The sequence below is a fragment of the Peromyscus maniculatus genome, chromosome 10 (assembly GCF_049852395.1).
Source record: "Peromyscus maniculatus bairdii isolate BWxNUB_F1_BW_parent chromosome 10, HU_Pman_BW_mat_3.1, whole genome shotgun sequence".
Classification (NCBI taxonomy): domain Eukaryota; kingdom Metazoa; phylum Chordata; class Mammalia; order Rodentia; family Cricetidae; genus Peromyscus; species Peromyscus maniculatus.
In genome coordinates, this window is record NC_134861.1 from 7,247,843 (window position 1) to 7,304,514 (window position 56,672).

Consider the following 56,672-nt stretch of genomic DNA (forward strand, 5'->3'; position numbering starts at 1 on the left):
TGGATGCCAAAAGAGGGTACCAGATCCCCCTGAGCTGGAGTTGTAAATTCCTGTTGTAAGCGGCCCAATATGGGTGCTGGGAACTGAACTCTGGTCCACTGAAAGTGCCAAAAGTTCTCATAACTGCTGAGCCATGTCTCCAGTCCCTGTTTTTGTTTTTGTTTTTTGAGTCAGGTTCTGTGTAGCTCAGGCTCACCTCTGAACTTGCTATGTAGCTTAGGATGACTTTGAACTCCTGGGCCTCCTGCCTTTATATTTCACATGCTGGGATCACAGGTGTGTACCACCTTGTCCCAAAGCGTTAATAAATCTGATATTGATGGGTATATACATTAGAATAAAGCAATTAAGTAAAAGATGGCAAAGGAGGGTATCCTGGTTTCTACCTGTTAGATTTTATAAATAAGCAAAGGAGGAAAGTAGAATAATTTGCCTGAGTAACAGGTTATAGTTAGAGGTGTCACTGGGAACTCATGTGAAGCTGTGATAGTTATACATATTACTTTTTAATACTTCGATGGTTCATTTTAATTGTCAATTTGATATCATCTAGAATCACCTGGGAAGAGCATCTTAATGAAAGGTTGTCTGGATTAGGTTGGCACATCTATCAGGGCTTACCTTATTATAATGAGTTGAAAGAGCTGACAGAAAAGAAATTAAGACCCATGTATATACAACAGAAGAGAAGATACACATGTTTCCTCATTTTGTCAGCTGAGAGGGTCCAAAGGGAAGGACTTGTCTGTAGTGATGGGAACACCTGATACTCAGGTCGTGGTTTATAACTCTATCCTCCAATAAGAGAAACCACGAGGGCCTGGAGAGATGGCCCAGTGGTTAAGAGCACTGGGAGAACTTCCAGAGGACCTGAGTTCAATTCCCATCTCCCACAGGACAGCTTACAACTGTCTATAACTCCAGTTCCAGGGAATGCTATGCCCTCTTCTGGCCTCTGAGGGCACCAGGCAAGTGGTGCACATACATACATGCAGGAAAAACACCCATACACTTAAAATGAAATTTAAATTTAAAAAAGAGAGAGAGAGAAACAAGGAGTTAGGTGTGGTTGCTCATGCCTGTAGTCTCAACACTTGGGAGGCTGAGGCAGGAGAATCTCCAATTCTAGGCCAGCCTGAGCTACCTAACAAAAACCCTGTGGATGGTAGGGGGTTGGACCATTGCTTCTTAGTGAAATGGCTGATGCTAGGAAGACAGTGGTAAGAAATAGAAAAGAAAGGACAGGGGAAAGTGTTCAGAGTTCTTCAGCATGGGAGAGCTGTGCTCTCCATTTCAACCATTTCTCCTCACATTTGATTATTCATTTACATCAGTATGAACTCATGGTTTTTTTTCCCCCCCGTTAGGTTTTATTTTAATACCACTGTTTCAATTTGTTGGTCTAGTTGTCCTACTTGTGGCTATTGAGTTTGTTTCTGTTTTTTGTTTTTGAAAGTCTTTTTTTTAAGATTTATTATTTTATTTATTATGTATACAGTGTTCTGCCTACATGCATGCCGGCACTCAAGAAGAGGGCACCAGATCTCATTACAGATGGTTGTGAGCCACTATGGAGTTGTTGGGAATTGAACTCAGGACTTCTGGAAGAGCAGTCAGTGCTCCTAACCTCTGAGCCAGTTCTCCAGCCCTATTGAGAGATTCTTCCTGTTACTCTTGTAACCTTTGACGTACTCCGATTGTGGGCATATGTATGTAGTAGTCACACACGACTCCCCCTCACTCCATACTGGGTGTCGAACCCAAGGCCTTAGGCAGGCTAGACCAGTGTTCTCCACTGCCTCCTGCAAGGTCTCATTCTGTAGTCCAGACTGGATTTGAATTCCCAATCCTCCTGCCTCCACTTCCCAGGTACTGAGTGAGGTTACAGGCACATGACCACACGCCCAGCTTCTTAGCCCATTTTTGTATAGTATAAGAGAATACTTGGGACTGGGTGAGTTGTAAAGAAAAGAGGTATAAGTAGCTCTCAGTTGTGGAGGTTCAAGAACATGGTGCTGGCCTCTTCTCAGCCTCACGATGAAAAGGCAAACAGGCCCATGGCAGAGGGCAGAGGGCAGAGGACAGAGGGCAGAGGGCAGAGGGCAGAGGACAGAGGACAGAGGGCAGGGCTGCTCTATAACAACCAACTCTCCAAGGAACCAAGCCATTCCTGTGAGAACTTCTGTGGAAGAGGATTTCATCTCTCTAAAGGTCCCACTTCCCAACTGGCAACTATAGAGTAACTATCTCCTCCCAGTCACACAAAGTCATCATCATCTTGAAGCAAGTGTGTGATAACTCTCATGAGATTAGGCCTATTGACAGCCTCCTGGAGGGGAAGGAGAGAGTCATGAGACCCATAGGCCAGGCTTTCCGAGCTTCTCTAGAATCCTTTCCACAAGCTCACACAAGAGGGAAACGATTAAGGTGGGCTTCTTTTTTTTAATTTTTGAGACAGGGTCTCACTGCATAATTGTGGCTGTCCTTGAACTTGCTATGTAGACCAGGCTGACTTTGAATTTACAGGGATCCACCTGTCTCTGCCTCCAGAGTGATGGGATTAAAGGCATGCACCACCATGCCCAGCTAAGGTGGGTTTCTTGACAGTGTAGCTGACTATAAGGGTTCCCAGGAGGAAAAGTCAGTGGCTTCTCTGCCTCTGAGTGGCCTAATGCTTCTGTAGGAGACCCTAATAAATTCACCAGCCAAGATAGACTCTGGTAGAATTGTTTCTTTGGTTTGTGGGTGCCTTTCTATCTGGTGTGAATGGACATTTCTCTCTGTCTTCGCATCAATCTAACCTCAACAGTTGGGGCAGGGACAGACTAAGCCATGGAGCTCACGCCTGTCAAAGATATGAATAGCATTGGTGTGATGTGGTGTGAACCTAGCATTCCAGAAGGCTGAGGAGGAGGATCAGCAGTCCAGGCCATTCCTGGGCTGCTTGAGACTTTGTCTCAAAACACACACACACACACACACACACACACACACACACACACACACACACACAATCTCAATGCCAAAATGATCACTGAGAGTGGGACCACTGTGAGCTAGACTTGAGGCTGGACTTTTTCTATTACATGGGCCCTATTCTAACAAGAACACCATAATAATGATTACTCATGCTGGAGAGATAGCTCAGAGGTTAAGAGCACTGGCAACTCTTCCAAAGATCCTGAGTTCAATTCTCAGCAACCACAGGGTGGCTCACAACCATCTATAATGAGGTCTGGTGCCCTCTTCTGGTGTGTAAGCATACATGCAGGCACAATACTGCATAATAAACAAACAAACAAACAAATAAATCTTTAAAAAATGATTACTCAATCATTATTAAGTCTTTCCCTGATTTAAGTGGCCACAGGTTCCATTTCAAGGACAATCATTGCAATCTATATACAGCATAATGTTAGAAAATCTTTTTTCCTAGGGATGGGCTGACTCTAAGCAATAAGTTCTACAACTGAAAAGTGAAAATACAGGATTGTGACTTTGTTTATAGAGACAGCCGAGCTCAGCTTCTACTGTAAAATTGCTACCTTTGTCTTCATTGTGACAGGTGCTGAACATTGCCCTGACCTAGTCCTCTGAGGATGGAGGAGAGAGCATTGTCTCCATTGATATGAACGACCCCAGCCACGCAGGCATCTGTCTTAATGTCAGGCACTTTTGCACACCGAGCCATCTCACTGGACTCCCACCACAGCACTCTCCAAATCTTTAGCAGCTGAGTCACCACCTAGTGGAAAGATCGGTGCTCTACCTCCCAACCAGTCCCACATCAGCTAAGAAAAAAGGTTCAAATAAAAAAAAAAAGAATAACAATGGGGACTTCTGGCCAATACTGCAGCAGAAGACCTTCAAATGCTTTCCTGTGAATTCTCATTCTGTCCTTGAAATGTGGTTATTGTGACTAAGGAAATCCATTTTTATTTACTTTTAACCATGTCAGACATGCTGGCACATGCCTGTGATGCCAGCACCCAAGAGAATAGGACAGGAGGATTGCCCAAGTATAAGGCCTGGCCGGGTCACGTAGTGAGTCCCAAGCCAGCTAAGGCTACATAGCAAGACCAAAAGGCCTGGCATTGGCTCAGCAGCTCTTTCAACAGTGCTGCAGTTCAAAAGGCCATAAATAAATAGATAAATAATAAAGTGTTTTGCATTTCAACAGCCGTAAGTGGGTGATGGTGAACTTCCCGGAAAATGCAAACCTTAGAGGCTGAATTCTTCACAAGTCAAATCCAACATTAGGGGCAGCAAGATGAGTCAGTGAGTAAGGTGCTCAATCACCAGAACCCACAAAAATAGAACCAACTCCCAGAAGTTATCCTCTGGCTTCCACATCCCTGCCACGACAACCTCCCTCCACAAACACACATCACACACACAACCATTACTTAATTAGGACGTAGTGGTGCATACCTATAATCTCAGTTCTTCAGAATTGAAGGAGAATCAGAGTTCAGGGCCATCCTCGGCTACCTAGTGAGTATGAGACCAGCCTGTGTTGCATGAGCCAAAAAATCCAATTATGACATGGATGCTTTGACTTTTATAGCACTTTCTGTTTCCAGTGCATTGTACTTCATATCTACCCTGTGGTCCTCTGAACAACTCCACAAGGAAAGGGAGGCTCAGAGAGAGAAAAGTATCTTCAGACTCCACAGGTGTGAGTGTTCCCCTGCCTACCTGCCTGGCTGCTGGCCTCTCACCACATTGCAAAGTCATGGTAAATCATGTTTCAATTCTTTAAACACACTCAAGTAAATGTCGACACATTCATGCTGGTATGGCCTGCTTTCCTACTGGAAAGCCTTACTCAGGCTTCTGGGAGTACCAAGAGGAATGACCAATGTCCACATACCACTTGTCATCCCATTAACTGTCTTGATTCCACAGTGGAACTTGATCATACAGCAAAAGCAGAGACAACTGGTCCTACTGTACTTTCCTGTTGCTGTGATAAAACATTCTAACTTAAAGCAATCTTGGGGGGAAAGAGGTTATCTCACACTTCTAGGTCTCACTTCATCAGTGAAAGAAGCCAGGATGGGAACTCAAGGTAGGAACTGAAGTAGAGACAACAGGGGAATGCTACTTACTGGTTTATCTCTAGCTCAAGCTCAGCCAGCTTCCCTTTACAGTTCAGGCTCATCTGCCTAGGGATGATGCCACCCACAGTAGACAGGACCTCCCACATCAACCATCAACCAAGACAATTTCTCACAGACATGGCCACAGGCAAATCTGATGAAGGCAATTCTTCAGTTGAGATTCTCTCTTCCCAGATGACTCTTAGTTGTGAGAAATTGATAATAAAACCTATCCATGACAAAATCTTTCTAGACAGTCTATCTTTTCTGTTTTAAGTTAGCATCCAGAGAATGAGTTTTATCATGGGATGTTCATACAGAAATTTATGGCATTTTTCTTAAATGTGGTAAATTGGAAATAAATTATAACTAGTAGTATTTGGCTGGGTGTGGTGTAATCTCAGTACCTGGCAAGCTAAGGCAGGAGGATCAAGAATAGTATGGACTATGTAAAAAGGTCCTGTAGCTGGTCTTTCTTTGGACAACCAGCTCCTGAATAATGACATGGAGATTTATAATTAATTATGAAAGTTTGGCCTTAGCTTAGGCTTGTTTCTAACTAGCTCTTATAACTTAAATTAATCCATTTATATTAATCTACATTCTTCCACGTGGCTCATTACCTCCCCTCCATAATGTATGTCCAACTTCCTCTGTGTCTCACTGGTGAAAACCCCCACCTCAGATTCTTCCCAGAGTTCCTATCCCTGCCCAGAAGTCCTGCCTATCATCTCCTGCCTAGCTATTGGCCATTCAACTTCTTATTAAACCAATCAGAAGGTAACTTGGACAGGCAAGGAAGGACAGAAACACATCTTGACACAGTGTGATCAAATATCACACAACATTTCCTCCTTTTTTGTCTAAATAAAAAGGAAAGGTTTTAACTTTAACATAGTAAAACTATATATAATAAGAACAATTATCAAGTAAAATTACATTCACAATGTCCAGTCCATTTTTATTTGGCAACTTTGGAGAAAGTACTCTATTATCCTATTTTTATGAGTCCAAAGTTTTGTACCTAAATCTATCATAACTTATATTACCAACTTATATTTCTATCATAACTTATATTACAACCTAAAATATCTTTTTATAGCTTAAGACATTTTCTCAGATAACAACTTAAGCTTTTATGTCTCTCAACCTTTATAAATTTTAAATCTCTTTTGTGAGTTTCTTTTTTGAATACAGTAACAAGGTAAACTGTAAAATTATGACTATTTAGTCTTCAGCTCCATCAGAGATCAGAGAAGGATAAAGTATTACCTGAATAAACAGAAAGTGCAGAGCAAGCAACTTCCAAAACTGTGGAAATGACAGAGACAGCTGGCTGCCTGGACAGTCACTCAAGGTTCCCCTGTTGGAGCACCCATCTTCAGCCTACAGGCCTAGAATATCTGACAGACTTTTCTGGGGAATTTTGAAGGACTGGCCTACCTTCTCTTGGCAAAGTTCAACAGTCAACTTCCTTTGTGTCCTGCTTGTCCAATTTGGACAGCATATTGTCAGCAGTCGAGGCAAGAGCAGTTTCTTGCCCAGTGGCTCCTTTGCTACATTTAAAGCAAACCCCATATGGAGATTCTGAAATGTTCATCATCTCTGAAGTAGATTGGTGCTGCCAAGAACAGACATATCACACTGTCATGAAAAGCCATGTTATTAAAACATCTTAAATGTCATAGTCTGTAGATCTCTGAAATGTTTGAAGACCACTTATCTATCTAAAATATATATCTCTGTTTAAAACATACTTAACATGACTACAAGTTTCATTGTTATAGATGACTAACAGCTAACCTGTATTTCTAAATTATCCTAAACTGTTAGTAATAATAGCTTTTAAGAACTAGAACTTAACATTACATTTAAAAATGAGCTACATAGGTATAATACCTTAAATAAGAATAGAAACATATATACAGTATGTTGTAATAAAAATAACCTTAAATTTGTATCAATATACATAAATTCATACCAATGTAAAATATTTGAGACTAGTAATTGCTTTTTAGTTTAAAAGTAGATTCAATAATCTACCCTTTTATCCTATCATTACTATATCCCCTGACCCTTTTTTCACTAGATAGGAAAGAAAGAAGGATAGAAGAAAGGGAAAGAAAGAAACAGAGACAAAGAGAGAGAGAGAGAGAGAGAGAGAGAGAGAGAGAGAGGAAGAGAGAGAAAGAAAGAAAAGAAAGAAGAAATTTGTATAGTTTCCTCCCTGACCTTGACCAATAACAACTTGCAACTAAGCCCCCTAAATGATGATAAAATATACATAACCCACTGAATGACCAAAAACCACCCACCCCACCTCTTGGGAATGTGGGTGTCATGTTCTTAAAATTGCTTCCTGCTATCTGGGTGTTGTGGACTATTACTTTAACTATATAAAGAGGTGTTGCATTTGTTTATCTTGCAAAAAATTACTTTAACTACATAAAGGTATGTTGTATTTGTTTATGCTGCATTTGTTTAACTCTGTAAAGATGTGTCACTGTTTTACCTTGCCTGCTTAAGGCACCTGATTAGTCTAATAAAAAGATAAACAGCCTGCTACATCTGGGGGGACAATGGCATCTTTAGAGAACTCGGAGAAAATTAGGATAACAGAGAACTAGCTATATCATTTGTTGTCCAGTCTCTGTGTGATGGAAAAGTGCAGGTCTTATCTGAAGTCCTGGATGACTCCGTAGTCTGTGAGGCTGGATCATCTCAGCTAATCACTTTGAAGTTGTTCTAGATGCAGAGTTTTGAGGAAACTGTAACAGTGGCATTCTGAGAGGCTGGATCACTTGGGCTACTTGTCTTCATTGGTGTCTGGTCCTTTTGTTTTGAAAACACACAAACTTTTAAAGGTAGTGTACATTTATGCATTAACACAAGCATGGAATGTGTAATGTGCACAAGTCAGTTAAAGATGATTTTCTCCTCTGTGTTTGAGGTAAAAGGCATCTGTCAACTTTATAAGTCTGTTTGGGCTGCATTACCAAACTGTCACGAGGACTCTGTAGCCAACAAGATTATCGTGTCTCACCCAGTCTCAGAGCTGTTCCCATGCAGAGGGAACAGCATATACATCGTCTGTCTTGTAGTTTTTCTTGGTGATTGCCAGTGGCCAGCTAGCAAACAAAATTGGAATCAGTTTGATAAATTTTAGCCAAAGAAGCTGAAATACTTGTGAGTTTATTGGTTATTAAATACATTTTTTTTCCACTGTGAAAAGACACGTCTATATTTCTGCCATTGCACACACATAACCACCTAAAGCAGGTGTGAACATATGAATCTTGTGATTGCTCCTTAAGGAAAACAACATGGAAATTGTCTTTTTTATATGTCTGTGTGTACTGTGTCTGTGCAGTGTGTGCATGTGTGTGCATACTCCTGTGAGTGCATGTGGGGCGTTTACCCACCACCCGAGGCTATCCTTTATTGCAGAGAATATCGCGGAGATAAACAGATAGAAAATAAAGGATAGCCTCAAGAGGGCCTGGAACCTATTCCAATGGGCCCAGACTGTCTCTGGTCCAGGGTTTTTATAGAGACGCCAAGGGGTGGAGCAAAAGACCTCCTCCCCCAGCACAGCCAAGTGCAGAGCATCTCAGACACCTGCACTCAGGCCCGTGGTCCTGATCATCCTCTATTCGGACCTGCTGGGTAAAGCCACGAGGAACCCGAGAATGGGCTCCCACAAGTGCAGGCATTCATGTGCCATGGGATGAGTGTGGAGGCCAGATGACAACTTAGGTATTTATTCTCACTTTCCACTGCTTGAAGCAGTTTCTTGTTCACTGACATAGTCCAGCGTCTGACTCCCATCTATCATAGGAGTTCTAGAATTATAGATTCAGCTTTACATGGGCTCTGATGATCCAAATGAGTCTTCATGATTGCCTGCAAATGATTTGTCTTACGGAGCCATGTCCTTAATCCCAACATGGAACTTCTTTGTTTAGCTTTTATTTAAGCTCAGATGTGTTAAATATACATTTAAAAATATTCATTGGGCCAGGCAGTGGTTGCACACACCTTTAATCCCAGCCCTTGGGAGGCAGAGGCAGGCGGATCTCTGTGAGTCCGAGGCCAGACTGGTCTACAAAGTGAGTTCCAGGATAGGCTCCAAAACTACAAAGAGAAACCCTGTCTCAAAAAACAAAAATAAATAAAAATTTTTTAAATATTTCATGAATTATCTAACTCTGCTTAACTTTAGGTGTGTGTGTGATAAACCTGTGTAGTGTTTGTAAGCCCCTTGAGGTGTGAGCAGCCAGGCACTGGCCCCTAGCTTATTCTAACAGCCCTTAAGGAGGCAAGTGGCCAAGCTCCACCTACAGAGAAAAAAAAAAAACAAGATCAGGCTACAGAATCCCACCAATTCCAGGCCACCCTAGAAAGTTCTGCCTCCCCTCCAAGAAACCCTAGATAACCTGCCTCCTGCTCAGTGCTTTGCTGCTTCTCTCCCAAGCAGAGGTGTCCACCCTCTTGTGTCTTTCCCAATACATCTGTTCTGTGAGGTTGGTTGTGTGGTGTGACTTGGTGGTATTCCTTGGCTCCTGACTGCTAGGATACCCTTCCCCTCAGAGCTTTAACACTTAACAATGTTCATCTGGGGGTGTGTACCTTAAGTTCAAGTGTGTCTTATTGTTGAATTTTTGTTTTTGTTTTTTTTGTTTTTTCCCAGACAGGGTTTCTTGGTGTAGTTCTGCCTGTCCTGGAACTCATTCTGTCAACCAGGCTGGCCTCGAACTCACAGAGCTCCACCTGGCTCTGCCTAACAAGTGCTGAGATTAAAGGCCTGGTGCCATCACTGCCTGACTGATGTTTTTTCTTTTTTGAAAACAGACTTCCTCGCTAAACTTAGAGCTACTAGATTTTGTTATGCTAGGCTGACTGGCCTGTAAGTTTAAGAGATCCGATGTCCAGTTATCGCATGTCCAGTTAGTGATTCCCCACTCCTTCCCGCCACTGCCTCCCTCCAGGCCCCCACTGTCACTGCAACATTTTGTTGCTGTTTTGTCTTTTGTTGTTTTCCGAGACAGAGTTTTCGTAGCTCTGCCTGTCCTGGAACTCGCTCAGAAGACCAGGCTGCCCTCGAACTGAAGAGATTCACCGGCCTCTGCCTCCTGAGTGCTGGGATTCAAGGTGTGTGTCACCACTGCTGGGCTGTCACTACAATTTTGTGTGTGTGTGTGTTGCGAATCTGAACGCGGGTCCTTATGCTTGCATGTCGGGAATTCTGTCCACTGGTCATCTCTCTAGCCGGTCTGTTTTCTTTATTTGGTTTTGTTGTTTTGAGACAGTATCTCTAGCCCAGGCTGGCCTGGAACTTGTGATTTCCCAGCCTCAGACTCCCGGGTGCTAGGAGTACAGGCTTCCACCGTCATGTTCTGCCTTCCATTATTTTTCTTTCTTTTTTGTTTGTTTTTGTTTTTAGATAAAGTCACATTGTGTAGCCCTTGCTGTCCTGGAACTCACAACGTAGATCCGGCTGGTCTCGAACTCATAGAGATCCGCCTGCTTCTGCTTTAACACATTCCTCCAAATTTAAGTGGCTCCTCAGATCTCTCCGCCCTGTGAGGTGAAAGGCAGGCCTTTGCGCTATTTTATCCTGACATGAGCAAACGAACTAGGAGCGGCTGAACCTACGACCAACAAGGCAAAGCCTGGCCAGCCCGGTTTTACCACGCCTAGCAACCGTTGCCACGACAATTCAACCCTGCTTTCGCCAGAAGAACGCGGTTCCTTCTGCAACCCCGAAAGCGCCGGGCGGTCCTCCAGCTTTCTGTCGTGCTCTATCCCGAAATGCAATGGGGCTTGCGTTGTCAAGCAACCGTCTTTAGGGTGGTTATAAGACTGCCTAAGTTTTCACGCTGGTTTAAAGCTCGTCTATATAGGGTTGGCAAATAAGAAAAGTATAGAAAGGACGACCCCAATGATTGAGTTTTATAAAGTTTGGTCGTAAATAAAGAAGTCAACTGCCCAACTTTCTCTGCAGCCGCACAGGCATATTTTTGGGCAACCCTGAGCTGGCGGCGTGGGGTCCTTCGGGGTCCCAGGCAGGGCACGTGCGGGAGGAAGTGGTTCTGCCTGTCCGCGCGGCCTTCGGAGGTTTCTCAACGTGGAGCTATGGGAGGACTGGAGAAGAAGAAGGTGAGTGGGTTCCTGGGATGGTAGGACCTCGGACTTGTCGCTTTCCCTGGCCGCCGGAGCAGAACTGCGCGCAGGCCCCGGAAGCCGCGGGGAGCTGTGATGTGCTTTCTGTGCAAGGAATTGTGAAGGCGGGCAGAGCGGCCAGACGGCAGTTCGAGTGATCCACAGGACGTAGAGCTCATCGTTAAGACTTAGGACTTTCTCAGCTGAGCCGAGCCTGGTCCTAGGTACTGGGGATTGAGAACTAAGCAATCACATGTGGCCCCGCTTTCCCGGAGTCACTTTTCCCGTTGGACAAAAATAACCAGATAAAGTGTCCAAGGATTGCTAAGCGCGCTCTAAGGGAAACTAACGAGGAGCAATAAAGTGCAGAGTAACAGAAGACACTTAATCCGATTAGTGTTGTCTTGGAGGCTCTCTTCTGACATAGCATTTCAGTGGAAGTCTGGACTGTCAGAACACTTTAGATGGGTGTCGGGCACGGAAGTGCGCGGGAAGGGGGGCGGTCCTCAACATTCCCCGACAAGAAATTCTCAGTGCAGCTGTAATCTCCAGCCGTAGCTTAAAGAGGCCCAGGCTCCTGCAGAAGTTTTTCATATATAGGGTTAGGCATTTTCACAGTCTTATGACTATCTTACGGTGATCTTTTTCTTCTTATACCAAAGGAGGCTTTTCTTAGAGGAAAGCAAGTTTACAGAAACTGAAAATTGCAGGTTTCTGGCAAAGACAGTTATCTTTAGCAAACAGAACTTGCTGTCTGAGTGGGTATTGGTGGAAAGCAGATGTATACCTTTTTCAGAAACACGGGGAAAGGTTTACCAAAGCAGAAGTCAGTAGTTCAGTTTCAGCTCTGTTGACTCAGAAAAGAGACAGTTTTTGTTTTGTTTTATTTTGAGTTTTTGTTTTGTTTGTTTGGTTTGTTGGTGTTTTTATTCATTTACTTATTTTTTGGTTTTTCAAGCAGGGTTTCTCTATGTAGCCCTGGCTGTCCTGGAACTCGCTCTATAGACCAGACTGGATCTCACAGAGATCCGCCTGTCTCTGCTTCCCAAACGCTGGGATTAAAGGCGTGCACCACCACCACCTGGCAAGACAGAGTTTATTTCTATGTGACCTATGTTTCCTAAGTAAGCGTGTTAATCATAATGTGAAAGCTTGCTATTTTCCTTTTCTCCTTCAGATGTACTTAGCAAAGGAAACTGCAGTGGACACTAAATGCCAAGGACAGTAGGTAGGAAAGGCTGGCAGTGTGCAGGTCGAGGACAGTAGGTAGGAAAGGCTGGCAGTGGGCAGGTCGAGGACAGTGGGTAGGAAAGGCTGGCGTGGGCAGGTCGAGGACAGTAGGTAGGAAAGGCTGGCAGTGGGCAGGGTCGAGGACAGGAGGTAGGAAAGGCTGGCAGTGGGCAGGGTCGAGGACAGTAGGTAGGAAAGGCTGGCAGTGGGCAGGTCGAGGACAGTAGGTAGGAAAGGCTGGCAGTGGGCAGGGTCGAGGACAGGAGGTAGGAAAGGCTGGCAGTGGGCAGGGTCGAGGACAGTAGGTAGGAAAGGCTGGCAGTGGGCAGGGTCGAGGACAGGAGGTAGGAAAGGCTGGCAGTGGGCAGGTCGAGGACAGTAGGTAGGAAAGGCTGGCAGTGGGCAGGGTTGTGGACAGTAGGTAGGAAAGGCTGGCAGTGGGCAGGTCGAGGACAGTGGGTAGGAAAGGCTGGCGTGGGCAGGTCGAGGACAGTAGGTAGGAAAGGCTGGCAGTGGGCAGGTCGAGGACAGTGGGTAGGAAAGGCTGGCAGTGTGCAGGTCGAGGACAGTAGGTAGGAAAGGCTGGCAGTGGGCAGGGTTAGGACAGGAGGTAGGAAAGGCTGGCAGTGGGCAGGGTTAGGACAGTAGGTAGGAAAGGCTGGCAGTGGGCAGGGTTGTGGACAGTAGGTAGGAAAGGCTGGCAGTGGGCAGGGTTGTGGAAAGACATCAATGTGGCTATGATACAGTGAATATATGCTCTGCCATCTAGGTGATGTTGAGGGCCTGTGAAGTGTAAGGCTTAGGATGCTTCTGAGTGGAGAAGACAACTAAAGAAGATGATTTGACCTGAGCTATTCTTGCTTTTGATGGAGAATGCCTGGGTCTGACTTCAGGATGGGGATAAGAAAGATGAGATGGGCTCAAGTCTTTCCTTTGGCTTGCAAGTTTCTGATACCAGTCTGTTTCATTGTTGTTTTTAATTATTTTTTGAGGCTATAATATAATTGCATTATTTCCCCCTTCCCTTTCTTTCCCTTCAAACTTCCCACATACTCCCACTGGCTCTCTTTCAAATTTATGGCCCCCCTTTTTAAAAATGAATTTGTTTCCTAAATTAATTGTTGGTGCATACATATATGTATGTATATGCATGTTTTCGAGGCTGACCACTTGGTATTGGGTAGCTGACTGGTGGCTCTTCCCTGGGGAAGACTATTTCTCCCACTCACAGCATTCCTTCGTTGTGTGTTGTGTAGGGTTGAGGTCTCTTGAGCTTTCTTTTATCCACATTAGCAAGTGTGTTGTCCTTGATCAGCTCATATTTGGGCATGTTGGTGAGACTTATGAGTATAGCTTCTGACATTCCTAGGAGACACAATCTCAACAAACGCCCTGATCCTCTGGCTCTCACAATTTTTCCATACCCTCTTCCACAGTGATCCCTGAGACTTGCTTTGTAGATGTATCCATTGGGATTGAGCTCCACAACTGCATTTTGATTGGTTGTGGATTTCTGTAATGGTCTCTGTTGGGAAGAAGTTTCTTTGATAAGAGGTGAGGCTTACGCTTACCTGTGGGTGTAAGGACAAATGTTTAGAGTGTGGTTAGGGATTATGCCGGTTTAGGAAAGTTGCAGTTGTAGGTTCTCTGTCAGGATCGGTGACTTTACCAGCCCTGGGTAGTTGGCATGATTTCCCTAGGTTGGAGGGTCTTAGGTCCAGTTGTAAAACTGTCGGTTCCTGCCATGGTATTCATGCCCACTACTGTACCCTTGAGGTTATCATGCCGTGGTGATTGTTATGGTTCATAGATAGCATAGCTGGCTGGGATTGTTGGTTGCTTCCCTTCTTTGGAAGCTGGCATGGCTCCTTCTGGTACCATGAAAGCTAGTCCTCAGGGAGGGGCTTTTGGGTCAGTTTCAGCTTAGTGGTCTCGGATCCCTGCATCTGAAGTGGGTGGTGTTTTCAGCAATGAGGACTTCCATCTCACGTGAGTAACCAAGGGCAACAGCAATAGCCTGTAATGTTTTGGAAGTCTCTTGAACAACACTGACCAACAACTCCAAAGGAGGCTTCCCATGCTTGGGGTTGGGGTTTTTGTTAGGTGGTCTTTGACTCTTGGAGGGAGCATTGTCAGGCCACATGAGAGAATTTCATTTAAGTGATATATGTATATTTATAGGCAGGCTTAATTTGTACCATCGGTTTGTTTGTAAACAGATAATTAATAGTATGATCCCTTAGGACTTTTTCAGACCTCCTTACTGTTATTTTACCCTCCTCACTCGTGTATCTATCTCCTGCCCCCTAATCAGAACCCCCTCCCTGTTGGTCCAGTTTACCTGTATCTGAGCACTTGTTCCCTGACATCCCTGTCTGCTGTGCACCGCCAGCACCACCCCATGGTCCTGACATCCCTGTCTGCTCTGCACCGCCAGCACCACCCCGATGGCCCCTTTTTACTTTCCCGGTTTCTGCAGTTACTCAAGGATATGTCCTCACATCTGAAGGTGTGGGGCCAGGAACCTCCAATGAGAGAGGACATGGGATGTTTACCTTTCTGGGTCTGGTTTACCTCACTCTGTGTGTTTTACTTATTTGTTTGTTTATTTAAGTTCCATCCATTTCTCAGGCTAGACCCTGAAGAAGGATCCCAATTTGTTTTTAACACACTCTTTTTTTTTGGGAGGGGGGTGTTGTTTTTGGTTTTTCGAGACAGGGTTTCTCTATGTAGCTTTGCACCTTTCCTAGAATTCACTTTGTAGCCCAGGCTGGACTCGAACTCACAGAGATCTACCTGTCTCTGCCTCCTGAGTGTTGGGATTAAAGGTGTGTGCCACCACTGCCCTTAACACACTCTTAATCATCCAGTAAGTGCTAGCCATTTGGAGCTATAATTATAAGAAGGAAAACCTGACTCTGGAGGTAGAGGCAGGCAGATCTCCATGAGTTTGAGGCTAACCTGGTCTACATTGTAAATTCTAGGCCAGCCAACATAGTGAGACCTTGTCTCAAAATAAAAAAGGGAAACCTCTCTTGGGTTGCAGGTGGAGATGTCTCAGCAAGCTGTTACACTCTTTACATGGGGTTCCAGAACCATTTTGACATTTGAGGCCAAATTATTTCTTGTCTTATGCATTGTAAGGTGTTTAGCAAAGTGTATTGTCTAACACACACCCTAATCCAAAAAGTTAAATCACCATGTGAACTAGGTTTCATGTTTAAAATGGCAGTACACAGTAACAAGAGATACACGTAAAACAAAACAAAACAAAAAACAAGAGATACACGTGCCACAGGAAAATGGGAAACATTTTGCTTTTCAGCATTGGAGTTAGTGGTGAGACAGGGTCTCCCTGTCTACCACAGGCTGGCCCGAAACTCATGTTCCTCCTGGTTCTACTTTCTGAGTACTGGGATTATAGGTGTTTACCATCATGGCTGGCTCAGTGGGAAACACTTTCCTTTTTTTACACTTACTTAACTTTGTGTGTGTGTATGTGTGTGTCCCCAAGAAGCACAGGCACATAAGGAAGTCAGAGGACAACTTGCAGGAGTCAGTTCTCTCCTTCCACTGTATGTGGCCACCAGGATTGGTGGCAAGTGCCACCTGCCGAGCCATGTCACTGGCCTTAGTGGAGAACACTTGTAATGAAAACTGTAAAGCTCTTCTTTGGCTCCCCCAAGACTCAGCATAGGCCTATTCCCAGTAGTCAGTGGGTGTCTACAGGAAAGGGTGAGTAGCGTGTTTTGTGCTGTGGGTTGTTTATAACATAGGTAGTCGAGGGGGCTCTGACTCTTTAGAGCTGGACCTGGGTTCAGAAGATCCTGCTGTCTCACTACAGAGGAAGATCTTATTTAGAGTGGACACAGGTGCTTAGTGTTTCAGGCTGTTTGGCAGAGGATGCCGCTTCTCTCTAGCAATGATGTGAATGAGAGGCAGCGTCTTGTCCTTCTCATCCTCATAGCATCTAGTTTAATGCTTTGAACATAGTTGCTGTCTGGTGAATGAAAGGGGTTGGCGGGGGTGGGGGTGTGGGGGGGGATGGTTGTGGTTCAGGACAAGCATTTTCAGTTAGAGTAATATCACCCCTGATTGAAGAAGAAAAATGGCTAGGGGATACCTCAGCTGTTACAGTAGACTTCGTCTAGCTCCCAAGGAACATCCTCTCTGAGTCTGTAGTATTAACATTTTGTTCGGCTGTGGGAGGAAAGTATGAACAGCTGCTTGTGGGTCCATGTGAAAAGGCTAATGGTGGTGAGGGGATTAAAAAGGGACAAATAAGATTATGAACACAGAATTAGTTAGGCATCCAGGTTCTGGACTCAGGCCTGGCTTTGGAGACCCAACCCCAGCTTTTAAGGTGTGTAGCTTGACCGGGCTGTTGCACTGAGCTTGTTTCTTGACTGAAAAATGGGCATTCTAGTGGCACTTATCCCACGAGCTTAAATTGCAGGTTCACTAACTATGTTAGACAGGATGTCGAGCTGGTGCTCAGTACTTCCAGCATCATGTGGATGCATGTATGCAGGGGCAGCACGGAGCTCCTTTGGGCAGACCCGACTGCACTCACCCCTACAGCAGTCCCCATCCGGAGATACGCCACCTGCCCAGCTAGCTCTTTCTAGAACTCACTTTCCCAGTTGGATGTCACTCACTGCACTATCACTAACAGAATTCTTTGTTTTCCTCCCTAAGTATGAACGAGGCTCTGCCACCAATTATATCACCCGGAACAAAGCCCGGAAGAAGCTGCAGCTGAGCCTGCCTGATTTCAGGTGAGGTTGGAGAGGAGCAGACTGGGGTCGTCTGGGAGCCTGGGAAATGAAATAAGGGCACAGTGAAAACTTACTTGAGCCATCCTAGCCTTCCTGTACTATCCTCCTCTTCCTCATCTCCTCTGCTGGTGAGCTGTGCTTTGCCAGGTGTGGCCTGAGAACTGGCTCTCCAGGTTGCACTGCTGGATGTCTGCACTTTACCTTCTCCCTTCTGACAGAGTCCTACCGAGTCCTTCCGGAGGCCTTCAGCTGGGGACTCCTTGTTGAGTCAAGTCCAGATGTCTCTGCAGTCTGTGGGTCCTTCCGTCAGGCTAATCCTGACCTCTGCAACCTCCCCCCTCTGTGTGTGTTATGTTGGGGGGTGGGGTGGGGTGGTTACAGGCTTTTGTTTTCGACAGAATTTTTTGGTTGTTTGCTTGGGTTTTTGTTTGTTTTCTGTAGAACTGGGCCTTGAACCAAGGGCCTCACACATGCTACTCAAGCACTCTGCCACTGAGCTGTATCTCCAAGCCTGTTTTTTCTACTTGTTTGAGACAAACTCACTCCCATAGTCCCGACTAGCCTCAAACTTCTGCTCCTCCTGCCTCAGCCTGCTGGGTGCTAGAACAAGTGAGCTGAATCACCGTGCTTGGCCGACCCTCTTCTTAGAATGGTCAACCCCTCTGCCTTCTATATGTTTGAAATGTTGACTTCTCGGTGTGGCGTTTCCTGGTTTAGGTGCCTGCCAACCTTTGTCAGGGTCCTGTCTGCTTCCACTGAAGTGCCTGGGACAGTCTGCTTGCACTGTGTTGAGGAACTTGTGACCGTCAGACTCACTCACTTGAGAGGTCCCTCAGCACAGACTCCCATGCTTCCTGGTCACTCTTGCTTTCTAGGTGCAGCTGTGGCTGGTGTTTTCCCCTTTGCTAGTTTAATAGGTGGCTTATCTTCCAGGCGGCTGTGCATCCTGAAAGGCATTTATCCCCATGAGCCCAAGCATAAGAAGAAAGTGAACAAGGGTTCCACAGCAGCCCGAACATTTTACCTTATCAAAGATATTAAATTCCTCCTCCATGAGCCCATCGTCAACAAGTTCCGAGAGTACAAGGTGAGGCCTGGGGTCTTGTGCTCGCAGCTTTGTAACTTACTGACCCTAGACAAGTTGCTGATCCACTTGGAGGGCCAGTCCTGGGGGAAGAGGGGAGGTCATCCTACCCCAAAAGGATGTCTCCAGGGCTCAGTGAGATCGCCTACCTACAAATCATTTGCACAGGACCTGCATATAATTGTTAGCCAATCCTGTACCCCTCCCCCACATTATTATTTTTTGCCCCCAAAGCAAAAATGGTACCATTTCAGGGCTTTTTGGTGCCTTTTGTGCTACCAAGCCCTCCTAGTCTAGTTCTTTGTGGGATTGCTCCCAGGGCTCCTGGGCTTCAGTTCCATACATAGAGAAACATTAATGCTTGAGTGCCACAGGGACAGCAGAAACCGATTTCCATTGGAAAGTAGACTAATTGCAATTAAACTGCTGTCTCTTGGCCCCTCTAGCTGGAAACAGGGTTCTCCGAGGAGTGGGCGCCACCTGGTGGCCAGCAGAAGACTGGGCAGCAACTGACTGGGTTTTGCAGCTACATCAAACAGTGCTCCAAGTGGGCAAGCCGTGGGAAATGTGTCCAAGACCTGCTGTTTTTAATTCCACATACTTTTTAGGCTTCTTAGGAGTCCTGGGCTGGGTTTGAATAACTCTTGGGAGGAAAAACATCTGTCAGTTTGGAAGATGTGACTTTATAGTTTATCTCAGTGGTTGTTTTTTTTTTTTTTTTTTTTTTTTCTGTGTAGCCTGTTTTCCATAGACGTGAACAAGTGGTTTTGGGTGCTGCTGAAAGCCCTTCCAGCCATGGTCTGCCTCAGTGCAGAGCAGCTATGCCTTCTCTTCCTAGGTAGAATGTGGTGTCAGCACATCCATGCATCATCAGAGGGGCCCTGGGCCTCCTCTGGTCATTGTCATGGGTCTGAGGCTCCATGGAATTGTCTGTTTGGCAAATCTTGGGCTGAGGGGCCTGATGGCCCAGACAAATAGCTGTTAGCAGTTTCAGAAGACCTTGAGAGACCCTGTCCTGTGTATCCCCTCTCCATGGAGGAGATGCTCGTAAGCCCTTGCCAGAGCATCATCGCTCCCTCCTTGCAGGTGTTTGTTCGGAAGCTCCGCAAAGCCTATGGGAAGAGTGAGTGGAACGCTGTGGAGCGCCTGAAGGACAACAAACCCAGCTACAAGCTTGACCACATTGTCAAGGAGCGGTGAGTCACGTCCCTCAGTGATGCAGTTGCTGCTGAGTGTTGTCCTAGTGTTGGAGATACAGTGGGGACAAGACCAAGACTTGACTGACAGAGTGCATGTCCTTTGAGAGGAGGTAGACCAGAAACCAAGCTGGCAGATCAGTGTCGTGACTCTAAGGTGCACTGGGTACAGGAAAGGTTGTAAGGCAGTGTGTAGAGAACTGGGGTGTGTGCTAGAGTTACATTGATTACATTGACTACATTTCCAGAGACCCCTCTGGAAAATGACCTGTTTCGGCCAGCCAGGAATGCACATTATGAGCAGAGACAGCAGCAAGTTCAAAGGCCCCATGGTAGAAGAGCCTGAGCCACGAGTTCCCACACTGCAGACATACTTCTGGTCCTGACTGTTCCTCATTCAACCTTCTCAGAAAGTTCCTCCCCTTCACTGGCTATTCAGTGATTCTTGCCTCTTCAGGAGAATTTGGCAAATGCCTGAAGACCCTTGTAGTTTCCAGTTTGGATGGAATGTGTTTGTTATCTGCTGGATAGAAGCCAGCATTGCTACTAAATCTTCTTCAGTGTTCATAATAGTTCCCACAATGCAGAACACTTGGGCCTGGAACTGATCCAGTGTAGAACCCTAGGCTAGTGTCTCCATTCTGTGGACTGATGGCCTAGGCACGCTCGGTTGGTTCCAGAGTGATGGGGCATGGCTTCTTTCCTGGGATATGGATGCCTTGGCCTGGGAGATAACAGTTGGTATCATGAGCTGGGTGGCCAGAGGACAGGGACAACTCTGATCAGGTACACATGACTACCATACATTTTAGTAGCAACTGTCCCATCTGTGACACAGCTGGTTATATAGACAAGGTGGGAAAAAAGAAAAAGAAAACCAAGCACCTGGGTTCATGGACAAAGCAAATAGCATCTGGTCTCCTCAACCAGAGCCAAAGCTTAGGGAAAGCCAAGAAGTCCAAAAGAGACATATACTTGTCCTACAAAGGAGAAAGTTAGGAAACTGAGGCACCAAGCAGGCTGAGGGAGGTTCTTGCCTCTGCCTCAGGAACTTAGACGGCTGTCCCTTCACCTGCTAGTTCCCTGCTAGGCCTTCCCTTCTTAGCCTGGTTTTGAAGACCTGGCAGATCTCTCAACTCAGTTGCAGTAAAACAGTGCTATTTGGGGCCTGGGACCTTGACCATTTGTAGTCCTGTGCCCTCCAGAGCCCTTTATGACATGGGAGATCATCATCATCCTTTTTGTTTTTCAAGACAGGGTTTCTCTGGCTGTCCTAGAACTCTCCCTGTAGACCAGGCTGGCCTAGAAATCCACCTGCCTCTCCTCCTGAGTGCTGGGGTTAAAGGCGTGCGCCACCAATGCTCTACCCTCTCCTTTTTTTGTTTTTGTTTTTTGTTTCATTTTGTTTTTTTCGAGACAGGGTTTCTCTGTGTATCCCTGGCTGTCCCAGAACTTGCTCTGTAGACAAGGCTGGCCACAGAGACTAGAAACTCACAGAGATCCACCTCCCTCTGCCTCCTGGGCGCTAGGATTAAAGGCATGTGCCACCACCGCCCAGATTTTTTATGGTTTTTTGACACCTATAGCTCTGAATGTCCTAGAATTCACTATGTAGACCAGGCTAGCCTCAGACTCCCGGAGATCATCCTCCTCCTGCCTCCCAGATGCTGGGATTAAAGGTGTGTACCACCCCTCCTAGCAGACCCTTTTCCTCAAATGAAGCTTCCTAGAATGTGGTTCAGATGCTACAACTCTAGGGCAGCCTGGCTTGAGGAGGGGACTAGAAGCCCTGTAGATATCTATACTCAGGGTGTGTTTAGAGCCACAAGAGGTAGATGGATGGGTGGCTTGGTTTGGTTGATTCTAGTTTGATTGTGAGATAAGGTAGATCTGTAGATGACCTGTAACTCATGATCCTCTTGCCTCCACCTCCCAAGTGCTAGGATTACAGGTATGTACCACTATATCTGATTAAAGACACCCTACTTTAAGTCAGCAAATTTTGTTCAGCAGTGTCATTTTCTAGATGAAGCTGGAGCTGGAGAAGGCTGAGTGAGCCAGTTGGCGTCACAGCTCAGAATGGGCTAGAGTCCAGGTGTCTCTGTGTGTAAACTATCAAAGCAGTGGCGGCTCTTGTCCAAGTGACTCTTTGTCTGCTTCCTCCTTTACCGTGGGGTTCCTGGAAATACGTTCTCACTCGAACTGGACAGAGTCCTAGTGCCAACATTTTACAGTGGTTCTGTCAGTTACATGGATCTGGATGGTAAGAAATGGGAAGACAAGACCCACTCAGGTGACCTATAGGCAAGCCCAGCAGGCCAGCTTCCTATTTTTCCCTTTTTCATTGTGGGCCTTTGAGGATTCCGCTTTCAAAGAGAGTCAGGGAGCCACCAGGTTGGTGTCCCCTCATTCACAACAAGGTAACAAGTAGTTGAGGCTTCTGTGCGGTGTCTTGAGGTCATCAGAGTTCACTGGGAACACCCTGGTTCTTCAGTGGCTATCGGACTGTTTCCAGATGTGTGTGCCAACTGTGGGGAAGTTGTTGCTGCCACCAGGTCAGGAAGTAGCTGTGGCAGTGCTTGGCTTGGGTGTCAGGGCCTCTGGGGCAGCTACTGGGAAGAGGCAAAGTGGTTAGAGACAGAATGGGCACACAAGCGCTGCCCTCACCACCTTACAGGTACCCCACATTTATCGATGCTCTGAGGGATCTTGACGATGCCCTGTCAATGTGCTTCCTCTTCTCCACCTTCCCACGGACCGGCAAGTGCCATGTGCAGACCATCCAGCTGTGTCGCCGGCTTACTGTGGAGTTCCTGCACTACGTCATTGCTGCCCGAGCCCTGCGCAAGGTGACCTAAGGCTCTCCTGGGGATCCCTGGTCCTCTCCTGTCACCATTGGTCTTCATACTGTCGTCCCTACCCTCCCTCCAGGTCTTCCTGTCCATCAAAGGCATTTACTATCAGGCTGAGGTGCTGGGGCAGCCCATCGTATGGATTGCACCCTATGCTTTCTCCCATGATGTAAGTGTGCCTTTTGGGGGTGTCTTGTGCTGGTTGGGTGTGGGTCAGGTGCTGTCTTTGGAGTCAGCCCTTGCTGGGTTCCTGATTCTTGGCCGCTGTGCAGAGGTGGGGTGAAGGGAAGGGTAGGGCATGTGCTTTACATCCCAGTCGGTCAATAGTGCTGGATCAGTCACAGAATTCTCAGTGTCGTGTGTACACTCAGACCCATAGGCTAATCCTTACTAAGCTTGCCTGCCTCCAGCACTTCTGCTAGAGTGCTGGTTCTCAATCTTCCAATGCTGCAACCCCTTAATACAGTTCCTTGTGTTGTGGGGACCCCCAACCATAGAATTATTTGTCGCTACTTCATAACTGTAGTTTTGCTACTGTTATGAATCACAGTGTAAGTATCTGATGTGCAGATAGTCTTAGGTGACTCACAGGTTAAGAACCACTGTGCTAGGTGATCTTGAACATGTTCCCTCACCTTTCTGCATCAGTAAATAACGGTTTCCATCTTCTCAGCCTTGCCATGAGGACTTGAGGGAAAAGAAGTCTTTTAATGGGCAGTGCGGACAGCTCTGGGGGCTGTGTGTGCCCAGTGTTTTGCACAGTTACCACCTGGATCGAGAGCCCAGCCCCCCCTCAGACCCACTGGGGTCCCTGTTCCCACTCTGCCGTTGGCATACCACAACAAAACTGCTCCATTCCCGTCTCCTCTCTGCTCCATCGTCCCCATAGCCTGGAACAGAGGGTGATCCAGGGGAGGGAGCACGAGAGAGGCACTTAGCACGTGGCACTGACTTACTGGCTTCCTTGGAAGAGCTTGGGATTGTTCCAGGGCCCTGCTAAGAGGAGTTTGGTTTTGCTCTCCGTGGAAGCCTTGTTATCTCCCAGTCCCCCAGAAGGTCACCCCTAGCCGGGCTTGCCCCCGAATTGTCTGTCTGTGGGCTGTACTTGACCTCCCTCCCTGCTTGTTCATTAAGCAGGAATTGGTACCTTGCATAGAGAACAGCTGTCACAGAGTGAGCTGAGGTCACAGAGTGAGCTGAGGTTCTGTGCTCCTGGGCTGCAGGGGGTGCCCGAGGCTAGAACCTGCCATGTCTGTGGTGTACCGGTAAGGGGCTTCTGTCTGTGGACACGAGGTGGCCTTGGAGCTCAGCAGTCCCTTGTCCAGTTCCTTGAAGCACGCTTGGGGAGCCATGGTGCATGGCCCTTCCTCCCTGCTCCTCCTCCTCCTCCTCCTCCTCCTCCTCCTCCTCCTCCTTCCTGCCTAACTTCTTTGGCTCTCTCTGTCTTTCCTTCCCTCTGGTGTCGAACCCCCGTGCTTCTCAGACTGCTCTTTGTGTGCCCTTGGGGTGCTGAATAGGGCCCTGTGAGGGCCAGCCTCCACACAGCTGGCCCTGGGGGAAGGGCAGAGCTGCCCATGCCTCCTTCCTCCCAGCTTGCTGCCAACTGCTTCCTCTCAGCAAAGGGTAGTTGTAACAAGGACCCTCGTGTGCCCCTGCCCTGGGCAGCCAGTGCTGAGCATACAGCCGTGGGACTTGGGGTAATAACAGTGGTGAGGGCCGAGTGTACCTGCCCTGCTCAGTACTGTGGGAAATGAAGTCTGTGCTCAAGTGCCTACCAGAAAAAAGCCTGTCTGGTAGCAAGATGGAGAGCTAGTTCAGAGTTATGGTGTCCCAAGCTGAGGGGATGTCGTGATCATTATCAACTTCGACATTTCTTAGAAATGTTTCCCAGTGGTTAGCAGGACTTGGTGGGGCCCTTGGGTGGGCCTCTGACTTTAGAGGGTGCAACCATTCCAGAGTTAGACACTTTGGTCCAGTTTGTAGGTCAGCTCCTTATGGTAATGGCAGAGGTAAGCCATGCACTTCCGTTGGCTGGATGGCAGCTTGGAAAGGTGGTCTGCCTCTGCTTCAGCCTACTCCTAGGCCCTAGGCTGGGTCTGAGATGGAAATGCTAAACTCTGAGCCTCATCACACTTCTCCAGGGTGTGGCTAGACTGAGTCCTGTTCACCTGCTACATCTGGCCACACCTGGCTTCCCAAGGCACCTTGGTCGGTAGATGTCGTCACCTCTTCTGGGCTATGGACCATGAGCTACACACAGGCCTTGCTGGGCTCCGGAGGGCTGCCTCTGCTCACAGTGGCCCTGAAGCCGTCTTAGGCACATACTGGGTTGGGTGGTAGGCAAGGTGTGTGCTCTGTCTAGGTCCCACTGATAACTGAGGAGGGGTGGGAGAGCCAGGTCCAGGAAGAGGTCGAGTTGGCCGCCATGGAGCACCTTAGACCGGTTCCCCTTGTCTTTATCCTGGCTCCCCTTTACCACATGGGAACCTGACACTGGTCTCCATGTACCCGTAGCCTTTGGGGCCTCTGTTCAGAGCCCCCCTTGTGCTTAAGATGCCTGTGGGTTTGTGGTCATAACACCTACTTCCACCCCTGTGCTAACAGTGCTGATGTCTCCTTATGCCCCCAGCATCCAACAGATGTGGACTACAGGGTCATGGCCACCTTCACCGAGTTCTATACCACTCTCCTGGGCTTTGTCAACTTCCGCCTCTACCAGTCTCTCAACCTCCACTACCCACCCAAGGTAGAGCCCTGGCACCTCCTCTCCTAGTTTGGATCTAGCCTTTCTGTCCTTACTCGGAGGCACGGGGCTGTAGGTGTCCTCTTCCTTCTTCCCAGCTCGAAGGTCAAGCCCAGGCAGAAACAAAGATCAGTGAGGACACATATGCCCTGGACTCTGAGAGCTCTATGGAGGTAAGAGGGGCTTGGGGGGCACTGGCCCTACATCGATCTGTCCCGTGAATAGTTGGTGATTTGGCTAGGGGGTGGTTTATGACTTACCCTTAGAGCCCAGCCCCAGAAGTGGCCTGGAGCTGTTTTTGCTCCCCACCTGCCCCACACCCAGGTGAGGTTCCCCGCCTGCAAGCAGGCCACCTTGCAGCTCTGCTTCCCCTACAGAAACTAGCAGCTCTCAGTGCCAGCCTGGCCCGAGTGATGGTGCCCACTATAGAGGAGGCTGAGGCCGATGAGTTTCCTGCTGATGGGGTGAGTGAGCACTGTGCTGCCTTCCCGGAATGCACGGGCTGGGGCAGGATGCGGGGCGGGACATCGCCTGCAATCTGGGACCTAGAAGGAAGCTGCCAGTCCCTTCCTCTCGGTGGGGCCGGGTGGCCTGGTGGTGTGCAGCTTGGCCCCTTCCCTGCAGGAGGTGTCAGAGCAGGAGGAAGGGCGCAGGAAAGAGCTGGAGGCACAGGAGAGACACAAGCGACTCTTCGAGGGCCTGAAGTTCTTCCTGAACCGAGAGGTGCCCCGTGAAGCACTGTCCTTCATCATCAGGTGGGCAGGCCGTCAGCCAGCCCATGGTTCTGGCTGTGCAGTAGTCCGGTCTCCATCCTGCAGTAGTCCGGTCTCGAGGCCTGATGAGGGTGTCTCCCCTCCTCACAAAGCAGTGTGTGCAGAGCATTCAGGCAGGCGGAGGGAGAGCTGCTGTTCTGCCACTAGCTAAGTCCTTACTGGAGCAGGACTGCAGGTGCTACACCAGACAGGGGGCTCTGGGGTGAGCACTTCCTAGAAGGGTGGGTTTGTGGGTAGTAGGTCCAGAGAAGTTCCCAGGGCAGGCAGCTCATGCCTGAAAGGCTTACGGTCTTCCCTGTACCTGTAGGAGTTTTGGTGGGGATGTATCCTGGGACAAGTCTTTGTGCATTGGAGCCACCTATGACATCACAGACTCGTGCATCACCCACCAGATTGTTGACCGGCCTGGGCAGCAGACCCCCGTCATTGGCAGGTAGACTCTGAAAGCCCTTGAGAGCCCTTTGGGAGGGGGTTCCAGCCCTGGTGGCGCAGTGGTCCCTCTGGCTGTCCTTTGTGACCTGTCTGCTGGCTGCTCTGCACCAGGTACTACATCCAGCCCCAGTGGGTGTTTGACTGTGTGAATGCCCGCCTCCTCCTCCCCGTGGCGGAGTACTTCCCTGGGGTGCAGCTGCCCCCACACCTTTCACCCTTCGTGTCCGAGAAGGAAGGGGATTACATTCCCCCCGAGAAGCTGAAGCTGCTGGCTCTGCAGCGGGGAGAAGACCCGGGTGAGCTGGGCAAGGACGGGAGAGGGTGGGCAGGCTCCAGAGGAGAGGCCAGCGGGAGCAGGAAGCCCCCACTTTCCAGCATTTGCAGTGTTAGTCTGTGCTGACCTTTGGAGTAGCTGAGCAGAATGGCCCGGGGTTGTCAGTGTTCTCATGGGTAGCAAGGGTGTTCGGGAGAGGCCGGAGAGCTGCCTCTGGAATGCTAAGTCACCTGCTCTCTGTAGGAGACCTGAAAGAGGAAGAGGAGGACGAGGAGGAGGAGGAGGAGGACAATGATGACAATGAAGGTGATGGTGATGTTGCGGAGGACAAGGAGGAGGAGGAGGATGTGGAAGCTGATTCAGAGAAGGAGGAGGAGGCGCACCTGTCGGCCTTGGAGCAGCAAAGGCTGGAAGGGAAGGTAGGGAAGCACTGCACAAAGCCCTCCCTGACTGCGAGGCACCCGTTACCCAGAAGGCCAGGCCCACATGCAGCTGCCTTGTTTCCCCAGAAGCCCCAGGTGGTGGCCGGCACTGTGAAACTGGAGGACAAGCAGCGGCTGGCCCAGGAGGAAGAAAGCGAGGCCAAGCGCCTGGCCATCATGATGATGAAAAAGCGAGAGAAGTACCTCTACCAAAAGATCATGTTTGGCAAGCGGCGCAAAATCCGAGAGGTAAGTTCCTGCTCTGATGAGGCCTCCACACATCCGCACGGTTGAGCTCCCCCGGCCCATTTGGCCAAGGCCTGTTTTCTTTGGAGTTTTGTTGGTTTGGGTTGGATTTACACAGCTGGGAATAGAACCAAGGCCTCTCTCATGCTAAGGAGTCCCCCCTCCCCCCATGCCTACCCATAGCTGTCCTGAGCATGGGACTAGCCCAGCGGACTCGGGAAGTCTTTCTGAAGCTCCTGGGTGCTTGTTCCGTGTGTTGACTGGGGGGTTTCACTTGAGCTTGAGCACTTGCTCAGCACTCACAGGTCCCAGGATTTGATCACAGCAGGGGAGGCAGGGGCAGAAAAAACAAAACACAACAAAGCAGTTGTGCACTGAGGCCTCCGGAGTGGCTGGCAGCCTTGCCTTGGGGCATCCCACCAGGTTCCTCTTCAATAACAGCATGGTAGTCTCTCAGGTCTTTCCATGACATTGTACAGTGTGACCTGTTCCCTGCTGAGGGTCATGCTCAGGAAACAGCAGACCCAGCCCAGGAAGGAGTCTCCTCCCTGTGCCCTCTCTGCCAGCTCCCAGTAAAGGTTTGAGTGGTATTGCCTTTTCCTGCTTCCTCAGGGGAGCTGGTGGAAGAGTCGGTCTAGATTCCCCAAGCTGGAGATTTGAGTCCATGAACTGAGTTATCTGGGCAACAGTGGGGTTCTATTCTTGGACCCTGAGGTGTGAGTCGGGGTCTTTGGGTATTTGCTTGTTAGCTTTTCTAGAAGCTCCACTAGTAATGGATAGCCCCAGTAAGGGAAGACATCCCTCCCTGCTCACTCTCCATCCTGTCCTGAGTTTCTCCTTCCTTCTCACAGGCTAACAAGCTGGCAGAGAAAAGGAAAGCCCATGATGACGCTGTGAGGTCTGAGAAAAAGGCCAAGAGGACAAGGCCTGTGTGAGCTCTGACTGGCCCTCACTGGGAGGGACATGGCAGAAGCAAGCCTGTGGAACGCATGCCACACACTCGTGCACCAGCCCGGCACCCTCATGCTTTTGGTGGTGTGTGGCCGGCCCTAGCCTCCTATGAAGTTCATGCCAGTGTCTGGACAGAGGCCTCTACCCAGCGCAGTTCTTACTCCAGGAATCTGACTACGAGCCTCATTTTGCTTGGCTTCCCACAGCCTCCTACACAGCTGTGTCCTTAATTCTCACGATGCTGTCATGGAATAAGGGTGGGGAGCTCTTATTAAATGGCTGGACTTTTGCAGCCAATTGGATTCTGTGTTCAGAAGCCTCCCTGGGGTTGGAAAGGAGTCACCTGGACAGACCCAGATGGGCCCAGGCACACTCAGAAGTCTGAGTCCAGGGATGCTGGGAAGGACACAGGTTCTGGGCTTGGGTTTCACACTCGCCCTGGTCTGGTTCCTGTTTCAGCTCAGGTGCTACTTTGAACCTGCTTCCTCAAGTTAGGGTTTGACATTCTGGAATCTTCCCACAGCAGTGTGCTGAGGGTTCACTTGTCTATTCATGGTCTATAAACATTAACTGGCTTCTTCACTTCCTGCTGGAGCTCATCAGAAGGTGTCTTAGGGTTCTATTGCTATGGTAAGACACTGACCAAAAGCAAGTTGGGGAGAAAAGGGTTTATTTGGCTTACACTTCCACATTGCTATTCATTATCGAAGGAAGTCAGGACAGGAACTCAAACAGGACAGGATCCTGGAGGCAGGAGCTGATGCAGACGCCGTGGAGGGGAGCTGCTTCCTGGCCCGCCACCATGGCTTGCTCAGCCTTCCTTATAGAACTGAGGACCAGCAGCCCAGGGATGGCTCCACTCACAATGGACTGGGCCCCCACTGATGATTAATTGAGAAAATGCCTGACAGCTGGATCTCACGGAGGCGTTTCTCCAACTGAGGCTCCTTCCTCGCTTGTTTCAATTTGACACAAAACCAGCAGTACAACGACCCCCTGTCAACTTGACACAGACATCATTAAGCCACAGCCCTTCCTTTCTTATTCCCCAAGATCTCACATTGAAAACATAAATAACTTTAAAAGTCCCACCGTCTTACAAATTCAAATTTCAGTCCCTTTAAAATAGCCAATCTATTAAAATTCAAAGTCTCTCAACTGAGGGCTCCAGTAAAATACTTTCTTACTTAAAGAGGGGAAAAAAGTCAGCACAATCAAATCAAAGCAAAACCAAATTCCAACCATCCGGTGTCTGGGTTCCACTCCTAATCATCTGGACTTCTCCAGAGGGCTTGGGTGACTTCTCCAGCTCCATCCTCTAAGGCACACACAGCTGTCTTCTAGGCTCTGGATGGCTCCACTCCTCTGCTGCTGCTGTGGGTAGTCATCCCATGGCACTGGCATCTCCAAAATGCTGGAGTCCCTCTGCAGCTGGGCTGTACTTCCACCAATAGCCTACCTATCACAGGCTCTCCTCATGGTGCTAAACTTCAGCTTCTCTGCATGATCCCTTCAGTCCTGGGCCTTCAGTGGCTGCTGAGGCTGCCCCTTCACCAGCGGCCTGTCAGTGCCAAGCCTCAGCTGCCCTCCATGACCCCTTCATGCCTTCCAGTCCAGCTACCAACGTGAGGTACAACCATGGGACACAACTTCCCTGTGCCTTCAGGAAACGCTTCCAGAAGATTTTACCAGTGATGCTAGTCTCTTCATTTGGTTGGTTGGTTGGTTGGTTGGTTGGTTGGTTGGTTGGTTGGTTGGTTGTGTGTGTGTGTCTGTGTTGGTTTTTTTCGAGATGGTTTCTCTATCCCTGGCTGTCACTCTGTAGACCTGAAGCTGCAGGCTGTCCTGGAACTCAGAGATTCACTTGCCTTTGCCTCTGGAGTGCTGGGATTAAAGGTGAGTGCTTAAAATTAAAAGCATGAAAAAGCATAAAAGCATAAAAGCACATGATTAAAAACATGTGCCACAACCACCCGACTCTGGTCTCTTAGTCACTGCTAATTTCTTAGCTCCAGCTAACCAGCATCAATTGTCCCAGTAGTGCACAGGTTTCTCTTCAGTGGTGCTGGTCCCTACTTAGTTATGGCTGACTGCACCTCCAGCTGATCAGAACAACAGAGTCTCAATTCAAAATAGCAAATAGCCTTGATAGTCTGTCTTAGTTGGGGTTTCTGTTGCTGTGAAGAGACCCATGACCATGGCAGCTTTTATAAAGGAAAACATTTAATTGAGGTGGTGGCTTACAGTTCAGAGGTTCAGTCGACTGTCGTCATGGTAGGCAGTTTGGCAGTCTGCTGGTAGATAAATGGTGCAGGAACAGTAGCTGAGAGACCTACATCTTGCAGGCAACAGGAAGTCACTGAACACTGAGCAAGATTCTGAGCATAGGAAACCTCAAATCCCGCCACCCCAGTGACACTGTTCCTCTAATAAGGCCATGCCCACTCCAACAAAGCCACACCTCCTAATAGTGCCACTCCCTGTGAGCTTATAGGGGCCAATTACATTTAAGCTACCATAGGTTTCTGTTGCTGTGAAGAGACACCATGACCACAGCAACTCAAAGGAAAAAAGTTCTGCTACTTGGGGGGGGGGGGGTGTTGGAATATGGCCCCCTCATTCAATTACATCTTCACTAGCTTTCTGTTTTTGATGGTCTCCTTCACTGCCTAAGCTTGGCTGTCCTGAAACGGGATCTGTAAATCAGGCTGGCCTCAAACTCAGAGATCTGCCAGCCTCTGCCTTCTGAGTGCTGGAATTAAAGGTGTGTGCCACCACACTATGCTTTAAGCTCTTCTTTAATTCCTTTTCACAAGTTGGAGACTTGGAAAGTTGGGTGGGATCTTGTCTTGAGGTCACCACTCCCTTTATTTCATTTCTTAATCTGTTTATCTCCTGGAACACAGAATGTAGCTTCATTCCACTTCCTGATGCCCCTTTTCTTCTCAATTTTCCTTGCTCAGCTTGCACCTTTTCATTATAAATCTTTGTAAGTATGAACACTAATAACCACATGAGAGTCTATACTAGGTTGTTTTAAGATTTCCTTTGCCAACGGGATTAATCCAAATCTCTTCACGTTAGCCTCAGGCAGACTCTTCAAACAAGGGCAATTTTTTCACCAAAATATCACAAGACTGGTCACATACTAACATTCTTCTCTGAAACCTCTGGAGCCAGGCACCCACAGTTCAAATCACCCTCAGCACCACTGTCATCCATGCTCCTACTGGGATGGCCCAGTAAGTTCAAGTGTTCAACTGCTTTTCTAAACCACAGTCCCAAGGTCCATATTCCTTCAAACAAAGCCTCAGTAAGGCCTGTCACAGCAATACCCCCGTCCTTAGCACCAGCTTCTGTCTTAGGGTTTCTATTGCTGTGAAGAGACACCATGATTACTGAAACTTCTACAAAGGAAAACATTTAATTGGGTGGCTTACAGTTGCAGAGGTTTAGTCCATTATCATCATGGTGGGACATGGTAGCATGAAGGCAGACATGGTGCTGGAGGAGGAACTGAGAATGGAGAATCCTACAGGTGACAGGAAATGCTCTGTCTCACTGGGCATGGCTTGAGCATATATGAGACCTCAAAGCCCACCTCCACAGTGACACACTTCCTCCAACAAGGCCACACCCCTAATAATGCCACTCCCTTTGGGGTCCATTTTCTTTCAAAACACCAAAGAACCTTTAAGTTTCTCTCTAAAACTTCATAAGGCAGGCCCTCCATCTGCATTGCTCTCCACATTTTTATCTTTGAAGCTCCTCAAGAACTCCCCACGGAGCTCTCACCACACGATGACTTTTCTAGCCTAAACTTCCAAAGTCCTTCCATAGTCCTCCCCAAAACATGGTCAGGTCTGTCACAGCAATACCCCACTCCTGGTACCAACTTGTTGTAGGATTTCTATGCTTCCATGAAACACCAGAACCAAAAAGCAAGAAAAGGGTTTGTCTTACACTTCCATATCGCTGTTCATCACTGAAGGAAGTCAGGATGGGAACTCAAGCAGGGCAGGATCCTGGAGGCAGGAGCTGATGCAGAACCCCCCCCCCCACTCCAACTCCCTCTGCTGATAGCCCTTACCTGGAACTGTCCATGCATCATAACTGGGTTCTAGTCACTGAGTCTTTCCTAGGACACCCTGGCTAAAGCCACTCCCCAGAGGCTGTGATGTCCTAAACGGGGTAGACTGGGCTCTGCTGTCTGTGAATCTAAGGACCTGGTGGTCTGGCCTGCCTGTTTTGTGCTGGCTCTGTATGTGGAGAATAAATCTGCCGCAGTGGCTGCACCTTCCCCAAAGAGGAGGGCAAGAGTTTTGGCAGGCTGTGGCTTGTGGACCCAAGAACACAGTGTCCCCCAAACTGATGGTCTCACTATATATGTGGATGAGAGGGCTCTGTCTGACGCCAGCTCTGGCATGGCAGCTGGGGGAGGCAGGAACCAAAGGAGTCGCACACAGCTATGTAGCGCAGATGACTCAGGCCTGCATGGGTATATGTGTATCTAGGGCCCACATGGACAAAGGCAAGCCCATCAGATATGGAAGAATGCCTGGCAGCCAGGCTGATGTGGAATTTTCCCCATTCCAGAGTTGCCTAGAAATGTCGGGGGCAGTGGGGCTCTGACGTGGCCCATGTTTCACTGGATGGCCAGCTGGTTTTGTACTGCCCACAACTGGGGCTAATTCCAGACGAGTTCCCATCCTTGGTTCTGCTTTGGGATGAAGGACAGCCTGAACCTAGACAGGCGCACCCACTTCCTACTTGCCCAGTCCTCTTGAGGATGGGCATCTACAAAAGGGAAGTTAGCTGAACCGTTTAAGTAACAGGACCCTTCGGAGCCAAGCCCCTTTCCTGGGTCGGCCCAGGGATCCTGGCTCATCTTCACCTGTTTTCCTTGGGTACCAAAAATGTGTCCCTGGCCTCCACAGAGGGAGCTGGGAAGACCTATGTTTCGCTGGATCCCCAGGAGCTCCAGTGCTGTCAATAAAAGGCTGGCAATTAGTACTGCCGCATTTTCCCCGGGCTCGGTTTTCCCTCCCCAACACTACCACCAAGCCCCAGGCACCCTCTATTCCCTTCTGGGGCTGGCAGAACAATGGTCCCCTTGGCCCATCGAAGACAAATGGGCCTTGTTGGGCCGGCGGCGGGGGCGCGATATTGCGCCCCAGAGAGTTGAATACGGCTTCTGTGCCTCTCCGGCTGGCGCGCAGGGGACAGGAGGGGGGGAGGGGGCCGTGGCGCCCATTGGCCGTGGCGCCAGGGGCCGGGCCAGGCTGCTAGCCTCACCTGGCCGAGAGTGGCGAGAGCGGGTGCAGCAGCCGCTGCGGCGGCGGGGCGGGGGCATGGACCAGGCCTGGCAGAGCGCGGGGCCCAGGCGAGTGCGCCCCGCCGCCCAGTGAGCGCCCCGGCGGCGGTGGCGGCGGCGGCGGCGGCGGGGGCCGGGGCGACCCCTGCCACCCCGAGCCCAAGGAGAACCGGGCTAAGGTATGTCGGGAGGTTCAGCACTCGACGCTGGCTGTGCCCTGCCTCAGTCTACTACCTGAGCACCCCTCCTACACTGTAGCCAAACTGGGATCGCATGCTCGCCCAGCGAGGGGTATAGGAGCGCTGCAGAGCTGCTTCACCGGCACTGTGTCCTGTAGGCGCAGGCTAACCGGTTACTCACCCCGCTCTGGGTGCCCCTCCTCCTCCGGACCCCGGAGTCCTGAAAGTGGGATGGGTGGGGCTTGAGAAGGCTGGCTGCTGCACTCTGCTGAAACTGTGAGTCCATCAATGATTAATCCTCTTGGACACCGTGGCCTGGGCCCTAGTGGAAAAGGAGGGGTAGAGAATCTCCCCTTACCTGCCTTTCCCTGGAGCGGCTGTCAAAGCAGAGACTGGGGGCCGTGGGTAGTGACAGACTCTTGTGCTTGAGGAAGGACACGTGCCCCTGAGGAGATGAGGCCCTCAAGGAGGGACTCTCCAGATAGGACAGGAAAGATCCTATGTGCAATTCACAGTTCCGGAGTCCTGGGCCGCTGCTCCATAAAGGGTTCCGCAAGGTTGCTCTGCTCCCTTAGTGAAAGGCCAGCACAGAGCATGACCGTCCCTCCCCAGTGGAACCCCTGCCCCTCCTCCTTCTCGAGCTGTCTCTGGTGACAGGCACACATCTGGCGGCAGCAACCCACACTAGGAAGGGCAGCAGGCCTGACATCTGACACCTGAGGTTACTGTGGTGATGGTGAGGGCGCAATGGAAATCTGCTAGAAGAAAGAGGTATGGAGGGAGAGCCATCCAGTCAGAAGAACTCAGCCTCTTCCTCTTTGGAGGGAGTGGCCTCAGGTCCAGGGGGTCCTGCAGGCAGCGCACAGTCACCCTAACCTTCTCTGCACCGCCCTACAAGGCACCGTTGCTACTTATCTAGAGGGATGTGGAATTCCAGAACCCCACTAGTCGGTTGCGTGGGGAGACTCAGTGACTGCCTGAAGGTCACACCGTTCAGAAGTTCACTCCAAGTCACAGGAATTTTTTGTGGTCACCATTTTAGGACCCCAGACCGACGCAGGACTCCTCTGCCCACTCGGGGTCCCACTTCTTTGATCTTCTTGGGCTCCATCAAGCCTCCCCTTTGCCCGGCACTGGTGAGCAGGCTGTTACCTCAGGCATAGAGACAGCAGAGCTGTGCTCCTAGCTGGCCCCTCAGGCTGCTTTGTAGTCTGCTTCTTGCTTGGGAATAGCTCTGCCTAAAGGAAGTTCCCTGTGGACACGGAGTGCCTACTTCCTGGGCATCTCTTGCCCTTACTGGGTTCTGAGGCCACTTGTCATCCAGCAAAGGATAGGTCTGTCTCCCACAGTGCCTCTCCCTGAGCTCCAAGGCACACAGGAAGCTGTCCTGTGCAGGAGGGCAGTGATTCACCTGGGAGAATGGCCCACAAATGGTGGGACTCTGGTCCCTGACTGTGAGCTGTGCTGTTTGTTTTTGTTTGGTTGTTTTGTGTTTTTTTTTTTGGGGGGGGGGTAGGGGGGATAGGTTCTCTCTGTGTAGCCCTGGCAGTTCTGAAACTTGCTCTGTAGTCCAGGCTGGTCTTGAAAAACCTCTGCCTCCCAAGTGCTGGGATTAAAGGCATGCCCCGCCATTGCCCGGCACGACAAACTTCCTGCTTTACTTTGACTCCATGAGAAATATGAATGACTCAAGAGAGGACGAGGCAGGATGGAGCAGAAGTGACCCCGGGGGTCACCAGATTGGAGACCTCTGGAATCATCAGGTGGGGGAGCTAATAGAATTTTCCAGGAGTTACCTGCCTTCCCATAAGCCATCTCCAGAGCAGAGAAATGAGGCCCACAGCAGTACCCTGGCTTTCTATGACACTGGACAAGCCCTCCCTGTCTGCCTTAATTTTGTTGGTCGTGGAATGTGAGTGTTGAGGCAAGTTGGGTATAAAACATGGGAAACATAGGTCATTGGAAGGGTAGGGTGGCATGTACATTGATCTAGAAGGATCTAAGGGGCCCATGATCCTAACCAGATCTACTGCTAAGTGCCAGACACTGAGCCAAGGACTCTGCATGCCTCATACTTTTTGATCTTCCCAGCAAGAGAGAGCCTCTTTCCAAAGACCACCCTGCTGGGGAAGTCTGGAGGCAGGCTGTACTGAGGGCATCCTGAGCGCAGGAGTGGAGCAGTGGATGTGCTTATCCTGGGCATTTATGCCTCCATAAAACATAAAGCTTTTCTACCGTGCTGTGTGTTTATGCACACAAGTGCATCTTCAGACTGTAAATAGTATGGCAGGAATGTTATAAAGCACTGATATTTATTGATGACTCCTCCGTGTTCAGCCCTGGGGACTCTATGTATTTAGAGGACTAAGGGAGTGGCTTGACTTTTGGCTGACATCTGTGACTTGTCACCTCCCACTAGAGCTGCTTTGGGTACTTGGATCTGCTTGGGTACAGGAAGGGTGGTGATTTTGCATGGGCAGGGGAGTGTCTCAGAAAGAGCTGTGAATGTGTTTCAAGTTCTGGCTTTGCCATGGATACTGGGCCCCTTTCTCCACCTGATACGTGGGGCTAGCATGTAATACTGAGAGGTTGTGTTGTGTGTGTGTGTGTGTGTTGTGATTGTGTGTTTGCCCTTTGACCCAATAGGTTGCTAGCATGGTGGCACAGGCCTATATTCCTAGCACTGGGAAACTGAGGCATGAGGATAACCAGTTTGAAATCAGTTAGAAACATAGTGAACTGGTTAACACAGTGAGACCGGACCAGACACACACACACACACACACACACACACACACACACACACACATGCACTCGCATGCACACGTGCAGAAAAAAAACCTGAGGGAAAAGGAGGAAGGAAAGAAGGTGCAGGTGACATTGTAACATTAAGAACTGTATCTGACGCTGGGCAGCGGTGGTGCACACCTTTAATCCCAGCACTTGGGAGGCAGAGGGAGGCGGATCTCTGTGAGTTCAAGGCCAGCCTGGTCTACAGAGTGAGTTCCAGGACAGCCAGGGCTATACAGAGAAATCGTGTTTGGAAAACCAAGCAAACAAAGAGGAACTGCATCGGAACCGTGAAAGACCACCCCATGTCAGCGGCCAGGCCTAGAACCATTGGCATTGTAACTCCAGCAAAGGAAGAGTAAGGCTGGCAAGATGCCAGGGCTGCCAGCTTGGAGGGGTCCTGTGAGCCAGCAAATTGGAGTCCAGACAAAATGCCCTGCTGGCTGATACGCCCCATCTCTGCTCTCTCTGCTCCACTCCAGAGAGCCTCGAAGTGAAGGAGCTGCTGGATCCTTGCAGGCCCAGGTCTAACCTCTCAATCAGACTGTCTACTGTGTGCCCCACACTTCCCAGCTCTCTTCTGCCCTTGGCTAGGCCTTTCGGTTCAGGCCACTAAGGTTTGGAAAGAGCAGGATGCCTGCTTCAGAAATGAGGTGTGGCCTGATTCCTACGATGGCAATAAACCTATTTTTGGTGTGTGTGTGTGTGTGTGTGTGTGTGTGTGTGTGTGTGTGTGTGTGTGTGTGTTATGTAAGTCAGAGGACAACTTCCAGGAATTGGCTCTCCACCGTGTGGGTGCTGGGGATCAAACTCGGGTACAAGCACATTTGCCTGCTGAGCCATTTTACTGGCCCATTACATATACATTTTTACTATTTTCCCAAAGCAATACAGACTCGGGTAAAATGTAAATGCATATATAGTTGCATTATATCTACCGAATCAAAATGTGTTATTGATGGTAAGTGACCCCATTCCTTGGGGAAGTACACTTTACATTTGGTATCATCTCAGACCCTTTAACCTAAGTACAAATGTACAGTTTTGCCCTTATGAATACATTCATTCTTTACAGTGTGTACTAAGCTAGCTCTTTTAACTTCTGGGCCTCAGTTTCTTTGTCTGTGAAATGGACATAAAGGCTCTATTCTGGTTTGCTTTCTGCCCAGGGATGGTACTGCCCACAGTGGGCTGAGCCCTCTTATGTGGTAAAAATACCCAACAGATAATTTTCTATCAGCTTGAGGTGCAGTATTGGTCTCCCTGGACCACAGTGACTATGTGCTGACCCTGAGGAGATACTTCTCAGAAGATTTTTGCCTCAGTGCTGCTGATCCCTTCTTAATCACCCCTGATTTCTCAGCCCTGGTTAAAAAGCATCAACTGAGCCGGGCGTGGTGGCGCACGCCTTTAATCCCAGCACTCGGGAGGCAGAGCCAGGCGGATCTTTGTGAGTTCGAGGCCAGCCTGGGCTACCAAGTGAGCTCCAGGAAAGGCGCAAAGCTACACAGAGAAACCCTGTCTTGAAAAAAACCAAAAAAAAAAAAAAAAAAAAAAAAAAAAAAAAAAAAGCATCAACTGTCCCAGCAAAGCAAAGGCTTCACTTCCAGAGTGTTAATCTAAATATTGCAAGAATGCCAGGCCTCCATGGCCTCCATGTCTCTTAGCATTATCTTATCTTCCGATTTCCCACAAACCTGGAAGTCAATCTCTGAGCACTCCATGCCTTTTCCAGCTCAAAGTTCCAAACACTTTCACAATCCCCGTGCCGCTCCCCCCCTCCCCGCCCCCAAATGACATGACATGATCAGGTCTGTCATAGCAACACCTCTGTTTTCCTGCTCCGATTCTGTTCCAGTTAGGTTTCTGCTGCTGTGATAAACACCATGACCAAAAGCAATGTGTGGAGGACAGGGTTTGCTTTAGCTTACCGGTTACAGTCTGTTGCTGGGGAAGCTGAGGCAGGAGCTCAAGGCAGGAAACAGAGAACACTGCTCAGCGGCTCATTCTCACTCAAGTCCAGCAACCTTCCCAGGCCCACCCACTTAGGCATGGTATTTCCCACGCTGGGCTGGACCCTCTTACATCAATTAGCAATCAAGAAAATGTGCCCCCCCCCCCCAGATATGACCGCAGATCAGTCAGGTGGAGACAAGTCTTCAATCGAGGGGTCCCTCTTCCCAGGTGTGTTTAGGTTTGTGTCAATTTGACAATAGAAACTAACAAGCTGTGATTTGGTGGCTTTAGTTCCAGTGGGAGGCAGAGACATATGATCTCTATGAGTTTGAGGCCAGCTTGGTCTGTATAGTGAATTCTAGACCAGCAAGAGCTACACAGTGAGACCCTGTCAAAGACCGCCCCCCCACACACCCGCAAAAGAAAAGGTAGCTTGTTCAGGGTCTGTGAACCTCAGGAAAGAAACCACAAAGACCAGCCCCTTAACTTCATTTGCTGTCATTATACTCATATTTCACTGACTCTGATTCAGTCACATGGGTCTCCCTCAACTGCAAGGGAAGATGAGAACTACAGTCTGTGTGACCATGGAGAAAAGAAAGCTATCTTTGGAAATTGGAATACCTCCTGAGGTCACCCCCTCCCAACCTCTTCCCCTACTGGATCAGAGCATTATTATTTTTTAATTGTAGTTCACACCTTTAATCCCAGAGTTTGGGAGGCAGAGGCAAGTGGATTTCTATGATTTTGAGGCCAGCCTGGTCTACATAGTGAGTTCCAGGCCAGCTAGAGCTACATAGAAAGCCCTGTCTCAAAAATAAATAAATAAATAAATAAATAAATAAATAAATAAATAAATAACAAAATGAAATAATTGCGAACCTATACTACTTTCATCATTTAAATATATGTGTGTGAACACATTATATATATAGGGAGAGAGAAAGAGAGAGAGAGAGAGAGAGAGAGAGAGAGAGAGAGAGAGAGAGAGAGAGAAAACAATGGATACTATCAGCCGGGAGAACCAGGTGAAATATGAGGAAACCAAGCCCCAGGAAGACATCTCCAAGCCTTGCACAGGGCTGAAGGTCCAGTTCTAGTTTTGCTTCGTTTCCATCTCCACTAAACCCACCACCCTCTTCCATCTTTCTAGGATGCCTGAACTCCACCCTGCCCCTACCCTGTGGGAGAAGGGACAGCAGGAAGTCCCTACCAGGAGTGTGAGGGTGTGTCCATTTAGGCAGTCCAGAGTCCACTTCCATAAATCACATTCCTGCTGTTTGAGCCACGCCATAAAGCTGTCCTCAAACTAGGTCAGCCCAGGAGGCAGAAACGCCGAGGGACGTTAGAAAGAAAAGAGAACCACCTCCCAGCCTGGCTCTGTGTGGCCCGTCAGGAGTGGTCTGTGAAAAGAGCCGACACACAAGTGCCCTTTAGGGACTCGTTATTAGGGGAAAGAGTCTGGAGACTGGGCTTGGAAGTGGGAGAGCATTGGAAAAGGAACAGAACAAAGCATACCAGAAACAGCAGAGCCCCAAAGGGAGAGGGGCTTCTCCTTAAAAACCCAGGGAGGAACTTAAGATGGACAGCCTCTGTAGACAGGAGGGTGGCAGAGGATGACCTTGACCAGCCCAGCTTTGCACTCTTATTAACTGTGATCCGTTGTGTCTTTTTTTTTTTTATTTTTTTTTTTATTTTTTTATTTTTTTATTTTTTTATTTTTTTTGGTTTTTCGAGACAGGGTTTCTCTGTGTAACTTTGCGCCTTTCCTGGAACTCACTTGGTAGCCCAGGCTGGCCTCGAACTCACAAAGATCCACCTGCCTCTGCCTCCCGAGTGCTGGGATTAAAGGCGTGCGCCACCACCGCCCGGCGATCCGTTGTGTCTTTAGAGCCTTCTCCTTGGGCCACCACGAGAGTGTGGACATCAAGGGAGGAATGGACTCATGGAGTCCCTCTGATGAAGAACAAAGCTCAGAGGAAGCTGAGCTGAACCTGAGATGGCTGTGTTGACTCAGTGTGAGTTTCAGGCTAGGAGCAGGGAGCCTAGGTACTGTTCCCCACCTCCCATCCCCCCCACCCCACCCCCCGAAAGGACTCGGACAGCATCTCCGGCAAACCCCAAACCTGCAAAACGGCTCCAAGCTGTGTGTGTGAGTCTATTCCTTGCTCAGGCAGGCTGCCGAGCATGGCATACACCCTTTGATGAAGGACTCCGTGCTCCTCCGAGATGCCACGCTTCCTTCCTCTGGACTTCTCAGCCTGTTAGCTGTCACCCTGGGGCTCCTGTAGAGGCTGATCAAGTTCAGTGCCTGCTCTGTCTTGGCATCTTCAGGTCTGAGCTCCCGGCAGGCATGCATTTGGCTCGTGACTTTGTTCTTCCCTGCTCTGCCTCACTTTCTTTTTTGTGATGGGCCTGAGGAGGGTACTTGGTCCACAGAGTAGCCAGGAAGCTTGAATGAGCTGCTCTCATAGGTGGATCAGTTCACCTCCCCCCCCCCCCCCCGCCCGCCCCAGCCTTCAAGCTGTGTGCCCTTGGCCCAAGGGCACATAGAACTTTGCTGAGCCCTTGGGTAAATGAGCTACCTGGCTGTTGGGGTCTAGAGAGGGGCGGGGATCACCCCCGAGCTGTCCAGCTGGAGGACGGCAAGAAGACCAGGGCACCACCTGAGCATTCCATTCATTATCCCCAGGGAGGGAGCTCATAAATATTCATATGCACTGGAGGGGGATGGAAGGAGCCAACCAGCCGCCTGCTGGGTATCATTGGAGCATTCTTGTCTCTGACTGCAGAGGCAGCCTGGGTGTTGGGAGAGGAAAGGGGCAGCTAGTCACAGCCCAAGGTGAGTGTGTCCCCTCTGCCCCAGCACGGAGAGCAGGGGGTCTGTGCAACACTCGCAGGGATCTCTACCATCTTGGGCAAGTTTCACGGTGTGCAGGTTGTCGTGGGTGGGTCCTGCTTCTCCTTCTGTCCTGCAGGGTCCTAGCTGAACTAGAGGATGTTGGGGCTGCTTGCTACCAGTTCTGGGGCAGATGCAGCTGGGGTAACCCACGAGAACAGGGATGGATGAGGGAAATGACGAGGAAGCCATCTGTCCCTGTCCTGGGTCTGTCACCACCATGGGCAGAGGAGGTAGGGAGCCCAGCTTCTGCTCTTGCCTCTGGCATCCCCTGTGCTGTGTGACCTTGAGGATATTCTTGCCTTCTCTGAGGTTTGACCTCCCTGCTTCTCTGGAAACTGAGTTCGCGGGCCGTTGGTTATCTATAAGACTCTGTTTTGGGCTAGTGGGTACACAATTGGACGGGGCCAGGCTAGGACCCTAAGAGGGTCATAAGAGCTATCAGCTCAGCAGATGTCTGTCCTGTGCCAGCCCTGTGGCTGCACGTTCCATCTGAGACAGTCAGACCAAATGATGACAGAACACTGGTGTTGTTCTGGAGGAAAAATTAAGACCCAGAGAAGGAAACAGCCTAATCAAGAGCATGCATATGAGTGTGTGTGTCTTAACACTTAAAAATTATATTTAGTTAGTTAGTACGGGGAAGAGGTGAGGGTCTGGAGGTCAGAGGATGACTTCTGGGACCTGGGGATCGAACCTAGGTTGTCAGTCTTGGTGGCAAGCACCTTTACCTGCTGAGCCATCTCGCTGGCCTTGTATTTAATTTCTTGAAACAGGGTCTCTCTGTATAGCCCAGTCTGTCCCCCAACCCACCCTCCTCCTGCCTCTGCCTCCCCAGTTGTTGGTATTACAGGTACCACCACACCTGGCTCCAGAGTTGCGCCTTAAAACCAGATCCCAGCCCAGGTGCTGGCTCTTTCTGGCTCTCTCGTGTGGCTCTCACAGGCATGTCCTTGCACATGCATGATTCTCTCATATAATTTCCGCATGTGGCTCACCCATGGTAGGGTACAGGAAGTTTATTTATTTGGCTCTTTGAGACAAGGTCTTAATCTGTAGCCCACTCTCTCTGGCCTCCAACTCAAAATCCTCAGTTTGGATCATAGGCCTCACCCAGTCAAGGAAATATATATATGTCATTATCATTATCGTCATCTTCATCATCACCATTCTTGGTGCTGGAGACAGAACCCAGGGGCTTGTGCGTGCTAAGCAAACTCTTTACCACAGATCTATACAGCTAAGCAAACGTTCATGGGGCCTTTGACATGCACGTCATGTATGACCCTCACAGAATGTCTGTCTTACCCACGCGCTATCTCCCTGTGTGGCTGACACTGAGGTGGTAGCTGCCTGACCAAGGGTCTTATCCATCCCCTGCCCCCAGATGCCCAGCCATGCATGGGGTGTCATTTAGCAAACAAACATTCACCAAGTGCTAGGCTCAAGCATCTCTGGGATGAATCACCTGCAGCTGACCATGGAGGGTGGGGCACCTCTCCGGTGAGGGTGAGGCAGAGCTGGGCCCTGGTCAACAGTGATGACAATGGGTAATCAGCATTGCTATTAATAATTAATACTCGGATTGATCACCTGGCATTGGAACCCGGTAGCTTTGGGGTTGTTCTCCGTCAAGCCAGACTCCGGGTCTAGCCAGCCCCTGGCTTCCCTCAGTTTCCTCAGAGACCGCTGCTTTCCCTGACTTCGCTACTGTGTATCCACCATCTGCAAGAGGGGAGTTTCTTTGCTAAATTCACAGCAAGGGGGTGAGGAGCCTTGAATACTTGAGGAGGCTGGCGCAGGAGAACCAGCCACCAGGGTCTTCTACCCCCCATCCCTTCATATTGACTGTCAGCTCTGCCCACCAGTGTGGGACAATCCTACGTTCCCAAGACAGAGCCCCAGGCTCTGACTTGACTTCTTCGCACTCCTGTGACTTCCTTCCCCGAGGCTTCAGATACTATCCGCAGACAGCAGCTGCTATACACGAAGCAGGAAGCTGCCTGTGGGAGATCCAGAGTCACGGGCTCAAAATCCTGCCCTGCTTTTACCCGCTGAGTGACCCTGAGCAAGCCACGTTACCTCTTCGAGCCTCATTCTCCCCATCTACAAAATGGGGTAATGGTACAACACAGCGGTACCCACTGAGGAGAGTCAGTCAGTTGCTAGCAGAGATTCTAGTGGCCCCATCAGGGCTCAGTACACCCAGGGACCTGGTGAGGTTTGGGAAAACCCAAACAGGAGAATGAGAGAATGAATCGGTGATGTTTCGCGGGTGGGGGAAGATGCTGTCTTGGACGGGCCAGAAAGGCCCTGATTGGCAGCTTAGGATGCTGGTCTGCCCCCTACCGCCAGTCCGCCACTGGAGACCTCCGCCACTGCGGCTTCTCGGACTTTCGGAGAGTACCCTGGTGAGTGCCGCTGCCGGGGCCGGGTGGACCCTCAGGTTTTACCGAGTGCCAGCTACAAGACTCTCGATCCCTCTAAGGCCAGAGAAACTAAGCCCCTGTGCTCACTGTTCTGGGCCCGAGCCTTGGTCTGTGAGCTGGTTTTCTGGGGGGCCTGCTCGGCATCACTGAGCACCACAAACCACGGAGCGGATTTGTGGTTGGTGGGCGGCTTCCCCAGACCCGCACCATTCTGAGTGATACCGGTGTACCGACCGCTCAGGAGGCTCCCCAGGGCCCAGCCAGACTCCCCTCCTCAGCTTCTTTCCAATTTATAGACGAGAAACAGATTCCGAGGGGATTCCCCCGCTTGTCAGAAGTCAGTGTCAAAGCCCAGCCCTGAGGGATCCAGATGCTGGGATCCTGCTGGGCAATGGGGGCGCACACCTTTAGCCCCAGCACTCGAGAGGCAGAGGCAGGCAGATCTCAGTGACTTCGAGACCAGCCTGGTCTACATAGTGAGTTTCAGGAGAGCCAGAACTACATAGTGAGGTCCTGTCTCTAAATAAATAAACAAAGAGGAGGTTGAGGTCCACACCTTCCCCTCTGACTGGGTTTTTGTTTAGTTTGTGTTTGAGGCTCTGTCTTACAATGTAGCCCAGGCTGGCCTGAAATCTTGACCCTCAGCTTTCCCCTGGATTACAGTTGTGTGTCACCACATCTGGTTTGCACTTCGTAAACTTTAAAGTGTGAGCGGGTGCAGAGCTCAGTGGTAGAGTTCTGGAGACTCCAGAATGCTGGAGACCCTAGGTTAATCCCAGCACTGCTGGGGGGGGGGGGAGGGAACAAAAACCTCAAACCTGATGCAGAGGCTGTGTATTGTCCCTTTTCCTAGTAAATAGAATGTGTGACCCTTTCAAAATGCAACCGTTGTGAAAATGAGTAATTTAGAGAAATAGTTCTATACTTCTCCCCAGATAGGTCAGATGATTAGACTGTGGAAATGTAGAACACAGGTTGGCTATCCTTAACCCAAAAATCTAAAATCTAAAATTGAAGATGGTCTAAAAATCTGAAACTTTTCGAATATCAAGATATTCAAAATTCCACATCTGACCTCATGTGATAAAGTCACAATCAAAACACAGGTGCATTGCAAATACCGTATAAAATCCTTTCTGGCGATGCATTTTAGACATATAACAAGTGAATTTCATGCTTAGTTTTTGGCTGTTACCAAGATATCTCATATGTGTATACACATGTTCATGTGAGTATATGCATGAGCATATGTATGCACATGCTTGTGGAGTTCAGAGGTCAACATGAAGTCTCTTCCTTGATCGTACTCCACCTTACATGTTTTTGTTTGGTTTTTCAAGACAGGGTTTCTCTGTGGATCCCTGGCTGTCCTGGAACTCACTCTGTAGACCAGGCTGGCCTCGAACTCAGAGATCTACCTGCCTCTGCCTCCCGAGTTCTGGGATTAAAGGCGTGCGCCACCTCCGCAGCCAACTTCATCCACCAAACTTTCTGAGGCGAGGTCTCTCACTAAACCTTTTCACTGAGAGCTCCAGGGTCCTCCTGCCTCCGTCTCCCCAGTAGTAGGGTGACAAGCGTACGTTGATCTGTCTTTTGTTTTTTAGTGTGGATGTTAGGAAAACTGAACTCATCTTCATGCTTGATTAGCAAGCATTTTGCCGGCTGTGATATCTCCCCAGCCCCGCTGAGATATCTCTTTGTGCACATGGAAATATTCCAAAGTAAAAGTACAAAATCAGAAGCATCACTGGTTCTAAGCATTTTTACTAAAGTATGCGCATTCTCCACTGCCCTTCAGTAGCATTTTGCTTTTATCCAGGCTTTCATATATATTCACCTAAGTGTGTGTGTGTGTGTGTGTGTGTGTGTGTGTGTGTGTGTGTGTATTAGGAGGAGGAGTGCTTGTCACTCTAGAATTAATTTTCTAGGTTGTTTTGTTTTGTTTTTGAAGCAGGGTCTCACTATATAGCCCTGGCTGGCCTGGATCTCACTCTGTAGGCCAGGCTGGCCTTGAACTCACAGAGATCTTCCTGACTCTGCCTCCCAAGTGCTGGGATTAAACATGTGCAGCCCTTATCCGGCTAAGATTTATTTATTCTAAAGTGTGTGTGTGTGTGTGTGTGTGTGTGTGTGTGTGTGTGTGTACTCCCATGGTGTCTAGAAGGGGACATCAGATCCCCTGGAAGCTGGAGTTACAGACAGTTGTGAATCACCCAACATGAGTGCTAGGAACTGAACTCCAGCCCAGCAAGTATGCTCATGTTTTCAATTGTGAGCTAGCCGTTACTGGCTGGGCCATCTCTCCAGCCTTCTGTTGATGTGTTGAGACAGGACCTTATGTAGTTCAGGTTGGTCTCAAACTGGACATGTAGCTAAGGCTGGCCTGGTCTCCCAGATGCCAGGCTTTGCTTGCTTTTTCTTTTTCATTGCTGGGGAATTGACCCAGGCCTCGAGCATGTTAACAAGCAACTAGATCGTGCTGTGTTTTCAGGTTGGCTCATATCTCTCTCTCTCTCTCTCTCTCTCTCTCTCTCTCTCTCTCTCTCTCTCTTTCTCTCTCTCTCCTCATCTATAGATGACTTCTGAGAGTGGGTCTTGTATATATGATGTCCCTTTTATCCCTTGCTGATACTCACTGAAGTTCTCTCTCTCTCTCTCTCTCTCTAGTAAAGTTGCCATAGGCACACACGACTTTGCACACTTTATACACTTGTCTGTAGTGACCAGCCAGTGAGCCTCATTTGACATCACTGCCCTCTGGAAACACTCTCCCCAGCCTTTACCCAGCCTTACAGAATGAGCGATGCGTCTCTCTGTCACGGGGAGGAAAAAGTCCCTCCTGAGTACTTTCCTTCTCTGACCATTGCTTCATGCCATCCTTTTCTGTGAGGCAGACTTCCTAGGTGATGAGCCACGGGCTTAGTAAGGCTGCCATCTTTTCTGGAGGAGGGCCTGGAGGGCTCCTCTAGGCAAGCGGTCATGGGCACGGTAGGTAACTTTCCTGTGGAGGCTACCTGGCCCTGCGGCCTCCAGATGCACTCAGTAGCACACCACGCATGTGGTCACAGGGCAGGTGTATGACCTCCCAAAGCCTCGGGGGCTTGGGAGCATCCGCTGGGAGAGAAGTGGAAAGTTTCAGACCTTGGCTTTACACCTACAGGGAGGTAGGAAAGTCCCCTGACCGCCAGCCTCAACTCTCTCCTGGGTTCCAGTTCTGAAGCTTGGACCTCACCTACTACCACTCACATCTCTGTCTCCTGTGGATAAGGCCCCCCAGACAAACAAATCCCACCACAGAAGCTCAGCAAGGCACCCTGTTAAAGTGAGTCAGCACCAGACTGGCCTCAAACTCCGAGATCCACCTGCCTCTCCCTCCTAAGGGCTGGGGTTAAAAGCTCATGGCACCACCGCCCAGTACATTTCATGCAGTATTTGGAACATACCTATAAACTAAATATCTTTTTTTTTAAAAAATCCAGCAGGGAGGGTGGCACAGGGGACAGGGAAGGCTGGCCCTACCTTCTGAAACAGACAAGATGCTAGTCTTCCCTGTGAGCAGGGCCCGGGGGCACAGGACAAGAGGAATCCTCTCCTTTTGTCCTCAGAATGCATTCATTATAAAACCCAAGCAGCCTATGAAGAAGGGCATCACACCCGTGTCCCTACTAGTCAGCTAAAAGTTAGAGCCGTGCCGGGAGGGCCTCCTCTCTGCCCGTTTGGCCTCCTCCCCTTGAGCTGAGTCCGCTGTCTTCTTCCTCTCTAAGGCTCTGACCCTGTCAGGATCCTGCCAGGGAGTTCCCGGTGGAGAGCCCTGGCTGCCGCGGAGGCTCTTGACCAGCCTCTTGACCTGTGTTCTGTCTGCCCTTGTCCCTAGCGGTTGCCTGAGATGCCTCTGCTGCCCAAGAAGCCCTGGGAGTCCCAGGCCAAGGGGCTGGTGCTGGGAGCCCTCTGTACCAGCTTCCTGTTGCTGCTCTACTCCTACGTGGCACCCCCGCTGCACCCCAACATGGCCTTCACGTGAGTGACGCCAAACCGTGGGAGCGGGGAGGGCAGGGCATCTTCACGGTCTGTGATCGAAGCCTTCTGCTAGACAGCGACCCTGTGCACGGGCACCGTGCTGTGTGGGGCAGGCATTCCGGCAGAACTCTCGGTGCCACCCAGGGCGCGGTGTGCGCCTCAGTGAAGGAGTGTCACTTGTCACGGTGTCCAGTGCCTGAATTATAATCTGAGGCTCCAACAGGGCCACAGTAGGGGCCAGGATAGAGATGGAGTGTGATTTGTCCCAAAACACTCGCCCGGCACAGGGCCCGGATTCAAGCTTTTCAAACTTGGGCCTATGTGACTGTGTCCCTCTTCCTAAGCGACCAGACTATCTCCTCTCCTCATGAGACTGCTCAGCACACATCTGGGGCAGCCTGTGCCACAGTTAGTGATATTAAGGTAATCTGAAAAGTATTGCCAATAGCTGATTAACCGCCCCCCCCCCAAAGAAAAACACATAGACAAATAAAAACCCTTGCAATTTCAGGCAGGGGAAATTTCATCTCAGTTGGCAGAGTGCTTGTCTAGCACCCACAAAGCAATGGGTCCAAACCTGCAGGGCTGCATTAGTGGGTCGTGGCTGCCAGGCCGGTGAGATCAAGTCCCTCGAAGCCTCTCTGATGGTACTGTCGCCTGCAATCCCCTGACCTCTCTCCATCCCTCTGTCTCCCCCAGGACCTCAGAGACCGCAGCGCCCTGCTCCCCTGCTCCCAGTGAGCCAGGGACGGCCACTCCGGTCAACGGCTCTGCCGGAGGGTGCCAACCTCGGCGAGACATCGTGTTCATGAAGACGCACAAGACCGCCAGCAGCACGCTGCTCAACATCCTCTTCCGCTTCGGCCAGAAGCATGGGCTCAAGTTCGCCTTCCCCAATGGCCGCAACGACTTCCACTACCCGTCCTTCTTCGCACGCAGCCTGGTGCAGGACTACCGGCCGGGGGCGTGCTTCAACATCATCTGCAACCACATGCGCTTCCACTACGAAGAGGTGCGCGGGCTGGTGCGGCCGGGCGCCGCCTTCATCACGGTCATCCGCGACCCGGCGCGTCTCTTCGAGTCCTCCTTCCATTATTTTGGGTCTGTGGTGCCGCTCACCTGGAAGCTGTCGAGCCGCGACAAGCTGGCAGAGTTCCTGCAGGACCCTGATCGCTACTACGACCCGAGTGGCTACAACGCGCACTACCTCCGCAACCTACTCTTCTTCGACCTGGGCTACGACAGCGGCCTGGACCCGGGCAGCCCGCGCGTGCAGGAGCACATCCTGGAGGTGGAGCGCCGCTTCCACCTGGTGCTGCTGCAGGAGTACTTCGACGAGTCCCTGGTGCTGCTCCGGGAGCTGCTGTGCTGGGACCTGGAGGACGTGCTGTACTTCAAGCTCAACGCGCGGCGCGACTCGCCGGTGCCGCGGCTCTCGGGTGAGCTGTACCGCCGTGCCACCGCCTGGAACCTGCTGGACGCGCGCCTCTACCACCACTTCAACGCCAGCTTCTGGCGAAAGGTGGAGGCCTTCGGGCGCGAGCGCATGGTGCGCGAGGTGGCCGAGCTGCGCCAAGCCAACGAGCGCATGCGCCGCATCTGCATCGATGGCGGCCAAGCAGTGGACGCCGAGGCCATCCAGGACTCGGCCATGCAGCCCTGGCAGCCCCTGGGCGTCAAGTCCATCCTGGGTTACAACCTCAAGAAGAGCATCGGGCCGCATCACGAGCAGCTCTGCCGGCGCATGCTCACGCCCGAGATCCAGTACCTGTCTGACCTCGGAGCCAATCTCTGGGTCACCAAGCTCTGGAAGTTCCTTAGGGACTGCCTAAGGTGGTGACGTTCCCCGCCCATCTTCCCGTCTGGCTCCCTGCTGCAGAAGGGCCGGCCAGGGAGCCTCTGGCACCCAGCCTTCCCCAGCCATGCCCGGTGCCACCCTGGGGTCCCCTGGGGTTATTAGCTGGCCAGGATTGGTCTTTCTGCACAAGGGAGAGCCTAACCGAGAAGTATTTGACTAATTATGCCATTTTTTAAAAATTAAATCTCCTTTATTTCCAGTCTCCTCTTACAAGGGGAGACTCAGAAGTAAAGGAATTTTATGTGTTTTTGTTAATCAGCCTCACTGTGGTGACTGGAGGGGCCCTGGGATGGGTGGGACCCTTGGGAGGGTGTCTGCAGGGCCTAGTGTGTTTGTTCCTTGCTGAAGTCGTGTGTGGTTCAAGGACTTCCACAAGCTGCCAAAGCCTGGAAAAATCGTGTGTGACTGAGCACTGGTTATGTCCATGGTACACTATAGTGGATGAGTGCTTTGTGGGTGTTATCACGAAAATTTGGTGACTTGGGGATTATAATTATTCTCATGTGACAAACCAGGGGGGAGGGGACATTACTGCCAAGTGATTACTGCCCGGGTTGGCAGAAGTGGGTGACCAGATTAGAGCAGAGATTAAGAATGGATGTGTGCATGCAGTGTGCGCGTGTGCATGTGCCTGCATGTGACAGGGAAGCTGGGCACATTCCACAGAGCACGGGGCAGCAGCCCCTGAGTCACGTCAACACTCACAGTAACTCATCCGAAGAGGGGGCAGGGCCAAGGACCCCCCAATATTTTTCCATTTTCAGTACCCATTCGCTTTATACTCAATGGCCTCTTCCTGGCCTCCAGCTAGCAGTTTCTATCTCCAATGCGCCTTTCACTCACTGCTACCCCGGACTGCTTCACACAGCTGCTCTTCAAGCTCAAAAATACCCAGCATCCACCCAATAGCCCACCTTTGAATCCTTTTGTGGATTATATCCAGAGATAAAGGTGGCTGCCAAAATCACTCCAGCATGGTGAGATGTCACCAGGGCAAAAGGTTGGCTGTAACTCCCTGCATCCAGTGCCCCCAGGTAACTGGGCCCTTTCAGGTTGCTCCAGCTAGGAGCTGAGTAGCCTAAGTCACAGCCAAGTGACAATTGTGGACTCCCTTGTGCCAGGTTCAATCTAAGTGTTGATATATCAAACTTAAATGTCTAATAACTTCCTGGCTTTACAAACCAAGGTTCAGAAAGGTAAACTTCGCTCTAGCTTCAGGGGATTCCCACACCCTCTCCTGACCTCTGCAGGCGCGTGCGCGCGCGCGTTCGCGCACACACACACACACACACACACACACACACACACACGCACACATCTTTTTTAAAAAATTGATGAAAGAGAAGATTATTTCTAGGAAAATATATTTTGCCCCAAATCTATATGCTAGAGATATGATGGTATAATATGATAGTATCCTTGCATTAAGAAACCTCATGATTACATTTCTTTTGGACTCAAAGAGCCTAGAAATGCTAATTATTATTAATTATATGTTCTTATATTATTAACTATTATTATGATTGACATATCTAGGCCATTGAAGAGCCAAGGAGAACAACTATGGCAGAGAGCAGGTTCCAGAAATATAGCATACTCCCTCGGCACTTACTATTTGCTGGTCCCAAGAGCTTTGCAGCCATTCACACATTTATTAATATAATTAATATTTGAATGAGTGGTTGCTGGGTAGTGAGCAGTGTGGGCACATGGGTGATCCTCGCTGCTCTCCTAAGGCTATGATAGAGACTCAGAGAGGCTGAGTGACTACCTTAGGGTCACAGAGAGGAAACAGTTTGGAGACTTAGATCCATCCGATGCTAACGCAGTCATGTCCACAGCCCGGGAACTGATGTCTCAGCACAGCGGGGGAGGTCTGGGGCCCCAGGCGTTTGAATAATGGTTCTGTGGGCTCCAGCGTGCTTTTGCCCCTTCCCGGATAGCAGAGGGCAGGAAGTATTGAGTTTGTGCAGGCCAGAGCACACTAGCACTAACCTGGCACCTGCTGACGGGATGTGTGACCCCCAAACAGTTGCTCCATTCAGAAATGCCCCAAAAACCACTTTTCTCTTCTTAGTGCAGTTGTGTCCTGCCCAAGTATATGTTGAGGTCCCTCTGATCAGGGCCTTGCTTGGAAATAAGATCTTTATAGATGCCATCAAATTAGGATGAGATAATTCTGCAGTAATATCTCTGTTGTACTTACAAAAAATCTAAAAGGAAGACAAGCATGGTGGTGTATGCCTATAATCCCAACACTCAAGAACCTGAGGCAGGGGCTGGAGAGATGGATCAGCGGTTAAGAGCATTGGCTGCTCTTCCAGAGGTCCTTGAGTTCAATTCCCAGCACTCACATAGCGACTCACAACAGTCTATTATCTGTAGTCCCATGGGTTCTGAGACCCTCTTTGGTGTGCAGATGTATATGCATACAAAACACCCAAATACATAAAATACATAAGTAAATAAATCTTAAAAAAAAATAAAAAAGAATCTGAGGCAGGAGGATCACAGACTCCAGGCCAACCTGAGCTGTTACAAATGAGCAAACAGGTTGGGCACAAATATCATCCCAGAACTTTGGAGACTGAGGCGTGGGGTCAAGCCTAGGCTACATAGCAAGACCCTAAAAAAAAAAAAAAAAAAAAAAAAAAAAAAAAAAAAAGTTTATAAGTATAGGGACTGGAGAGATGGCTCACTGGTTAGGAGCACTTACTGCTCTTCCAGAGGACCCAGATTTAGTTTCCAGAACATGCATCATGGCTCATAACCACCACTAACTCCAACTCTAGGGGATCCAACACCCTCCTCTGGACTCCATATGCACCTGGCATACATACATGCAGGCAAAACACTCATACACATAAAATTAAAATAAATAAATCTTTAAAATAATAAGATATAAAGAAATAGCCCAGGAAGGAATGTAGCTTAGTTTTCACAGTGCCCACCTGGCATGCAGGAACCCCTGGGCTCAATTGCTGGTACCGCATGAATTATCATCCATGGTGGTACGTGCACTCTTGTCATCCTAGCGAGTGGACTGTGGAAGAGGGAGGACCGGGAATATGAGGCCAGCCTGGGATATGCAGGGAGTTTGAGGCCAGCCTGGGATACGTAGGGAGTTTGAGGCCAGGGCAGGAGATATGAGACTCTCTTGAAAACAGAAAACTGGAGAAGAGGAAATGCCATGTGACTACAGGCAGGGGTCAGAGAGATGCTGAATGAGGTGGAGGAGCAAGGGGAAATGGCAGCGGGTAGAGAGAGGTAAGTGAAGTTCTGCCCAGAGTCTCAGAAGGAACACATCTCACAACCTGATCCAGACTTCCATCATCCAGGGCTTGTGACATCCAGAACAGGAAGGCTCTCTCCATGGGCAGCACCACCTGTGTGAGACCCACACCCCCTTCCCTTCCTGCCATGCTTGGGGAGAAGTCAGCACAGCTCCTGTGGCAATGAACATCTTTCCTCTTCCCTCTGCGGGCTGCTTTAGGCTGTTTTCTGTTGCTATGGCACTGGGGTTGGGAAATTTACATGCCCATATGTTTACCCCTGTGAGGGCCTCATGCTGTCATCATTTGGTGGGAAGCAGAAAGGCCCGAGGCAGGTCATGCCTCACAACAGTCTGCTCTTGCAAGAGCTAACCTCATCTCATGGAAGCTGTGCTGATCCAAGCGTGGAGCAGCCCACAACCTCATCACCCACACAGACCCCACACCTCTCAGAATTCTTACACTGGGAACGAAATTCCCGCACGGACTGCGGAGGACAAGCCTCGGTGAGCGCTCAGCTTCAGGACTGATTTCAGAACTATTCCTGCTTCCTCCAAGTTCCCCAACACCCAGGCTGTGGGCTACTTTCAGCCTGCAGGTTCACATGTCTGCCAGGGGCCCCCATCCAAACTCTGCTCTCACAGGGTACAAGTGTTGATGTGCCTATCTGGAATGTTCCATCTGTGGGCTCCTATAGGACAGGGACCCAGTCTGATAGGCACAGTTGATTTCCATGCCTAGACCAGGGCCTGCACACAGTAGGGTTGTTTTGTATTTTTGTTCTTGTGGTTTTTGTTTTTGTCTGTTTGTGACAGACTGTTGTCATGTAGCCCAGGCTGGCCTTAAACATATGACAATGCTCCTGCCTCGGGCTCCCAAGTGCTGGGATTGCATGTGCTACCATATCCAACAAGGTTATTTTTAAAGTTTTATTTCTTTTTTGTTTTTTGATTTATTATTTGTTATTTTAAATTATGTGTTGTGTGCTTGTGTGTGACTATGTACATGTGAGATGTCAGATCCCCCGGAGCTGTCCTGTGTTTCCCATAATTTGGGAAACAAATTATGGTCCTCGGCAAGAGCAGTGCACACTCTTTACCTCTGAGGTACTTCTCCAGCCCCTCTTGTTCTGTCTGAGGTTAGTTTGTTTTTATGTATGCTGCTTTGCCTGAATATCTGTACGCCAGTGCCTGAAGCGGCCAGAAGAGGGCGCCAGAGCCCATGGAACTAGCGTGAGCGTCTATGGCGAGCTGACAACTTGAACTCAAGGTTCTCTGGAAGTGCACCTTAACTGCAGGACATCTCCCTAGCCACAGTCCATAGTTTTTAATAACTGATGAAAGACGGGGGGAGGAAGAAAGTGAATGTGAAAGAAGCAGGGAGGAAGAGAAGTGTGGGCGAGGGCTAGAGCGTTTACTCTTTTTCCAGTTATAGCAAGGAATCTCAGGAGACGTTGGAGCAGGTGGGACAGATTTAGAAGCCAGCTTCAAGACCGGTCACCATGAAGGGGTTAAGATGATGGAGATGGCGGGTGTGCCCAGCTAGACAATGGGGTGGCCCGGGAAGAGTGTTGGGTTTCCTGCTGAGCTTAAAAGCACAGAGCTCTGTGCACCGCAGAGCATCACAGCCTCTGGGACCCCCGGACTGTCCAAGTTGATGCACCAACACCCCAGCTGCCTTCTCGGAGTCACGGACTCCCCTGCGGTTTACCGTGTCTCCTGGCCTGGCTTGGACAGAGGCCTGTTACCTGCTATCTCAGCCCAGAGAGGACATCTCACCCACACTCACCTTGAGCCTCCTTTATCCTCTAAGGCGTGTGCCACTGGCTCATTATCATCCCATTTCCCAGAGGGAGAAAAGGAGTCTGCATGGCTTGTCGGCAACAGCCCTGGACTCCCAGCTGCAGAGGCTCATCTTCACACAGACAGCCCCTTCTCTAGGGAGAGGAGAAATCTGCAGGCAGGGGACTGGCCTATCACCTGACGGCATCAGCTTGCTCCTGCTTTGTCCCCAGTTCTGCCTACCCTGCCCAATCCTGGTGACCCTTTTCTACAGCACTAGGTCTCAGGTAAGGCTGGGGGTGGCCTTGGATGAGGGTCAGAAGCAAACGAGACAAGTGTATCAGCCAGCTGTTGCTACGTAACAAATGACACCCAGCAAGACTGCTCAGGGGGTAAAGGTGCTTGATGAATTGAGTTAGATCCCCAGGTCCACATAAAGGTGGGGAGGGACTCCACAAAGCTGGTCCCTGGCTTCTAGACACATGGCATGGCATGCGCGTGCCCAAACACACAATACACTATTGTGACTGACTGAATGTCCTCCAAGCCAAGCAACTGCCATCTTGGGGCGTTCAGCTGTGTGCCCTGGTAAAAGGCTTTCCCAGCTGGGCTTGTTGATGGTTTATACCCCCACCCAGTATCCAACTGCTTTCTACCAACTGGCAACTCTTCCTGTAACACACATACATACACATATTCATACATACATACATACATACATACATACATACATACATACACACATACACATATTCATACATACATACACACATACATACACACACACGTACACGGGACAACTTGAGTAGGAGCTCTATCTATGCAGTATTGAAAAGCTCTTACCCCAGCTGCATAAGGCTTTCTAGGTGCGGCCTTTTGGAGGGGAGCATCCACACCCGTTAGCAACCCTTACCTCTGCTCTGTAAGGGAATCCGTACAGCCATTGGCTCCCCAGAGTGAGCTGTGGCAGAACTGTGCCTAGGGTTGTTGTCGGGACCATAGAAGGCATAAACATTGCTTATTTTTCCCCTGGGAAGGAATTTTAAGAACACAAAATAACAACAACAACAACAATAATAATAATAATAAACAAATTAAAAATATCCATTTTAAATTTTGGTATTCCCAATGGGTTGGTTTTAGGACATTTCCCAGAAAATACCACAGTCTGTGGGTACTCAGTGTCTCATATTCTAATACAGCCTACACACACCCTCTTTGCACATCTGAGCACATCTCTGGGTTACTCAGACTACAATTAAAATGCCCCATAGGTAACCGTTACACTACTGTTTACAGAATAGTCCAAGAAGAAAGTCTGTGTATGTCCAACAGATGCAATCTTTTTTTTTTTATTCTGTTTGTTTTATGAGACAGGGTTTCTCTGTGTAAAGCCCTGGCTGTTCTGGAACTCACTTTGTAGACCAGGTTGGCCTTGAACTCACAGAGATCCATCTGCTTCTGCTCCCAAGTGCTAGGATTAAAGGTGTGCATCACTATGCCTAGCTCCACTGAATCTTTTTTGTTGTTATTATTTTATGTGTGTGGTGTTTTGACTTAATGTACACCATCTGCATGATGGTGCCTGAGGAAGTCAGAAGATGGCATCAGATCTCCTGGACCTGAAGTTACAGACAGTCATGAGTCGCCGTGTGTGCTGGAAATTGAACCCAGGTCCTCTTCAAGAACAACTGCTCTTAACCTCTGAGCCATGTCTCCACACCCCCAACAGATGTAATCTTTAAAGAATTAGGATCTAGTCAATTGCACCCTGGAATCCAAGTATACAGGTTGAAGGCTAACTAACAAAAACTATAGCTGAAGTTTTTGTACTGTATTGTATTTGAAGTAGGGTCTTGCTATGTTTCCCAGACTGGTTTTGAACTTCTGGTCTCAAATGATCCTTCTGTCTCCGCCTCCTGGGTAGCTGCC

General features: G+C 49.5%; 2 protein-coding genes across 6 annotated transcripts; both read left to right on the top strand.

Annotated features, from left to right (window-relative positions):
- The first annotated feature begins 10,962 nt into the window (after positions 1 to 10,962).
- On the top strand, positions 10,963 to 28,547 carry Pes1 (pescadillo ribosomal biogenesis factor 1). 2 transcript variants are annotated; one of them, XM_006972932.4, is made up of 15 exons: positions 10,963 to 11,261; positions 17,193 to 17,272; positions 18,206 to 18,359; positions 19,443 to 19,552; positions 22,230 to 22,401; positions 22,484 to 22,573; positions 25,034 to 25,150; positions 25,246 to 25,320; positions 25,525 to 25,611; positions 25,772 to 25,902; positions 26,228 to 26,353; positions 26,464 to 26,648; positions 26,870 to 27,045; positions 27,136 to 27,297; positions 28,146 to 28,547. In XM_006972932.4, the coding sequence occupies exons 1-15, from the start codon at positions 11,238 to 11,240 to the stop codon at positions 28,227 to 28,229; spliced, it is 1,773 nt and encodes a 590-aa protein (XP_006972994.1). In that variant the 5' UTR covers positions 10,963 to 11,237; the 3' UTR covers positions 28,230 to 28,547. The 2 variants fall into 2 exon arrangements, with proteins under 2 accessions (XP_006972994.1, XP_076401932.1); XM_076545817.1 differs by having other exon boundaries at positions 11,253 to 11,488.
- Positions 28,548 to 33,614: 5,067 nt separating this feature from the next.
- Gal3st1 (galactose-3-O-sulfotransferase 1) lies at positions 33,615 to 49,942 on the top strand. Of its 4 annotated transcripts, none has more exons than XM_015991665.2 (3): positions 33,615 to 33,738; positions 47,687 to 47,829; positions 48,529 to 49,807. In XM_015991665.2, exons 2-3 carry the CDS (start codon positions 47,699 to 47,701, stop codon positions 49,667 to 49,669), a joined length of 1,272 nt encoding a protein of 423 aa, XP_015847151.1. In that variant the 5' UTR covers positions 33,615 to 33,738; positions 47,687 to 47,698; the 3' UTR covers positions 49,670 to 49,807. The 4 variants fall into 4 exon arrangements, with proteins under 4 accessions (XP_015847151.1, XP_042141662.1, XP_006972996.1 ...); XM_042285728.2 differs by lacking the exon at positions 33,615 to 33,738 and adding an exon at positions 40,400 to 40,502; XM_006972934.4 differs by lacking the exon at positions 33,615 to 33,738 and adding an exon at positions 41,223 to 41,326.
- The last annotated feature ends 6,730 nt before the right edge of the window (positions 49,943 to 56,672 follow it).

Excerpts from the sequence above, each read along its gene's own strand:
- Pes1 (XM_006972932.4), top strand. The coding sequence starts at position 11,238 with ATGGGAGGACTGGAGAAGAAGAAG. Across the intron at positions 18,360-19,442 it reads ACAAGTTCCGAGAGTACAAG|GTGTTTGTTCGGAAGCTCCG; the intron begins GTGAGGCCTGGG and ends CCCTCCTTGCAG. Across the intron at positions 19,553-22,229 it reads GACCACATTGTCAAGGAGCG|GTACCCCACATTTATCGATG; the intron begins GTGAGTCACGTC and ends ACCACCTTACAG.
- Gal3st1 (XM_015991657.3), top strand. The coding sequence starts at position 43,648 with ATGTTTCGCGGGTGGGGGAAGATGCTGTCTTGGACGGGCCAGAAAGGC. Across the intron at positions 43,795-47,686 it reads GACTTTCGGAGAGTACCCTG|CGGTTGCCTGAGATGCCTCT; the intron begins GTGAGTGCCGCT and ends CCTTGTCCCTAG. Across the intron at positions 47,830-48,528 it reads CACCCCAACATGGCCTTCAC|GACCTCAGAGACCGCAGCGC; the intron begins GTGAGTGACGCC and ends TGTCTCCCCCAG.